Source organism: Echiichthys vipera (genome assembly GCF_963691815.1).
Source record: "Echiichthys vipera genome assembly, chromosome: 22".
In the NCBI taxonomy this organism is placed as follows: Eukaryota; Metazoa; Chordata; class Actinopteri; order Perciformes; family Trachinidae; genus Echiichthys; species Echiichthys vipera.
The window spans coordinates 1747763-1816943 of record NC_139847.1 but is presented as its reverse complement, the minus strand read 5'-3'; the positions used below and the strand labels follow the sequence as shown (position 1 = coordinate 1816943).

Genomic DNA, 69181 nt, shown 5'->3' with positions numbered 1-69181 from the left:
AACAAACAATCACCAACAAACAACACAATAACCGCCTGTGTAAAAATAAATAAATGAAATGAAGATAAGTGAACGGTTGCAATCGAAATCTAGCAGTAGCTCAGTCCATAGGTGACTTGGCTGGGAACTGTAGGATCGCTGGTTCAAGTCCCTGTGTGGACCATGAATGGAGTGTAGACTGGTGGCTGGAGAGGTGTCAGTTCACCTCCTTGGCACTGCCGAGGTGCTGTTGAGCAAGGCACCAAACCCCCAACTGCTCGGGACACCGGTCACTGGCAGCCCCCTCAATCTAACATCTCTCCTTAAGAGTGTGTGTGTGTGTGTGTGTGTGTGTGTGTGTGTGTGTGTGTGTGTGTGTGTGTGTGTGTGTGTGTGTGTGTGTGTGTGTGTGTGTGTGTGTGTGTGTGTGTGTGTGTGTGTGTGTGTGTGTGTGTGTGTGTGTGTGTGTGTGTGTGTGTGTGTGTGTGTGTGTGTGTGTGTGTGTGTGTGTGTGTGTGTGTGTGTGTGTGTGTGTGTGTGAAACATGCATGATTCATAAAGTAAGAATTCTTCTTAATGTTACACCCAAACTAAATATAACACAACTTTAACATGCGACGTGTGTCAGTGTTCAAACCTTGTGTCTGTGTTACCCCCCCCCCCCCCAACCACAGACGGGAACGCGACGAGCTGCCGCACTGAGATGGATCCTCACGGGGTCAAGTGGACGTCTTGTGAGTCTTTACTTTTGGATGTGAATCTTTTTAAAACGCCCAAAGTGAATAAAAGTATATAAGAGCTCTCTCCCGTGTAATGAATCCATTTTTACAGACCGGTGGACACTTAACGGTCTTTAGCGTTGACTCTGTACGTGCAGACCTGACAGTGGTCCGTTCCTCCACCTGCTTCCTCGTCTGCAGCTCTGACTCACTGAATGAAAGCCGTGCACTACTTCTCCTTTTAGCTGAGTGTTTTCCCTGCGTGATGAAACGAGCAGAGGGCCGTCCTTACTGGACTTCACAGGCTTTACGTGAAAGTTCTCCTTAACTCATCGACTTAATAGTGCACACTTCATTTTTTTAATCATATCGTGGATGTATCTCAATTCAGTTCTCTCAGGACACTTTACAGAGTAGGTAAAGACCAAACTCTGTGACCCAACAATTCCCCCACGAGCAGCAATCTTGGTCACACAGTGGCGTTGAAAACCTTCCCTTTAACAGACATGAAGGAACAGAAAGAGCTCTGTGGAGGACGGACGTCTGTCTGCAGAACAGGAGAGAGACAGAGAGAAAAGGCAGACAGATGGACAGAGAGAGACACACTTCCAGTAACTATAGTAATCTATAGTAATGTGAATATGACTTGTATGCTATGGCGGTTAATACAGCAGAACAGTAGAAACATTATCATTGTGTGTGCAATGTAATGAAGAGACATTTTCACGAAAGGAACAAATCAATAAAAATAAAAATGAGTTCACGTTCATGTCATTTATAGGAAGTTGCTTTGGACAAAAGTGGCAGCTAAATTAAATGCAGTGTAAAGAATTAGAAAGCCTAAAGAGGACGATGGGGTTTCCATGAATGAGTCCTCTCTGGACACCAGGCTGTTTAAAGTTGTGAGGGGGGGGGGCAGTGCCAGTGCTGGGGGGGTGTTTCCTAAAGTCCACCGTCCTCAACAGTCTTTAGAGCGTTGACTGCCAGCTGCTCAACGTCACGTCACTTCACCATCCTGGATAAGTCCGATGACAGTGGTGTCATCTGCAAACTTTAGGAGTCTGACAGCTGGGACCCTGGTAGTGCAGTCGTTTATGTAGAGAGAGAAGAGAAGAGGGCAAAGGACACAGCCCTGCGGTGCACCGGTGCTGGTTGGCCTTGAACCGGGTGTGATGTCTCCCAGCCGCACATGCTGACTCCATCAGTCAGGACTACTAACTGTACTTTGAGGTTTCAGTGACTGTTAGCAGTCACTGTAGCGTACCTCAGGAACATATTTCCCATGCACAGACTTACACGGGCGTGACCTCATGACGTATTTGGTTTTTATAGGTAAGTAAAGCACGGAGACTGACCCGCCCTGACTTTAGTCCTCTCCACATGCTGCATTAAATATCCCAGCATCACGGAAGGTTAGAAATCTCTCCGTGAGAGTTTCCCGTTGGAGTGAAATGCCGTATTCTTCTCTGTGTGTGTTTCCAGTTGCTGCTGGTGTGCTGCTCCTCACATTGTACCACAGCAACACCGCTGCTGTCAGCATGAAGGAGCACCTGGCTGATTGTCTGGAGGACAAAGACTACCCCGAGCTGCTGCAGACTGCGAAAGACGGCCTTCCGTGCATGAATACGTCTCATCGTGTTGTTGTTGTCGGAGCTGGCGTGGCTGGACTGACGGCTGCCAAGTTACTGCAAGACGCAGGACACAAGGTACATGAGACAAGTGGAAACTCTCAAGGTAAAGTTATTATGCTGTTGAGCACCGGGGGGCAGAGAAACATTTCCAGAAGCTGCAGATGTGAAACAACCATCTCATCTTCAGCCTCTTATCCGTGGTCGGGTCTCGGGGGCAGCAGCTTTAGCAGGGGACCCCAAACTTCCCTTTCCCGGGCCACATTAACCAGCTCTAACTAGGGGATCCTGAGGCGTTCCCAGGCCAGTGTGGAGATCTAATCTCTCCACCTGGTCCTGGGTCTTCCCCGAGGCCTCCTCCCAGCTGGACGTGCCTGGAACACCTCCCTAGGGAGGCGCCCAGGGTTCATCCAGACCAGATGATCCTGAACCACCTCAACTGGCTCCTTTCAACGCAAAGGAGCAGCGGCTCTACTCCGAGTTCCTCACGGATGCTGAACTTCTCCCCCTCTCTCTAAGGGAGACTCCAGACCCCCTCCTGAGGAAACACATTTCAGACGCTTGGACCCGCGACCTGGTTCTTGACCCAGCTTTCAGGACCACAGGTGAGGGTAGGAACGAAGATTGACCAGTAGATCGAGAGCTTTGCCTTCCTCAGCTCTCTTTTCGTCACAACTGTGCGGTAGAGCGAATAATAATACAAATGTTAGGGTTCACCTTTATACTTCTGTCAGGATAAGAACCAAAATCACTTTCTCATAAAGGTCACAACAACAATCTTTAGATGCACTGTGATTAAACAAACATTAAAGGGAGGGACATTAAAGGCACATTTAACCTGCACGTCTGTGGATAATATACAAACAAATCCACTTTACATAGAATAAATATATAAAATCCATGTGCTCCTAAAACTCTGTCTGGGTTCAAGGTCCTGTATGTTCGATAATATCAAAAATCAAAACTTTAATAATTAAGTTTAGTTTATTTGAAAACAGGTTCAGTGCACATTAATAACATGACTGTAAATTAAGCTATTTTTCGTCTGTCGTCCCCAGACAGACGTTAAAGTCGCCCTAAAAACCGAACAGAATATAGAAACAATTAGATTAAAATGACAAAGTTAGCCAGGGCAAGCTACAAAACATGCACAGCAGTTAACAAAACAGTAAGAAAACACCATTCAAGACGCAAGATGCATCACAGCACGCAGAGCAGATGCACAAATACAGAACGCATGCAATACAATAAGAGCACGATGAGACGCACGCAGTGCAAAGAGAAGATGGCTGCAGGTTCAGCACAGACGGACCGAGGACAGGAAGGTGTCATCAAGTGTTAGCGCGGGCAGAGCTGAGCACCAATTAACCATCTCTTCAACTGAGCTCAGAATGAACTGGAGCGTTTCAGGTCTCTAAAAGTTGCTGGGATGGAATAATACGTTTCATTTGTATTGCTCTAAGTAATGAGTTATAAGCAGAACATCTAAAAGACATTTAGCATAATGCTTTGGGGAACAGGAAGCGTCTGAAGTCTGAGTGGCCCTCAGGGGGTCAGGGAGGGCGTTCCACAACCTAGGCCCCATCACCCAGGGTGGAGCGGAGCCTGGCTCTGGGGACTTTGAGGGTGTTTGAGGTACCGGCACGGAGGCTGCGTGAGGAGGTCTGGGGGTGAGGTCCTTCAGTTATATATTGGACAACTAGGTAAAGATTTATCTGTTTCGACAAGGTCACCATCATAGAGTCCAGTGGTCGTGTTGGGGGACGGGTGGAGACCTACAGGAATGAAGACGAGGGTTGGCACGCTGAACTTGGAGCCATGAGGATCCCTCGTTCTCACCAGTGAGTAACTTCAAATTGCAATACAACACTGTTACAACCTTTGGATGGTCACAAATGGTCTTTATCGGGTAGTTAGTGTCGCAACACCCAACTACTAAAGCAAACATCATTTACAGAACATCCAGCACTCTTGTTCTGGGTGTGCACCGCATGAAAAAGCACCAGTCATCACTTCTTGTTAGCAAAGGCTGAATGATATTAAGTGATGTGTGAATGGGTCCAGTAGCAGTTTTCCATTCTCCTAACAGAGATCTCAAATGTATATAGAAATGCTGCATACGCGCTGTCGTTCTCTCGTCTCGTCACAGAATCGTCCGCTGGTTTGCTAAAGAACTGGGAGTCAGGCTGAATCCGTTCGTCATGGATGACCCCAACACCTTTTACTTGGTGCATGGGCTGCGGAAAAGGACGTACGCAGTGAAAGCGAATCCTGACATCCTGAAATATAAACTGCCGAAAAGCGAGAAGGGGAAGTCAGCCGACCAACTGCTCCAGCGAGCTCTGCAGAAGGTATTTTATGTTGGAGGGAAAGAGGAGTGATACAGTACATGATCTATTGCAGTGGCGTGCACAGGGGGGGTCGAACCCCTTCGTGGCCCAATTGTTGAACGTGTGTTAAAGTGGACTCATGGGAGCCAAAGCGTGTGCTAAAGTGCCCCCCAGGAGCCTAAACATGTGCTAAAGTGTCCTCTAGGAGACTAAACGTGTGCTAAAGTGTCCTCTAGGAGCCTAAATGTGTGCTAAAGTGTCCTCTAGGAGCATAAACGTGTGTTAAAGTGTCCTCTAGGAGCATAAACGTGTGCTAAAGTGTCCTCTAGGAGCATAAACGTGTGCTACAGTGTCCTCTAGGAGCATAAACGTGTGTTAAAGTGTCCTCTAGGAGCATAAACGTGTGTTAAAGTGTCCTCTAGGAGCATAAACGTGTGTTAAAGTGTCCTCTAGGAGCATAAACGTGTGCTAAAGTGTCCTCTAGGAGCATAAACGTGTGTTAAAGTGTCCTCTAGGAGCATAAACGTGTGCTAAAGTGTCCTCTAGGAGCATAAACGTGTGTTAAAGTGTCCTCTAGGAGCATAAACGTGTGTTAAAGTGTCCTCTAGGAGCATAAACGTGTGCTAAAGTGTCCTCTAGGAGCATAAACGTGTGCTAAAGTGTCCTCTAGGAGCATAAACCTGTGCTAAAGTGTCCTCTAGGAGCATAAACCTGTGCTTAAGTGTAGGACGTGTGTGTATCATAGAGCACTTGTGGATCTCTCACCCACCACTGTTTTTAACTTAACTGTAAATTGGTCTGCTTGATGTGCACGCTGGTACAATTTCATGTTCAAATCTACTCTTGGTAAATTTTCTACCTGTTTATTTCCTCTTTTAAATTTGTATCATGCAACTTACAATCAGGACTTTTTAGTTTTACTGTAAATAACAGCTGGTTGTAAATGATCTGTTCCACAGGTGAAAGATGAAGTGGAGGCACACGGCTGCAGAGCTGCGCTACAGAAGTACGACCGTTACTCTGTGAAGGTAAATCACACCAAGACTCAATGATATCATAGAAAACGTGCACTGACAAGATTTGCTGTGAAAACAAAAGGTGTTTTAAAGTGTCCTCTAGGAGCCTAAACGTGTGCTCAAGTGTCCTCTAGGAGCCTAAACGTGTGCTCAAGTGTCCTCTAGGAGCATAAACGTGTGCTCAAGTGTCCTCTAGGAGCATAAACGTGTTTTAAAGTGTCCTCTAGGAGCATAAACGTGTTTTAAAGTGTCCTCTAGGAGCATAAACGTGTGCTCAAGTGTCCTCTAGGAGTATAAACGTGTGTTAAAGTGTCCTCTAGGAGCATAAACGTGTGCTAAAGTGTCCTCTAGGAGCATAAACGTGTGTTAAAGTGTCCTCTAGGAGCATAAACGTGTTAAAGTGTCCTCTAGGAGCATAAACGTGTTAAAGTGTCCTCTAGGAGCATAAACGTGTGCTAAAGTGTCCTCTAGGAGCATAAACGTGTGCTCAAGTGTCCTTTAGGAGCCTAAACGTGTGCTCAAGTGTCCTCTAGGAGCATAAACGTGTGTTCAAGTGTCCTCTTAAGTGGTGAGGACGCACTATAGGTGCCCTTTCTTTTTCTGTGCACCAGTTTGGACTGAAAACATGCAGTGAAACAAGATTTGCTGTGAAAACAAATATAAATGTTAGCTTCAATTCATATTGGACAACTGAAAAAATGGTTCACCACCAGTAATTTGACATTAGTTTGAGTTTAAATGTGAGGGATCGATCACAGAATGTGTGAAACATCAGTTTTGTTTCACAGGAGTACCTGAAAGAAGAAGGTGACGTGAGTCCAGAAGCTGTGAGGATGATCGGAGATTTACTGAACGAGCAGAGCCTCATGCACCTGGCACTGACCGAGATGATCTACATCCAGAGTGACGTCAGCGACAACACCACGTACGATCGCTCAATTTTAATACATTTGTGCTTTCACATTGTCTCGGCCAGAACATTTCCTAATTTGTTGGCTAAACGTTCTGTTTCTGCTGAACTGGTTTCCTGGTTTGAGAGTCCATGACCCCTGTGCTCAGATACAAAATAATACATATACATAGATACTGTCAGGGTTCCTAAAACCCTCATTAAAGTTTTGTCGTTAGAAATATATTCCTCATCCGCGATCACATGCCTTCATTCTTAATCATTTCATCATTCAGTGGAGGGGGAGGTTCCCACATAGTCCCCATGGCCTCTGCTTAAACATAAACCTAGATCAGGTCTCTGCTTATGGTGGTGGTGGTGGTGCCTGCTGCCGTGGTCCTGCATGACGCTTCCTGCTGCTGTTATAACTGCTCACGTTTGTTCCCAATTTTGAAACCTTTTTGTGTCCTTTTTTGTTTTGAAGGTACGATGAAGTGACGGGGGGGTCTGATCTCCTGACCAAAGCCTTCCTCCCTGTCCTTGATGTCCCCATCCTCCTCAACTCTAAGGTCAAACGCATCGGCCAATCAGATAAGGGTGTGACTGTGTCGTACCAGACGGGCCACCGGTCACCTTTGACAGACCTTTCTGCCGACTACGTTCTGGTAACAACCACAGCGAAAGCGGTTCTCTTCATGGACTTTGATCCACCTCTCTCCACCAGAAAGATGGAGGTTCTGAGGGGGGTCCACTATGAAAGCTCCACTAAAATCATCCTCACCTTCAGCAGGAAGTTCTGGGAGGAGGACGGCATCCGAGGAGGAAAGAGCATTACAGACGGCCCCTGTCGTTACATCTACTACCCCAGCCACAGTTTCCCAACAAACAAGACCATTGGTGTCCTCCTGGCCTCCTACACCTGGTCCGACGACTCCCTCCTCTTCTTGGGTGCGAGTGATGAGGACCTGAAAGAGTTGGCCCTGAGAGATTTGGTAAAGATCCACGGTGAACACATCCGGTCTCTGTGCACAGGGGTGGTGGTGAAGAAATGGAGCGCGGATCCTCACAGCTTGGGCGCCTTTGCTCTCTTCACACCCTACCAACATTTAGAGTACTCTAAAGAGCTCTTCAGAAGGGAAGGCAGGGTGCACTTTGCCGGCGAGCACACGGCCTTCCCTCACGCGTGGATCGAGACGTCCATGAAGTCCGCAATCAGGGCCGCTACGAATATTAACAAAGAGTCAGCAGAAACTCCACACCGTGACGATCTCTGGGGGTTTGAATCTAAAAATAACAGATGCCTTCGGAGCGAGGCGCATTGTGTGTTTCTGCCATGCAGCTCTAATCTGCATCAAGCTGCTGGGTTTTTCTGAAAGCTGGATAAGAGGTCATACACTTACACGTGGGTTTAAGCTATGTCTGTGATAATCACTATGTTGATCGTTAATGTTACCCTGCATTCACACCGAAAGAGATGGAGGTGATGAAAGCGTCGAGCTGCCGTTCAAAACCAATGATGCAATGACACGCAATGTCGTCCCTGGCGACACGGGTGATAAGAGCGACGCAACGAAGCGTCGGCTCATCGCGTGTTGCTTGCTTTTCAAGCGACATTGTGCGACGCTTTGCCGCAGCCAATCAGCGTAGAGATTGCTGTAAACGTCATCGAAGTTCTCCGGGATGCATCCCCGGAATCACCAAAGCCGCTATTGTTGCAGTCCTTGGGGGAAACCAGTCTGTTCCTGTGGATAGAATATAACAGATATAACTCTGACCTGTGGGTGGCAGCGACTTGCCTTTAGGCGTCAACTCTGCCAGAAATCCAGAAGAAGAAGAAGAAGAAAGCTGTCCATGCAGTGTAAAGCGTGTCCCGATCTGATCTACAGGAGCGGCAGCACCTGAACGACTTCAGAGGTTAAATCACCGACTGCAACATGACGACTCACTTCCTCTGAACGCACAGTTACTCCAAGTTAGACGCTTCTGTTGTGCTCATTTCTATCTGTCCGATCATCTGAGTAGGTGCTAACAGGAACTACTACTATGAACATTTGTCCACACGCTACGATCTTTGTTGATTTCAACTGATGACTTGAAAGCATCGCCATAGCAAGTTTAAGATTAGCGAACCTAGTTCTATTAGCACAGACGGAGCCCTCTACGGGACTCTGGGTAATACTGGACACATTCACCCGCTAAAGTTTGCACAGATGTAGCTGGCCAATCAGGATGTGACTACCACAATGTGTGTCCCACTGTATACAAGGAAGTACACACCACTGTCTGCTATCCTACACCCTCTTCCCCTCTTGTCCTTCCGCACCGCTCCCCGTGCTTTAGGGTCCTTGTCCCCCCCTCCAGGTCCGTTTGTACTCACACTACCTGGGCCTCGGCGAATGCTTCTTGCTGCACGCATTGATGACGTCATGGCGATGCGTGGCTTTGTTTTCGCACATGAAATGACCTCAGAACCGCCGTAGGCTTCGTGCTCGTACACGTGCGCACGCTCGTGCTCGTACATGTGCAAACGCGCTCTACAAAAGCCCACCTCTCTCAGACGGGCCGTGGACGGCCAGCGTGCCGCAGTTATGCGCGGAGCGGTTGCACTCACACTGGTCAAACGCACTAGGCTTTAGCTGAAAAACCTGTTTTGGCCCGGTGCGGAAGGACAGTGTGAGTGCGCCCTTAGAGCATCATAACCTTCATTTCCGATAAGGAACTCTCTGATGAGGCCCAATATCGACCCAACATGACCAAATGAACAGTAGGCGCTGAACTGCCTCACGTACCATGGGGCACGTCTTCAGGGACGCTCCTGATTGAGTCCAGTAGAGGGCGGAGCAGATACATGGGGGTCAAAGTGATCCAGTAAAGAGTCGCTGTGGCTGCAGGTTTTCATTCCAATCAAGCAAGAACACACCTGACTCGACTCTTTCAATCACCTGAACTGTCTTCACACAGTTGATTTGTTGGACCAGGTGTTTTTTTTGATTGGTTGGAATGAAAACCTGCAGCCACAGCGACTCTTTACTGGATCAGTTTGACACCAATGAGATAGAATATTAAATAAAGCTTTGACATTTTCAAATGTAAGTGCTAAGTTAGTACACTTATTTGGCAACATGGGAAAAATCCACTGAAACAAACTGCAGTGTTTTAAAAGGATCTATTTCTTTAGGTGTAATCACTCCCCATGTGCATTGTTTCCCTATTGGGGGTTCAGCATGCGCAGTGATATTCATGTTCTACATTCAAAGCAAACTGAGCGAACTTCATCTCTGTTTGAGAATAATACATTTATTATTATTTAGTCGTAAAGACACGACACAAACTTCAGAAAGGCAACTGCAACAAATGTCTCTCCTTAAAAAGCCTTTATTTTGACGTTACATGAGCGTATATGGCAAAACACAAACTGAGAAATGTTAAATACACAAAGAGAAACGGCCGGCAAGTGACACCATAAGATGTTAAAGTTAATATAACATAAAACAACTATTCATATAAATCCAGCATGTGTTATGGGGAAATAAACAAATTAGTTTGTGCTTTAATTTAGGTTTTATTCAACTTCTTCCCCGGAGTTGTTTGTTTTGTCGTCTCTCAGGTCTCTGCTGATGGTGGTGGCGCCTGCTGCCGTGGTCCTGCGTGACGCATACTGCTGCTATTATCACTGTTACTCATATAAACTATAATAAGTCCTATAGATTATAACATTTGTAGCCATAAAAACATCATCATTATCATATTCTGTCCGAAGCTACACGGTGGTGTAGTGGTTAGCACTGTCGCCTCACAACGAGAGGGTTCCTGGTTCGAATCCCTGCTGGGGCCCTTCTGTGTGGAGTTTGCATGTTCTCCCCGTGTCTGCGTGGGTTTTCTCCGGGTTCTCTGGTTTCCTCCCACAGTCCAAAGACGTGCAGGTGTTCGGTTCATTGATGACTCTAAATCACCCGTAGGTGTGAATGGTTGTCTGTCTCTGTTTGTCTCTATGTGTCCTGTGATAAACTGGCGTCCTGTCCAGGGTGGACCCCGCCTCATGCCCGATGTCAGCTGGGATCGGCTCCAACCCCCCACGACCCCGACCCCGGGATAAGCGGTTGAAGATGAATGAATGAATATTCTGTCACATCAGCTGTGCTTGTTTCTACTGTTCTGCTTTGTTAACTGCCATAATAAGTTATATTCACATTACTATAGATATGATTATAGCTGCTGTTACTTTGGTGAGCCTGTGAATGTTCTCATGTGTCCAGGTCGTCGTTCTCCCCAAAGCAACTTCAGTCAAACTGGACTTTATTTGTCAGGAAGACGTTTCACCTCCGCTGCTTTTGACTGAAGAAGCTTTGGGGAGTTCCTTTTGTGGTTGCTTGGATCTCTGGGAATGTCTCTCTCTCTGTCTCTCTCCTGTTCTGCAGACAGACGTCCGTCCTCCACAGAGCTCTTTCTGTTACTTCCTGTCTGTTAAAGGGAAGGTTTTCAACGCCACTGTGTGACCAAGATTGCTGCTCGAGGGGGAATTGTTGAGTCAGAGAGTTTGGTCTTTACCTGCTCCATATGTAAAGTGTCCTGAGATAACTTTGTCATGAAATGGCCCTGTAAATAAAATTAATTTACTATAAACTCTGCTCTCATTTTGGTTATTTTGTCCTCTCAAACTAGTGAATGTACTGTATACCCTTATATTAGCAGTAGTTAGGGCGCACTCACGCTGTCCTTCCGTCCCGTGCCCCGTGCTTTAGGGTCCTTGTCCCCCCCTCCAGGCCCGTTTGTACTCACACTACCTGGGCCTCGGAGAATGCTTCTTGCTGCCTATACGTCATCACGCCGTAACACGTCACACGCATTGATGACGTCATGGCGATGCGTGGCTTTGTTTCCAGATCTTAACGTAGACCTCGGAGTTTTTGTGCGTCTTGTCGACTGTTTTTGAATCTTTTCATCGACCAAATCTGCAGTAAACACTCCACCTCCGCATCACACCAACGTGAACCTTTCACCGCCATTGTTTGAAATGTCCGCGCATGGTCCCTCCTTCTTTTTTCTACGTCCCAACAGGCGCACAGGAAATGACCTCAGAACCGCCGTAGGCCTCGTGCTCGTACACGTGCGCACGCTCGTGCTCGTACATGTGCAAACGCGCTCTACAAAAGCCCGCCTCTCCCAAACGGGCCGTGGACGGCCAGCTGACCGCAGTTATGCACGGAGCGGGTGCACTCACACTGGTCAAACGCACCAGGCTTTAGCTCCCGGTGCGGAAGGACAGTGTGAGTGCGCCCTTAGTTCCTTACTTGAGCAGTTTTGCTGCTCTGTGTAGAAACAGCAGAGGTAAAACCAAACTGCTGGGCAAATGAAACCACAATGCAGATATCAGCAGCGCACAGCCTGCATCATGGCTCAGCAGGCGTGATTTCTCCAAAGCCATACACACAAGCGTCCCTGAAAAAAACAACCACAGCACGCCCATAATGGCAGTGATGGTGCAGAACGCCCTCCGCTTTGATCGGTCGACCTGCTCCCTCCTGTCCCCGCCCACTTCCCCTGGCCCTGGACGAATGAGAACGCAGAGAACAGAGAGGCTGCAGAAAGATATGATGGTCAAACAGACGCCCATTAAGCAGAAAAATGGTAAATAAAGAAGTGTAGGTCCAAAGTTAAGAGCGCTCCATCCGACGGACAGCAGCCAAACACATAAGACGCTAATATTTCGTATCTTGACCCCACCCGACTGTCGCAGCCTCATGTAGGCGACGGGGTGAACAACAGCCAGGTATCGCTCTACACAGGTCAGGACGTGTAAGCCCATCTGTCCAGGCACAACCGCGGAAGTCACAAACGCCCCCACATCCACCATCTCTGAGACCCCAATGTAAACGCCACACATGTAGGATATGCTCCCGAACACATAGATGAGCTCAAGAGCAGTCATGTGGTAGGTGATGATGTCGGAGTGGCTCGTCGTTGCAAAGCAGCGCCGCCGTCGCCATCTTAGGTGACCCAGGTAGAGGACGAGGACTGAGAGAGGGACAAGGAGGAAGATCTTGGTGACGTTGAAGGCGACTGAGATGAAGAATCCAGTTTGAGAGTCTGAGCAGTCAAAGGAGGAGGAAGAGGAGTTGACTGACATCTCTGTTTGTATGGAACAGCTTTAATGGAGAAAAGGGAGACAAGAGGAACAGAGATGAGATAACATTGCATCCTGATCATTTTGGCTCCTAGAGGACACTTTAGCACACGTTTATGCTCCTAGAGGACACTTTAACACATGTTTTAGCTCCTAGAGAACACTTTAACACACGTTTAGGCTCCTAGAGGACACTTTAACACACGTTTATGCTCCTAGAGGACACTTTAACACACGTTTATGCTCCTAGAGGACACTTTAGCACACGTTTATGCTCCTAGAGGACACTTTAACACACGTTTATGCTCCTAGAGGACACTTTAACACATGTTTATGCTCCTAGAGGACACTTTAACACACGTTTTGGCTCCTAGAGGACACTTTAACACATGTTTTGGCTCCTAGAGGACACTTAAACACACATTGAGGCTCCTAGAGGACACTTTAGCACACGTTTATGCTCCTAGAGGACACTTTAACACACGTTTATGCTCCTAGAGGACACTTTAACACACGTTTAGGCTCCTAGAGGACACTTTAGCACACGTTTATGCTCCTAGAGAACACTTTAACACATGTTTTAGCTCCTAGAGAACACTTTAACACACGTTTAGGCTCCTAGAGGACACTTTAGCACACGTTTATGCTCCTAGAGGACACTTTAACACATGTTTTAGCTCCTAGAGAACACTTTAACACACGTTTAGGCTCCTAGAGGACACTTTAGCACACGTTTATGCTCCTAGAGAACACTTTAACACATGTTTTAGCTCCTAGAGGACACTTTAACACATGTTTTAACTCCTAGAGGACACTTTAGCACACATTTATGCTGCTAGAGGACACTTTAGCACACGTTTATGCTCCTAGAGGACACTTTAGCACACGTTTAGGCTCCTAGAGGACACTTTAGCACATGTTTATGCTCCTAGAGGACACTTTAACACGTTTAAGCTCCTAGAGGACACTTTAGCACACGTTTAGGCTCCTAGAGGACACTTTAGCACACGTTTAGGCTCCTAGAGGACACTTTAGCACACGTTTATGCTCCTAGAGGACACTTTAGCACACGTTTAGGCTCCTAGAGGACACTTTAGCACACGTTTATGCTCCTAGAGGACACTTTAGCACACGTTTATGCTCCTAGAGGACACTTTAGCACACGTTTAGGCTCCTAGAGGACACTTTAGCACACGTTTATGCTCCTTTTTTGTGGCAGATTTAAGTGAACGAAGAGTCTGTTGAGTGTAAACAACATGGAGGCTTCCTAGATAAATAGTAAACTCTTAGCTCAATAAATATAGAAAGTAAAGCAATAAACTCTTATAGTTGAGAGAATACAAGTAAAATAAAGTTCCTGGAAAATGAAATCAGATAAGTTATAGAGGATGAATAGAGATCAAACATGTAGGTTTTACTTTCATCGATAGTAACTTTTTACACCTTTTGTATTTTTTTAAACTGGTTTCCTTAAATTTTCATCTGTTATGGAAAACAATTACAAAAGACAAGAACAAATAAATTGAACACAGCCCCATTTTGAGGTCAACGTTGACATTTTAAGACATTTTTACAATTAAAAAGTATTTTTCAGATACGGACTTTTTTGTGTGTTGAGCTTCAAACGACCAAGATTTAAGTAAAGTTCATTTAAACCAAAGAATGGACTTGACGTTCATGTACGAGTCCGTGATGTTTTTTATACACGCACACAGCGTCGATGCGTTTAACATGAACTGAACACAGTTACGGAGCGAGAGGGCACCCACCTTGTCCGCAGTGGTTGCTTCTGGTCTGTCTTCTGCTCACTGACTGCGGTGGACGGGTGTGAGGTCCTTGCGTATAAGAACGCGTCTGCGATGAGTGCAGTGACGGCACCGACTCGACCGTTTTTGCATGTTATCTAAATAAAGGATGGATTTCATGGCGCTCCATTCTCTAAATGGTCCAGGCAAATTTCCATTTCTCATCGTTCTTCCACAGCGAGGTCACGACAAACCGCGGTGTTTAAAAAATAACCATGTAAGAGTTCCAAACATGACTTATGCAAGTGAATTATGATAAAGTGATATTTTTCATCCATAAGTGAAGTTACTGTCTCATTTTGTTGGTTCCAATACCTCGGAAGGCAACAGATCAATCACTCTCTCTGTCTCTTTATAACCATCATTGTAACCATGACAACAGCACGGCCATTGGGAGCAAATTGAGGTACAGTGTCTTGCCCGAGGACGTCGTCGGGGATCAAACCAGATCCAAGAACCACCAGACCAAAAATCCAATTCCCAGTCTCTTAACAGAACTTCCCGTCTTATAACGAGGCTGACAACACTAACGGCGCCCTCCCACTGTGCCTCCGTCCCGTGCCCCGTGCTTTAGGGTCCTTGTCCGCCCCTCCAGGCCCGTTTGTACTCACACTACCTGGGCCTCGGAGAATGCTTCTTGCTGCCTATACGTCATCACGCCGTAACACGTCACACGCATTGATGACGTCATGGCGATGCGTGGCTTTGTTTCCAGATCTTTCCGTAGACCTCGGAGTTTTTGTGCGTCTTGTCGACTGTTTTTGAATCTTTTCATCGACCAAATCTGCAGTAAACACTCCACCTCCGCATCACACCAACGTGAACCTTTCACCGCCATTGTGTGAAATGTCCGCGCATGGTCCCTCCTTCTTTTTTCTATGTCCCAACAGGCGCACAGGAAATGACCTCAGAACCGCCGTAGGCCTCGTGCTCGTACACATGCGCACGCTCATGCTCGTACACGTGCAAACGCGATCTACAAAAGCCCACCTCTCTCAGACTGGCCGTGGACGGCAAGCGTGCCGCAGTTATGCGCGGAGTGGGTGCACTCACACTGGTCAAACGCACTAGACTTTAGCTGAAAAATCGGTTTTGGCCCGGTGCGGAAGGACAGTGTGAGTGCGCCGTTATTCACTTTCTCAATCATGTTTTCTTCCACACAACCTTTCTGATATCTGTGGACCATTCTACCTCGTGACCCGCAGCCGCCCACAGCCCGGTAGTTTCCCTTCTCTGTGTAGAAACAGCAGAGGCAACACCAGACTGCTGGGCAGGTTGACCCACCCTACAAACGCCTTGGCCACACACTGAACACTGTAGCCCACTGTTGGCGAGAAGCCCATCGCGTTGCAAATCAGATTCCCCCCGAACCTCAACGACAGCACTCCCATTGTGATCATGATGGTGCGGAAAGCCCTCCGCTTGGACCGGTCCACTCCCGACCTGTCCCCGACCGTCGCCCCCGGCCGCGGGCGAATCAGAACACAGAGAACAGAAACGCAGCAGAAAGTCGTGGCAGTTAAATACAAGGCCATGATGACAGTGTTTTGTATCAAAGCGGTGCCAGGATACTGTAGTATCAGCATCATGAAGGCAACCCCTGTGCAGCACTGCAGCCAAACACAGACGGTGCAGATATTTCTGATCCGGACCCTGTCCACCTGTCTCAGTCTCAGGTAGATGATGGGGTGAACAGCAGCCAGGTAGCACTCCGCACAGGCCAGGATGGGGAACTCCATCTGTCCATACCAGGGGAAAGCTCCGATGAATATCCCCGACCACACCACTTCAGGGAAATCAGCGTAGACCCCACAGATAGCGATGATATTCCCTAATACACCAATCAGCTCAATGACAGCCATGTTGTAGGTGACAAAGTCCGAGAGGCTCATGATGGCCGCTGAGGAAACAGAACGCTGTCGTTTCCACCGCTGGAATCCGATACAGAGGACAAAGACGGAGAGAGGGAGGAGGAGGAGGACGCTGACACACGTGTAGGCATTGTGCATGTACCCACTGATGATGGAGTCGAAACATAGAGGGGAAGAGAAGGACCCGTTGGAGGAGGAATCGTTGATTGGCATCTTCAAGCAGTAGAGGCCTGAAGAGGAGGAGGAGAGACAGAGATGAAGGGGAAACCAGATTTACAGAGAAGGAAAAAACAAATAGAAATAAGACATTTAGTGAAATAACAGTATGTGAGAACAAGAGTAAGACACGTGTTCACTAGGAGCCAAAACGTGTGCTAAAGTGTCCTCTAGGTGCATAAACGTGTGCTAAAGTGTCCTCTAGGAGCATAAACGTGTGTTAAAGTGTCCTCTAGGAGCATAAACGTGTGTTAAAGTGTCCTCTAGGAGCATAAACGTGTGTTAAAGTGTCCTCTAGGAGCATAAACGTGTGTTAAAGTGTCCTCTAGGAGCATAAACGTGTGCTTAAGTGCCCTCTAGGAGCTTAAACGTGTGTTAGTGTCCTCTAGGAGCATAAACGTGTGTTAAAGTGTCCTCTAGGAGCATAAACGTGTGTTAAAGTGTCCTCTAGGAGCATAAACGTGTGTTAAAGTGTCCTCTAGGAGCATAAATGTGTGTTAAAGTGTCCTCTAGGAGCATAAACGTGTGCTAAAGTGTCCTCTAGCAGCATAAACGTGTGCTAAAGTGTCCTCTAGGAGCTAAAACGTGAGTTATAGTGTCCTCTAGCAGCATAAACGTGTGCTAAAGTGTCCTCTAGGAGCATAAACGTGTGTTAAAGTGTCCTCTAGGAGCATAAACGTGTGTTAAAGTGTCCTCTAGAAGCATAAACGTGTGTTAAAGTGTCCTCTAGGAGCATAAATGTGTGTTAAAGTGTCCTCTAGGAGCATAAACGTGTGCTAAAGTGTCCTCTAGCAGCATAAACGTGTGCTAAAGTGTCCTCTAGGAGACTAAACGTGTGCTAAAGTGTCCTCTAGGAGCATAAACGTGTGTTAAAGTGTCCTCTAGGAGCCTAAACGTGTGCTAAAGTGTCCTCTAGGAGCATAAACGTGTGTTAAAGTGTCCTCTAGGAGCTAAAACGTGTGTTAAAGTGTCCTCTAGCAGCATAAACGTGTGCTAAAGTGTCCTCTAGGAGCATAAACGTGTGCTAAAGTGTCCTCTAGGAGCATAAACGTGTGCTAAAGTGTCCTCTAGGAGCATAAACGTGTGCTAAAGTGTCCTCTAGCAGCATAAACATGTGCTAAAGTGTCCTCTAAGAGACTCTGTGTCCTGATCCCAACAGTAGTAGATGTAGTTTTTGTGAACCGACTAACAACTGAGCCACATCATATTTATTGCTAAAATGATTGACCAGAGAATAAGTTTGACGGTTGTCAAACAATCAAGAATCACGGGGCCATTAATACAATAAATGTGGTTCCGTTTAAAGAAATATCACATAAAAGCACTAAAAACTGCCCCCACTGGCCGTGACCCATGATACTTTAGATTAAAACTTGTGCTGTGTTTTGACTATTGCTAAAAAACTCGGCAGTGCCGTCTGAAATTTAACTCAGGGCGTTCCTATCCATCAACGTAAGTCCACATATTCATATTCAACACATTGTGCCCATGGCTAACACTCATCGGCTTTTCTATTGCCCGTGTTACAGTAACACAATCTTCACAACCCTCGGAGCTGCTCTACTCTCCTCGTATGTTAATGACATTGTACTCGCTGTCACCGGCTGTAACATTCATTTCTATGCAGTTGACACTATTCTCTATTGCATTTCTGACTCTTTCAACTCTGCAGTTGAATCTTTTCTGCTGTTTCAATGACTGAGTTGTTCTCCATACGCACAAACTTAAGTTCTTAATGCAGGTAAAACCACATTTATGCTTTTCACCAAATCAAACAATATAACTCACAATAATCTAATTATCTCTGAAGCTGGAGGTGAAGCTGTGTGACGTTCTCACAGCGCGTCTCGTTGTGCTGTCGGGATATAAAGACAGTTAAACATTTCCATAGAAAGTCCCCTGCTTGAGCTTAAACGTCCGACTGAAATCACAGTTTTACTCTAAAATAAGTTGCCAGTTTTAATAAACACAGTTTTAAAACATTCTTATTTAATTAAATCCACTAAGATGATTTTTAAATAACTCCCATCTCACCCAAAGTGTTGGTTCCAGGTCTTCCTCCACTTGTGTTTCAGAGTCGCTGTGTGCAGATTTGCATTCAATGCACTTAAGCCTATGTAAAGTGTCGTTGGGGGCGGGACCGTGTGGAAAAACATACATTTATCATCACTTGTTAAGTTTGTCATTATTACAGCATGTAAATGGACTTGCTGCCGTCGCTCTACCGCACCGTTGTGATGAAAAGAGAGCTGAGGAAGACAAAGCTCTGGATCTACCCTCAGTCCTGGTTCCTACCCTCACCTGTGGTCATGAAAGCTGGGTCAGGATCCAAAGAACCAGGTCCAGGTCAGGACCCAAAGAACCAGGTCCAGGTCAGGACCCAAAGAACAAGGTCCAGGTCCAAGCGTGTGAACTGTGTTTCCTCAGGAGGGGGGCTGGAGTCTCCCTTAGAGAGAGGGGGAGAAGTTCAGCATCCGTGAGGAACTCGGAGTAGAGCCGCTGCTCCTTTGTGTTGAAAGGAGCCAGTTGAGGTGGTTCAGGATCATCAGGTAAGGATGAACCCTGGGCGCCTCCCTAGGGAGGTGTTCCAGGCACGTCCAGCTGGGAGGAGGCCTCGGGGAAGACCCAGGACCAGGTGGAGAGATTAGATCTCCACACTGGCCTGGGAACGCCTCAGGATCCCCCAGTTAGAGCTGGTTAATGTGGCCCGGGAAAGGGAAGTTTGGGGTCCCCTGCTGGAGCTGCTGCCCCCACGACCCGACCCCGGATAAGAGGCTGAAGATGAGATGAGATGAATGGACTTTTTCCCAATGAATTAAAAAAATTGACCGAATCAACCGCTTGTCGCTTGAAGTAGTAACATTTTCAAGTGACCCCATGATGCTGTGCAGCCATCTTGTAGCCCTGTTGTTGAAAAACGTGTGCTAAAGTGTCCTCTTCAGTGGCGAGGACGTGTTACATGTGCTCTTCTTTCTCCTTTCTGCCACTGCCCTTCAGAAAAGTCTGTACAACAGGACGCACTGCAGCACTCAACAATGCATACTCACTTTAGTTTAGTTTAGTTTAGTTTAGTTTAGTTTATTCACAAACACCACTTTAAACATAATATGATATAACACAGTTGGTATTACCAAGTTAATTGGGTAGAGGGAACGGGTCTCCCACAGGAAGCTAGAGAAGCTGATAGGGGGGGACCCCGTGGTTCATGGAAATGTAGAAGAAGAATTACTTTATTGATCCCGCAATGGGGAAATTAAATTGTATTGTCTCTTATTATTAATCATGTTACACACACACAGGCCCGAATTACACACACACACACACACACACACACACACACACACACACACAGGACCTATAAACATGCAATTAATGGAGAGATGTCAGAGCGAGGGGGCTGCCAGTGACCGGCACCCCGAGCATTTGTGGGTTCAGCACCTCGGCAGTGCCCAGGAGATGAACTGGCACCTCTCCAGCCACCAGTCCACGCGCCATACATGGTCCACATAGGGACTTGAACCAGCGACCCTACAGTTCCCAGCCAAGTCACCTATGGACTAAGCTGCTGCCGCCCCAACAGTCAAGTGGTAGTGGTACAGTCAAACATATGCACAGTTACATTGGTAAATGCACGCAAAAGCACCAGAACAGACATAATTAATCCATGACATGCACATACACTCATACGCATACGTCCCAGTCGTCCATGGGGAAACAGATCTATATGAAATTTAGCTTGATGGGGATAGGTGGTGATTTTATAGTTGTCTTTTGAAGTTATTACATTATTGCTGTTGAAGTTCATGTGAACTGTGCACACAGTCTGCTCCACTGTATTTGAATGAACACCTGTCTTCGTCTGCAGGTGCGTGTTTTGCATTTGAATCCTGTGAAACACGATGAACTGAATAAAGATATGGAAATGTAGAAATCAATCTCCGTCCGAAAGGGTGTTAAAATAAATATTGACTCGTTGTTTGACACTTGCGTCTGCTTAACTTTGTCAAACAGCAGCCTGGCGTCGGCCGCTCAGTGAGAGAGGAGACGCCGGATAAGGCCAACCACAAACACGACTGACGAGGTGGGTGTTCTGTAATGACTCAGTGATGATCATAGTTGATTAACAAACATTTCCGAGGACTTTGGAGGAACTATGGGTAAAAATTAAATAGCCAAACTCAAGCTGCATTTGATGATTTAGTGCTTTTCAGCCAATGAAGAGACAAAAGACTATGTCACCTTTGGGTTTGTTTTCAAAGTACTTTGTTTTCCAGCTCTCTGCTTCAATCTCACTGAAGAGTTTTAACATTATTGATATTACCAGATACCTGTCAGGTCAAAAAAAGATCCTGATTCTATCATTTAGGTGTTAATTTAACTCTGTTTTGTGCTCTTGAAAAACTTCAATACGTGATGTGTAATGAATTTTTTGGCATGTTAATGAGCTTTGTGTAGGTGTTAAGAAGCAAATCAAATTAAATGATAATTGGCTAAATACACGGTGGTGTGGTGGTTCGCACCTGGACCTTTTTCCCAATTTTTTGAATCATTTGGAGAATTTATTTCAGACCTTGTAACATTTAAAAGTCGGGCTGTTCAGGCTGGACAGCAGGATATCGAGCGAAGGGAAACAACAACTGTGCATGATGACAAACGATAACAAATGATGAGAAATTAAATATGAAAAACAGTAAGTCTTTATCGGGCGACACGGTGGTGTTAGCACTGAATCCCTGCTGAGGCCCTTCTGTGTGGAGTTTGCGTGTTCTCCCCGTGTCTGCGTGGGTTTTCTCCGGGTTCTCCGGTTTCCTCCCACAGTCCAAAGACGTGCAGGTGTTCGGTTCATTGATGACTCTAAATCACCCGTAGGTGTGAATGGTTGTCTGTCTCTGTTCGTCTCTATGTGTCCTGTGATAGACTGGCGTCCTGTCCAGGGTGGACCCCGCCTCACGCCCGATGTCAGCTGGGATCGGCTCCAGCCCCCCGAGACCCCCGACAGGGACAAGCGGCTGAAGATGAATGAACTTCAAACATTTCCGTAAAAAGATGACACTCTCTTTTCTCTGTTTCTCCTCAGGCCACAGCTGCACACAGCAGATATGGCAGCAAACTCCTCTTCCTCCTCCAACTCCAGCATCTTTCTCTCCTACCCATGCTCCAACTCCCCAGTTAGCTTTCACATCAACATGACCAACATGGTTATCAGAGCCATCCTCACTTTGCCTCTCTGCCCTCTGGTCCTCTACCTGGGTTACCAACGATGGCGGCAGCAGCAGCGCTCCTTTAAAACAACCAGCCACGCTGACATCTTCACCTACCACATGGCTGCCGTGCATCTGATCTGGGGCTTGGGGTTCTTCTGCTTCCTTTGTGGAACATGTTCTAATCTCCCGGAGCTCAGCTTAGTGGGGCTCTTAGCGACTACGATCATATATTATGGAGAGACACTCTTCCACACCCTGACCTGTGTGGAGCGATACCTGGCTGTTGTTCACCCCATCACCTACATGGGGCTGAAAACCGTGCGTGGAGCCAGAATCAGAAACATCAGCATCGGGTGTGTTTGGCTGCTGAGCCTCGGATCGATGGGTGTGAATGCTCTGTACCTGCCTGAGTTGCCTATCATCCCAGTTTTCTTCTGGTTTGTCTTCTGCTTAATCGTCGTGTCTTTTTGCAGCCTCTCTGTTCTCTGTGTCCTGATTCGCCCAGGACCAGGGGACGGAGGCGGGGAGAAGGAGCGGGTGGACCAGTCAAAGCAGAGGGCTTTCCATACTATCACAGCCATATTGGGCGTGCTGAGCTTGTGGTTTGTTGGGACCATTGTTGCCACTAGTGTGTACACATCGCCAAAGTGGGGCAACACTGTAAGCTGCGTCCTTCTTTCATCTTCAAACTTGTTTAATCTTCCCGGTAGTGTGGTTTTAGCTCTGCTGTATCTTTACAGATCAGGAAAACTGTCATGTTGTTGAGTAAAGACATGGATTATAAAACATTTGAGCAAAGTAAATTGGAGCTCATCAGACCTGCATGTAGTCTATTACAGCACGCTTGAAACGATTGCAAAGCTGGAGCTTTAGCTGCACTGTTTGGCGCCTAAACAAAGTCAGAGAATGTACTTTTAACAGACTGACAATCAGCACAATTATCTTGGACATTGTACTCTTGGCTACAGCTAACTCTTTAGCTTTGTGCCAACTGTATCCATTGGTTTCAATCAAAAATGCAATGCTATCAAGCTGTTTTTGTCTCTGCTATCTGTGAAAGGGACGGATAGCATTGTTAACATTCAGCATGGAAACCAACGGCTACAAACAGCCATAAGGTACTCCGTTAGCTTAGTCGCACCCAATATTAGCATTTCAAAACAAACTTCCCTACTTGGTTTATTAGCTTGGACATTGTACTCTTAGCTACAGCTAACGCTTTGTGCCAACTGTATCCATTGGTTTCAATCAAAAATGCAATGCTATCACGCTGTTTTTGCTAAATGACTAGCTTGGTTACTTTCCCCTGCAGCGCGACAGTTTTCATTTGATAGCAATACACACAACAAACACAATCAAATGGCAAGGTAGAAAGATAAATAAATAAATAGAATTAATAACTTACATAATGTTTACTGTTTGATCAGGTTTGAACTTGATTGGACACCGCCCTCTCTACCACAAGCATCTGTTAGCCAAATAAGTGTCTGTATGCTAACAATTAAGGCTAAAAGCACTATGTTGTTTAGTAATGTGGCAAATGTTCTGCATGTGTGTGTGAGCTGTAGCCTAAACTTAACTCTATGCTTTACTTTAAATGTTATTAAGGAGTGAGGATCAGACAAAATGTCCTCACAACAACAGCTTAAGACAGTTGGTCCTCACAAAGACAGCAATACAGGTTCACACACACACACACACACACACAAAGCAAACAGAGGCAATTGAATACACACTTGTTTGTCTGTAAATCTGCATTATGTCAAATATTCATCTTAATGTACTCAAATCATAAGGATTGATGTATTGGTGACACCTATTACGCTCTCTGGTTTAATTCTATATAATTTAGCTGGATATCATAATGTTGTTTTCCAATGAATAAATGTCACTAACTCTTTTTTGTAAATGTGTTTGAATGTTGTGTAATTTTCATGCAGCACATACAGAATGATAGGGGCGACACGGTGCAGTAGTGGTTAGCACTGTCACCCCGTGTCTGCGTGGGTTTTCTCCGGGTTCTCCGGGTTCTCCGGTTTCCTCCCACAGTCAATAAGTCCGAAAGAACGAGGTCCAGGTCCAAGCGTGTGAAATGTGTTTCCTCAGGAGGGGGTCTGGAGTCTCCCTTAGAGAGAGGGGGAGAAGTTCAGCATCCGTGAGGAACTCGGAGTAGAGCCGCTGCTTTGCGTTGAAAGGAGCCAGTTGAGGTGGTTCAGGATCATCTGGTAAGGATGAACCCTGGGCGCCTCCCTAGGGAGGTGTTCCAGGCACGTCCAGCTGGGAGGAGGCCTCGGGGAAGACCCAGGACCAGGTGGAGAGATTAGATCTCCACACTGGCCTGGGAACGCCTCAGGATCCCCCAGTTAGAGCTGGTTAATGTGGCCCGGGAAAGGGAAGTTTGGGGTCCCCTGCTAAAGCTGCTGCCCCTGAGACCTGATCCAGGATCAGAGGCTGAAGAAGAGATGAGACATCAAGCTGCAACAAATGGCTGCAATTTAGGAATCAATGCTTTATTTCAGTTTTGAGTTTGTGTGAATCTTAAAGAGAAAGTCCGTAACAGTGAGCAGACGTGACAGATACAGAGAGAAGCAGCAGGCAAGTGACACTGGAAGAAGCTGATCAGCACTTTTAGAGCTTCAATGAAATGTTAAGTTAAAGTGATGAACAATGTTGTTGAACTGAACGTGCAGACTGACAGTGATACACACCCATGTCACGTATAAATATTTGTTATGACGAAGAAAACATTTTTCTGTTGCGTTAAGGAATTTTCAAGTCCCCTCAGAGGGACGTCTACACGTGAACTCTTTCTTTGAGATGCTAATTCACTCCCCTTTACTTATGTTTGCAATACATTTCAAATCAAGATTACTCCAAAGGCAATTTCATCATTTCACATTTGAACAACATTCAATTGTATAACTGACATTAAGGCTCCAGAGAACAAGGCTCGGATTATTTTAAGGGCGCACTCCCACTGTGCCTCCGTCCCGTGCTCAAACAGGTTCCACCGGCTAAAGTCTGGTTCCTTTGACCAGTGTGAGTGCAACCGTACCGCGTCTAGGAGTGGCACGCTTGCCGTCCACGGCCCGTTTGGGAGAGGTGGGCTTTAGTAAAGCACGTTTGCACGTGTACGAGCGTTCGCACATGTACGAGCACGAGGCCTACGTCGGCTCTGAGGTCATTTCCTGTGCGCCTGTTGGGACGTAGAAAAACGAAGGAGGGACCATGCGCGGACATTTCAAACAATGGCGGTGAAAGGTTCACGTTGGTGTGATGCGGAGGTGGAGTGTTTACTGCAGATTTGGTCGATGAAAAGATTCAAAAACAGTCGACAAGACGCACAAAAACTCCGAGGTCTACGGAAAGATCTGGAAACAAAGCCACGCATCGCCATGACGTCATCAATGCGTGTGACGTGTTACGGCGTGATGACGTATAGGCAGCAAGAAGCATTCTCCGAGGCCCAGGTAGTGTGAGTACAAACGGGCCTGGAGGGGGGGACAAGGACCCTAAAGCACGGGGCACGGGACGGAGGCACAGTGGCAAACACAACCTGATTCTGTTGAAACAATCAAAAGTGAATCCAAACAAACAAATCTCACTGTAGAAGAGCCAAACGGGAGCTTCAGCAGCACTGTTGGGCGCCTATCAAAGTCAGAGAACGTACTTTTAACAGACTGACAATCAGCACAATTAGGGAAACAACCAAATCCATTTTGTGACTCGTTTATTTGAATCTATTGTTCTTATTTAACATGCAACTATCTCTGTTTTTGTCTCTGCTATCTGTGAAAGTGACGGATAGCATTGTTAACATTCAGCATGGAAACCAACGGCTACAAACAGCCATAAGGTACTCCGTTAGCTTAGTTGCACCCAATATTAGCCAGTATTAGCATTTCAAAACAAACTTCCCTTCTTGGTTGGTTAGCTTGGACATTGTACTCTTAGCTACAGCTAACTCTTTAGCTTTGTGCCAACTGTATCCATTGGTTTCAATCAAAAATGCAATGCTATCACGCTGTTTTTGCTAAATGACTAGCTTGGTTACTTTCCCCTGCAGCACGACAGTTTTCATTTGATAGAAACAAACCAAAAAGAACGCAACTTTAAATGCTGATTGGTCCACAAACAACAGTCAGTATAAAATGTATCAAGTACCAACAATCATAGTTTGATTCAACAAAACAGAAATACAGAAAGAAGAAATGGGCACTTACGAATTTCAATGCACGCGGTGGAACACAATCAAATGGCAAGGTAGAAAGATAAATAAATAAATAAATAAATAGAATTAATAACTTACATAACGTTTACTGTTTGATCAGGTGTGAACTTGATTGGACACCACCCTCTCTACCACAAGCATCTGTTAGCCAAATAAGTGTCTGTATGCTAACAATAAACGCTAAAACTGTCTAACTGAATGATGATGTGAGTTACTTAAATGCTTTTCTTCCCTATAATTGATAAATGCTTTTATTTGTTTTTATTGTTATTATTATTATAACTTCACGTAGCCTTTAACTTTAACAAAAGTACTGTGTTTTTTAGCAACGTGGCATCTGTTTCGTGTCCTTTACTGTACTTAACGTTACTGTAAGTCCTCTTAAGTGTGTGTGTGTGTGTGTGTGTGTGTGTGTGTGTGTGTGTGTGTGTGTGTGTGTGTGTGTGTGTGTGTGTGTGTGTGTGTGTGTGTGTGTGTGTGTGTGTGTGTGTGTGTGTGTGTGTAAAATGGGAGCTTACAGATTAAATGCGTAGTGGAATGTTTGATGTCAACACTCACGTAATACAGGGCATGCTTCTCGAACACTGAGGCATTGAGTGATGACAGAACATGTGGACAAGCCTGCGACGGCACTTTTGACTTTTTTGACTGATTTGAGAATCAACTGAAACACTCTAAATTCCCCAACCTCTTGTTTTTTTCGCTAACGTAACTGTGTCACCAGTCAGACACCTGTTTTTAACCCTATCCTGGCGGCTCTGGCCTGCCGCGGTTTCCGGTCGTTTCATGGTGTTTTTACCGTTTGATCCGCACCGAAGTGAAAGTAGAGATAATTCACACACTTCTAAGAATCTCCAAGGTGAATTTCATATTTGTGCATGAACGATTCTGTGTCAGATTAGTAAAATAAAGTGACGTTGATGAGAGAAATCAGTCAGAACGTTTGGGCGACGCTCAGCCTGAGCGGCTCAGGTGTTGTTTACATTCAAAATGGAAATGAAGAAGACTTTACGCTTTATTTTGGAGCTGTTAAAGCATGGGCTTTTATTGTGAAGGGCTGAAGTTTGGTCCTAGATGTTTGGACAACATTGATGGGCTTTTATTGTGAAGGATTGAAGTTAGGTCCTGGATGTTTGGACAACATTGATGGGCTTTTATTGTGAAGGACTGAAGTTTGGACAACATTGATGGACTTTTATTGTGAAGGACTGAAGTTTGGACAACATTGATGTTAATGTGGACGTCCAGCAGCTCCAGTGTTTACGGAGAGGAGATCTAAAGGGTTAGCACACGGCTAATTTAGCATGTTAGCGTGTTAGCGCCCTTTTGAGCGCTCTGGTTCACACAAAGATAAATCAGGACGTTCAAACCAGATTTGGTTCCAAAGAGAAGAAGTTAGACTTTAGTTTATCTCCATTAAATTCACTCTAAACATTACATCATCATTTATATTTGTAGGTTCAACAGAAAGTTTGGTTAAGTTTTGAAGTTAGATAAAAACTGTCCGTCTGGTGACACAGATGCGTTCCCGAGATGCCAAACGTGTAAAAATGGGACTGATTCCAAATATGCGAATTCATTTGAACGTTTAAAGGTATTCTCACAAATATATAGGATAGATTTATAGACTTTCTTTAACTCCTCGCAACAGATTTCTCACTCAAAAACACTCAACCAAGCATTGATAAGACGATGCTGCTTATCAAAGCTACCGTGTCAATCAACCGATCCAGACAATCAGAATCATAGTCAAGCAATCGTTTCTAATGATGAATCTATCGCCTAAGACTTTTATAGAGCACTAGCAAATGGCAAGAAACAAAAGAAACATTCCATATTCAGACATTCCTAAGGTTCAAACAATGGGCAACAGGCTACAAGAGGCCCGTGTCTTAGTCTAAGAGTTTGAACATGACCATTGAAGAGTGAAGGTCTTTTCAGACAGGGAGCGATTCTCACACCCAGGCGGGTAGAGAGCCGTAGGGACCGCAGAGCAACCAGTGGGAACAATACGTGAATGAGAGACAGGAGGGCATCGGGGCAAGACTGGGTTATCAGGTAATGGTGGGTTTTAACTTGAGCTAGGCTTTAAGATTACAGCGATGCTAATGTAGCTTGTACCAGCAGGTATGCAGTAGTGCACAGTAGTGGTGTCCAAATGAAGCGTCATGAAGTATTTTCTTTATCCACCAAATGGATCTTCATGACCGAAAGAACGAGATCGCGGGTACAAGCGGCCGAAATGTGTTTTCCTCAGGAGGGGGTCTGGAGTCTCCCTTAGAGAGAGGGGGAGAAGTTCAGCATCCGTGAGGAACTCGGAGTAGAGCCGCTGCTCCTTTGCGTTGAAAGGAGCCAGTTGAGGTGGTTCAGGATCATCTGGTAAGGATGAACCCTGGGCGCCTCCCTAGGGAGGTGTTCCAGGCACGTCCAGCTGGGAGGAGGCCTCGGGGAAGACCCAGGACCAGGTGGAGAGATTATATCTCCACACTGGCCTGGGAACGCCCAGGATCCCCCAGTTAGAGCTGGTTAATGTGGCCCGGGAAAGGGAAGTTTGGGGTCCTCTGCTAAAGCTGCTGCCCCCGCGACCTGATCCAGGATCAGAGGCTGAAGATGAGATGAGAGACTAAATGGATCTGTGGGCTCAACAAATACAACTAATGCTTCATGAAGCTTCATTGGGACATCGCTAGTGCGCAGAAGCCGTTTCCGCGGTCACCAAGCACAGAGCGCCTGGTATTTACACGCAGCGTGCTTGTCTGCCTCTCTATTAACAATGAGGAGCACACCAGCATATCCAAGCTAGCATGCGGGCGGAGAGTCGCCCACTGTCTGAAAAGACCTTAAATCGTCATACAATATGTAAATTTGGCTGGGTGCGGATGCCATTTTGCTTATTTACAGATTTACATGTTCGCTCCTGGGGGTTTCACTGTACAACTGCAGCCCTCCACTGGTGCTTTACGCAAGGCCACCCTGACCAGCTGCACAAATTGAATCGCGGTTCAAACACCGTAGGGGAAATCTGTGGTAACGACCGAGAGCAAGAACTGATGTCAAACCAAGACGTAGACCTCTTGTAGCTCACTGGCCATTATTTTTGCCTGTTAATTACAATATGAGAAGGCAGAACACTAGAAAACATTTAATCTCCCAATCCAACCCATTTTCTCCAAAACACCAGCTTTAAGTTATTCATTCATGCCTTTGATTCTTCTTTAATCCCTTCATCCATCATTCACTCCATCGTGGGTTCAGGATGCAGCGGTTTCGGAGCGTTTTTCATCGTCTCCTCTTGAAATTCGTTCTTCTTTTCTTTCTTAAAGCCTTTTCCATCTACTCCTCCTTTGTTTCTATTAATGCCCAACTGGGAGGAAGAGGGATTTCTAGAACTTGACATCATGAATCAGTTGTTGCATAACTGTTTTACTCCAGCTGGGTCCAATTCTGAGATATTCCTCAAATGTGCATGACAGCAGCAAACTCTTGAATCCACCATTGTTCCACTCCCCCATCAGCTGGTCCTGTCCTCGTCCCTTCGTAGACTTTAAGAGGATGTCGTTCTAAGACCAATCTTACCACCGTTCTCTGTCATCCACTGTTTTATTTTTGACAATTACTGTGATGATACTTTAACTATATCATCAAAGCTGTCAAAAGTAGATCATAGTGTCATTGCGGTTTACTGATGTAATGATGACTAATCCGTCTTTGCTCCCTCCTCTTTTCTATCCATCCCTCCTTCCATGGTTACAGGCAGCGGTAAAAGGTTCATGCAAAAATTCCTTAAGGAGTTTGTCATCGTGCACCAAATCTCTCCAATCGAACAACCGCTCCCTCCATCTGTCTTTCCTTCCCTTCGCCCAAGCCTCCATCATTGTAGGTAGCGGTAGACTTTGAAGCAGTGGTTGCCGGAATCAGCTACTACCACATGTCCATCTGAAGTCAGGGCCAGGCCTTGGGGTCCATACAGAGGGTCCGCTGATGTGTTGATGTAGGAGAGGAAGGAGCCGCTGCCGTCAAACACCTGGAAATTTTTGAACACAGAGTGAGAAAATATGTTTTAATCATTGCAAAAACTCCCCCAAAAAAGGCCCTTTTGTTATTCCAGTCTAAGGGCGCACTCACACTGTCCTTCCGCACCGCGCCAAAACCGTTTTTTCGGGTCAAGCCTAGTGTGTTTGACCAGTGTGAGTGCAGCCGCTCCGCGCATAACTGCGGCCAGCTGGCCGTCCACGGCCCATCTGAGAGAGGTGGGCTTTAGTAAAGCGCGTTTGCACATGTACGAGCACGAGGCCTACGGCGGTTCTGATGTAATTTATGTGCGCCTGTTCGAACATAGAAATTAGAAGGAAGACGCGGACATTTAACAACAACAACAATGGCGGTGAAAGGTTCACGTTGGTGTGGTGCGGAGGTGGAGTGTTTACTGCAGATTTGGTCGATGAAAAGATTCAAAAACAGTCGACAAGACGCACAAAAACTCCGAGGTCTACGGAAAGATCTGGAAACAAAGCCACGCATCGCCATGACGTCATCAATGGGTGTGACGTGTTACGGCGTGATGACGTATAGGCAGCAAGAAGCATTCTCCGAGGCCCAGGTAGTGTGAGTACAAACGGGCCTGGAGGGGGGGGGCAAGGACCCTAAAGCACGGGGCACGATACGGAAGGACAGTGTGAGTGCGCCCTAACAAGCCTTCGTTGTACCTGTATTCTGCTGTTGCCCCAGTCAGCTACGATGATGTTCCCATTCACATCCACTGCTACACCAGTGGGAGCGTTGAACTGGCCATTTCCCTCACCGTTAGAGCCAAATTTCAACACCAGCTCTCCTTCGGGGGTGAAAACCTGAGAAAGAGAAGGAAATCAAGTTCCATATTCATGTGCCATGTGTTAAAGGATCCTTGATTAAATGAGTGTTCACCTGGATCACACTAGAGTAAAGGTGTCATTTCATTCTAGAAAAGAAATTCAGTAAGGCCTTACCTTAACAGAGTGGTTATGGAAGTCAGTTACAATGACCTCATTGTTCTGGTTCACTGCTGCGAAGTGTGGACCTTCAGGACAGGAGCATAAAACAGGTTTTGCCTTCAGTGTTTCTGCTAACACGTCAACTGGCGCTTCAGCTACGTCTGGTGATTACAGTGCAACTCAAGGTTCGGCTGTTTTCAGCACTAACACTTCAACTGACACTGTAAATGGCCTTGATCTACTTTTGGAGCTCACTTTAACACTTTACCTGCTTTGAGGCTTTGAATTTCAACCAAGCCCCCACCACAGCGACTTCCTCGTTGATTCAATACGAAAGTGCCAGAAACTACAGTTCTCTGAGTGTCCACTAGGGGCAGTTTGCATAATAGAGCAGTTTCCCATTGACCCCCATGTTAAACAGGCCATTTTCACAGCATCATTAAACCTATTTACAAAATGGCCTGGTACAAAAAAAACATTCTAGGTTTATACACCAGGCTAGTTTTTATTTGATTGGAGGTTAAAGTTTATGAATAATTAGGGGCGTGGCCTCTTGAGTGACAGCTAGCCTCTGGCCCTCACTTCTCCTCGGAGGTACATCATCCAGATGGACGTATCTCCCTCCCCCCAACGTCACATACATGCCCTTTTTTGGTAAGAGGAAATGAGGCAGAGCCCGCAGGCAAGGACGATTGGATCAAGTTGGAGGAACGTACCTCGACGGGTATGCTTTGTCCATTTTTTGTACAGTCTATGGTTTCAACATGTATCTCAACTGCTTTAAGTGCTTACACTTTATCTGGCTTCAGATGTCAAACTTCAACTATCACTTCAAGTGTCCTTTGAGAACCTTAAACTTCAACTGCACATGTGGCTGTAACACCAGTGATCCGTATGGTTTAAATGAAATGGAACGTGGTGATTAAGTCTATGTCCTTTGTCTCTTTTATTCATTTCTGGAAAGTCTATCTGAGCAAACACTACCTGCAAATTGCTTGTCACCGTTTCCTCGACTCCCAAACTTCGTGATGAGCTTGCCGGTCAGCTGGAAGATGAAGACAGTGCACGCCTTGTTGTCAACCACAATCACGTGACCATTTTGGTCCACGGACACGCCCTTTGGTCCCATGAGTCTACCAGAGCCAAGCTTAGCCTGATGGATGTCAAATACAACCAAAAGAAAGAACCATTTAAAACACAAGAAATGTTAGTTTGAGCATTAAAACGTCCTTGAAACTAAGACTAAGTAACCCTGTAACCCTTCATCCCTTCAAAGCTCAAAGCCAGTATTCCTACCTTGAACTTGCCCTCGCTGGAGAAGATGCTGACCCACTTGTTGTCGTAATCTGCAATGATGATGTCACCACTGGGATGCACAGCCACACCCGTGGGACGCTGCAGTTGCCCTGGGGACCGACCACGCACCCCAAAACGACTCTTGAATTCCCCCTCGTTGGAGAAAATCTGGAGTGGGGAAACACTTGTGAGGACCCTCATAGACACAATGCGTACCTTAGCTTGTAAACCTAATCCTACATTTAGCCGTAACCCTAAAATCAAGTCTGTACCCTCAAACAGCAATTTGGTTTACCTGGACACACTGATTGTTGCTGTCAGCAATCAATATCCTGCCACTGGAGGAAGCAGCCACACCCTGAAGGTTGGTGAACTCTCCTTTATTCCGTCCCTTTGTTCCTGAAGAGAGCAGAGTATATCAAATAAAGTCACTGTTCAGCTGGGCCTTGACAGTATGGCAGCCAGCAGTAAACCCAAATTCATCCTCATGAGCTTTAGCTTTAATAGCTGTAATGTCACACCAATCCTGAAGATGAGGTCATCCTCGATGGGGTTCTGAGTTTTGCGACGTGGAGTGCCCAGGGCGCTGCTGGCCCTCTTGGAGCCCTTTTTTTTCTGGCCGGGGGACTTCCCTCGTCTCTTTGCCCCCTCAGAGGAGCCTGTGGATGGGGTGGCGTAGGCTGCTGAGTTGGTTGCTGTGGTGGTGGAGGGGGACACCTGATGACACAATGATGGGCGTTGTTCACAAGTATGAATTTTAGGTGTTTAATATTATTATGTATATTAACTTGTAAACTTTTTGGGGTCATTTCTTAAATTATTAACTTGCATGCTTTGTCCTCCATGATCTTCAAAAGACTGCAGTTTAATTTGAAATGTCATTCAATGCAGTAGTAAAGCAAAGGATTTGAACTTTCCTGTGTCGCATGGTAAGCTAGCAAGTTAGCGAAAGGTTGCACGGGGCGATGGAGCCTTTTTACTGCGATGCTTTGGTTATTTTTCAGTTGAAGCAAAAGGGGACTATCCAGAGGTGAGACCTCCTGAAGTTGGATTCAGTATTCTGGTTTGCATGGATTAAACGTATTTCAAATAACTGGTTTCACAAACGAGTGCAACACCATAAATGCTTTTGATGAGGTCATCCAAAACTGTAAACCCTGCGATTATCACATCATGTCTTCCTTCACAGCAGACCTTCCACTGTGTTCGTCTGAACATCTATAAAGATTGTTTTCCTTAAGATGTAGTTGGACACCGATTTGTACGAGCATACCTCAGCCTTAACTGTACTTTACAGTTGAGGCCTCCAAATTGTTGCTAGCACAAAAATCCTCCACCCACCTCTACCTCTGCCTCTAAGATCCTGTTGACAGACAGTTTGAAGGGACTTCCTTTGATGTGCTGGTCATACAGACGGAGAGCCAATGAGAAGCTGCCCTCCTTCGGCACCGTGTACACAAACTCATAAGTGCCATTCTTGTGGTCCAGTATTTCCCCGTCCACTATGCTGCCGTCAGGGGTGAACACCTGGATTAACACATGGGTAACCTTTTGTAATATCCTGTGTATCCACAGACTTTCGTTATATTTTGTTTGAGTGTGTCTGTAAAATGAACCTCAGCTGACAGGATTGCGTTGCCACTCTTGCAGGCTCCCCCTGACTTGTCTCTTGTCACTATGGTAACTGAGGCGGGATGTCCCACAATGCACTGCTCCAGGCCAGCACCCATGGCTTCGCTCTGGCTCGCCACCGCACTGAGGAAGAGGAGAGGTGAGAAAAGAACAATCAAGTGGTCAATCACTTATCTTCAACCTCTTATCCGGGGTCGGGTCGCGGGGGTAGAAGCTTTAGCAGGGGACCCCAAACTTCCCTTTCCCGGGCCACATTAACCAGCTCTAACTGGGGGATCCTGAGGCGTTCCCAGGCCAGTGTGGAGATCTAATCTCTCCACCTGGTCCTGGGTCTTCCCCGAGGCCTCCTCCCAGCTGGACGTGCCTGGAACACCTCCCTAGGGAGGCGCCCAGGGTTCATCCTTACCAGATGATCCTGAACCACCTCAACTGGCTCCTTTCAACGCAAAGGATCAGCGGCTCTACTCCGAGTTCCTCACGGATGCTGAACTTCTCCCCCTCTCTCTAAGGGAGACTCCAGACCCCCTCCTGAGAAAACCCATTTCGACCCATTTCGGCCAATCAAACAGCAGGATTGACCGGTAGATCAAGAGCTTTGCAAGAGGTGTTAAATTCAAAAATGCTTTACATCACAGGCCTGAATATCTTGTGAGAGCACGGCCTTACCTGGTCGTGACGATGGTCCCCAGGTTGTGTATGGACTTCCTCAGCCCATCTGTCTCCATCAGCAGATCCAGTTGGTCATTCTCCTCCGGCTGACACGGTAGGCCGAGGCAGGTCAGCTCCCCCAGCCTCTCGTGCAGCTCCTGCTCTACCTGCAGACTCGAGACACACGCCTCCCCGGCCAGAGCCTCCTCAGTCTGGGTACATGAGGCCGCAATATCCCCCTCTCCCCGGACGAGGCTGTCCACCTGGGCCTGGAGGACCTGGACATGGATGACAGATGTGTGTTGCGTACAGTTCATGTGTATGTGAGTTAGCTCACTTCAGGTGTGAAAACCAACTGTACTAAAACACGGAAGTGGACTCCTATTGAACGTGACTACAATGAGTTTTTAACCATTTATGAAGCATTCTCAATGTAATTCTGATGCATCTTCATCAGACACCAGCGCAAACCCGTCGTATCTAATGTGAAAACACCCTAAAAGTGAACAATTGGTTCTCATTCTTGTTCAGGTCGACCCTGCACCTTCTGTTTGAGTCCATATGTGACCTCCAGCTCCATCAGCAGGACGCTCTTCCGGACATCGAGCTGCTTGTGCAGATCCTCGAAGCTCGACTGGATGTCCTCTTCGATGGAAGCTCTCTGATTGGTCAGCTGTTGGAGGATCTCCTTAACAAAGGACAGGGCATCTGCAATCTGAGGGAGTCTGGAGAGATACAAACAGAGGCAAATAAGGATCATAATTTCTGCCACTGTGTCCTTGTTGCTCCAAGCTCCTGCATTTCCCTGTCTGTCCACCAGATGTCAGCTTCTCCTCTTCACTGCAATAACTCTCATCAGTCATTCATGCCTGTGTTCCCTGTGTCCTTATAAAATGGTGGGATGTTACTAAAGGACATGTACAAAAGTACTAGTAAATCAAAGGATTTGAACTTTCCTGTGTCGCATGGTAAGTTAGCAAGTTAGCGAAAGGTTGCACTGGGCGGTGGATCCTTTTTACTGTGATGCTTTGGTTATTTTTGAGTTGAAGCAGAAGGGGACTATCCAGAGGCGAGACCACACACTTGAAAACTCTTTGCAAACGCACTGAAGTTGGATTCAGTCTTCTGGTTTGCATGGATTAAACGTATTTCAAATAGCTGGTTTCACAAACGAGTGCAACACCATAAATGCTTTTGATGAGGTCATCCAAAACTGCAAACCCTGCGATTATCACATCATGTCTTCCTTCACAGCAGACCTTCCAGTGTGTTCGTCTGAACATCTATAAAGATTGTTTTCCTTAAGATGTAGTTGGACACCGATTTGTACATACTAGTTTGTTTCGAGCATACCTCAGCCTTAACTGTACTTTACAGTTGAGGCTAACAGGATTTAAGTGTTGGCCGAGCAGAAGGTCGCCATTCATTCTTGTTATGAAAATAAGAACATACCTCCAAATTTGTTGCTACCCACAAAAGTCCTCCACCCACCTCTACCTCTACCTCTAAGATCCTGTTGACAGTCATTCAAACTGTGTGTAATGAGTAGTCCAAATATAATGCATTGTTGCAAATGAAACCACCCAACGACATCTTTAATAGCTAAAACATCAAAATGCTGCTCAGACATGAATCAGACATGAAATTCAATAATATCTAATAATATGACGCTGATGGGGGCAGTTTTTCTGGATAAGACACATCTTTCTAATGTATCCAAAGCAATAACATAGCATTTAAGTGTTAATTATGTGTCCTCAAGGCTGTTAATGGTTGAATCATTCAATCAGAAAGCACATTACTGCATATATGTATTCATGAAACGCTTATCTAAATATATTCCAATCACATTCGCATTACAACTCTGATAGAGTCTAAATTGTTACAAGAATACAGCCGTGTGTGAACCACATCCAGACTCCCACCTGTTCTGGATGGACCCCAGCCTCTCCTGCAGGTCGCTGCGGTGCTGCTCCAGGGCCTGGCTGAGGGGCACCTGAGGGTGCTCCTCATGGTCCTGCACGCAGTCCTCACACAGGGCACAGTCGCAGGCCGTACAGTACAGGTCCGCCACCTGCAGGGGAAAGGGGAAGGATGGAGGATACAATAGCAGGGAGATTTGGATAAAACGCAGCGCAAGTACATTAAAAAACACTAGAATGGACGAGACTTGGGGTACATGGGGTCGCGGGGGGCTGGAGCCGATCCCAGCTGACATTGGGCGTGAGGCAGGGTCCACCCTGGAGAGGATGCCAGTCTATCACAGGACACATAGAGACGAACAGAGACAGACAACCATTCACACCTACGGGTGATTTAGAGTCATCAATGAACCGAACACCTGCACGTCTTTGGACTGTGGGAGGAAACCGGAGAACCCGGAGAAAACCCACGCAGACACAGGGACAACATGCAAACTCCACACAGAAGGGCCCCAGCAGGGATTCGAACCAGGAACCTTCTCGCTGTGAGGCAAGAGTGCTGACCACCAGACCTAGCTACTCATAATTTATACTCTATGAAACTATTTAAGTTTCATAATTCAGTTTCACAGTAGTCTACTTGTTTGTTGCGTTCCTACCTTCCCTGCATGTTGAGGGCAGGCGTTTTTGCCGGGCGGAGCCTCCAGGACGGTGCACTCCTCACTGCTGCTATCTGGGGAGTGTTGGTGGGCCTCCATCTGCGAGCGGCAGCAGCCTGGTGGGGGTGAACCTCCGAACACACCCCTTATTCCACGCTGCAGCCAGGGGAAGGGGCTGAGTGCTCAGGTACGAGGCTTTCCTACAGACTGTTTTTATCGTTGGCTCCTGTAAACTCCTGGATTTTATTCCATTGTCCCTTAGGGTTAGCGTAGGGTTAGCATAGGGTTAGCGTAGGGTTAGCATAGGGTTAGCGTAGGGTTAGTGTTAGGGTAGGGTTAGCGCAGGGTCAGGGTCAGGGTTAGGGTAGGGTTAGGGTTAGCGTAGGGTTAGGGTCAAGGTTAGGGTTAGGGTTAGGGTTGGGTTTAGGGTAGGGTTAGGGTTAGGGCAGGGAAGGGTGAGCGTAGGGTTGGGCTAGCGTAGGGTTAGGGTTAGCGTAGGGTTAGCATAGGGTTAGTGTAGGGTTGGGTTAGGGTAGGGTTAGGGTTAGCGTAGGGTTAGCGTAGTGTTAGGGTTAGGGTTAGCGTAGGGTTAGGGTTAGGGTTAGCGTAGTGTTAGGGTTAGGGTTAGCGTAGGGTTAGGGTTAGGGTTAGCGTAGGGTTAGCGTAGGGTTAGCGTAGGGTTAGGGTTAGGGTTAGCGTAGGGTTAGGGTTAGGGTTAGCGTAGGGTTACGGTTAGCGTGGGGTTAGGGTTAGCGTAGAGTTAGCGTAGTGTTAGGGTTAGCGTAGGGTTAGTGTAGGGTTGGGTAAGTTATCTCAGCCAAGAGGAGGGGCTTTGTCCACGAGCCCATTTCCTACACAGCATCAAAAAAAGGGCTGCTGGGAAATCAAATGTACGTCTTGTTTTGTTTTTGTTTTTTATAATGTGAACGCACAATCATCCACTTGTGTCCGAGCTTTATTTCACCTCTGTGCTCGGCTTAAACGTCAGACAGTGATTATTCCGTTACACTCCTGTTGGGTAAAAAGGGCTCCGGGCATCCGAGGCTCCACACACGCTCCACCTGAAACGTCCTTCTGCTTCCATCTCCTGGGTACGGAGTGAAATCCTCCTTTAGCAGCAGACCTTGCTGTGGATTCAGTTCACAGAGGGTTCAAACCGAGGGCAGCCTGCGGTGGAAAGAGAGGGTTAAGTGGGAAACTCTGACCATCATGACATCATTATGTTACGTTACGTCTCCTTTAGTCGTCTAAACTTAACCGTCTCCTTTAGTGACTAAACTTAACCGTCTTCTTTAGTGACTAAACTTAACCGTCTCCTTAAGTGACTAAACTTAACCGTCTCCTTTAGTCGTCTAAACTTAACCGTCTCCTTTAGTGACTAAACTTAACCGTCTCCTTTAGTCGTCTAAACTTAACCGTCTCCTTTAGTCGTCTAAACTTAACCGTCTCCTTTAGAGTCTAAGCTTAACCGTCTCCTTTAGTCGTCTAAACTTAACCGTCTCCTTTAGAGTCTAAACTTAACCGCCTCCTTTAGTCGTCTCAACTTAACCGTCTCCTTTAGTCGTCTAAACTTAACCGTCTCCTTTAGTCGTCTAAACTTAACCGTCTCCTTTAGTCGTCTAAACTTAACCGTCACCTTTAGTCGTCTAAACTTAACCGTCTCCTTTAGTCGTCTAAACTTAACCGTCTCCTTTAGAGACTAAACTTAACCGTCTCCTTTAGTGACTAAACTTAACCGTCTCCTTTAGTGACTAAACTTAACCGTCTCCTTTAGTCGTCTAAACTTAACCGTCTCCTTTAGTGTCTAAACTTAACCGTCTCCTTTAGTCGTCTAAACTTAACCGTCTCCTTTAGTGACTAAACTTAACCGTCTCCTTTAGTGTCTAAACTTAACCGTCTCCTTTAGTGTCTAAACTTAACCGTCTCCTTCAGTGACTAAACTTAACCGTCTCCTTTAGTTGTCTAAACTTAACGGTCTCCTTTAGTCGTCTAAACTTAACCGTCTCCTTTAGTCGTCTAAACTTAACCGTCTCCTTTAGTGACTAAACTTAACCTCCTCCATCATCCCGTACACATCATTTATGAGTCTGTAAATAAACACACACACACAGACACACACACACAGACACACACACACACACACACACACACACACACACACACACACACACACACACACACACACACACATCATTTATGATTCTGTAAATAAACACACACACGTGTCCGGTCACCGTAGGAATGCCCATATGTTCCTACCAGGTGGTGCATCCTCACTGCACTCCCCTAATTAACCCCCAGATGGTACGCTCCGCAGTGAGACACATGTGCAGGAACAGGTGGTACGATCCACAGACGGGGGGAGGAGGGAGGAGTGAATGAAGAGGAAGAACTGATGAAGAGCAGTGGGGGGAGAAATGTAGGTCACCAAAATGACTTCAAAGTGATGTGAGAGAGAGAGAGAGAGAGAGAGAGAGAGAGAGAGAGAGAGAGAGAGCGAGAGAGACGGGGGTTTCCATGGTAACGGGGTATCTGCATGGGGAGGGATGAGGAAGCAGTCGGGGGCGTTTTTTTAATCCTCGTGTCACGCAGAGCGCCGCAGACGTGACGATGGTCGTGAACCTCATCATCCGCACAGACACGGATCATGGTTGTGTCTCTTTGTGGTTGTTTTGTGTCTCTTTGTGGTTGTTTTGTGACTCTTTGTAGTTGTTTTGTGTCTTTTGTGGTTGTTTTGTGTCTCTGTCATTGTTTTGTGTCTCTTTGTAGTTGTTTTGTGTCTCTTTGTAGTTGTTTTGTGTCTCTATGTGGTTGTTTTGTGTCTCTTTGTAGTTGTTTTGTGTCTCTTTGTAGTTGTTTTGTGTCTCTTTGTGGTTGTTTTGTGTCTCTTTGTAGTTGTTTTGTGTCTCTTTGTGGTTGTTTCGTTTCTCTTTGTGGTTGTTTTGTGTCTTTGTAGTTGTTTTGTGTCTTTTGTGGTTGTTTTGTGTCTCTGTCATTGTTTTGTGTCTCTTTGTAGTTGTTTTGTGTCTCTTTGTAGTTGTTTTGTGTCTCTTTGTAGTTGTTTTGTGTCTCTTTGTAGTTGTTTTGTGTCTCTTTGTGGTTGTTTTGTGTCTCTTTGTAGTTGTTTTGTGTCTCTTTGTAGTTGTTTTGTGTCTCTTTGTGGTTGTTTTGTTTCTCTTTGTGGTTGTTTTGTGTCTCTTTGTAGTTGTTTTGTGTCTCTTTGTAGTTGTTTTGTGTCTCTTTGTGGTTGTTTTATGTTTCTTTGTAGTTGTTTTGTGTCTCTTTGTGGTTGTTTTGTGTCTTTGTGGTTGTTTTGTGTCTCTTTGTAGTTGTTTTGTCTCTTTGTGGTTGTTTTGTGTCTCTTTGTGGTTGTTTTGTCTCTTTGTAGTTGTTTTGTGTCTCTATGTGGTTGTTTTGTGTCTCTTTGTGGTTGTTTTGTGTCTCTTTGTAGTTATTTTGTGTCTTTTGTGGTTGTTTTGTGCCTCTTTGTGGTTGTTTTGTGTCTCTTTGTGGTTGTTTTGTGTCTCTTTGTAGTTGTTTTGTGTCTCTTTGTAGTTGTTTTGTGTCTCTTTGTAGTTGTTTTGTGTCTGTTTGTGGTTGTTTTGTGTCTCTTTGTGGTTGTTTTGTGTCTCTTTGTAATTGTTTTGTGTCTCTTTGTGGTTGTTTTGTGTCTCTTTGTAGTTGTTTTGTGTCTCTTTGTGGTTGTTTTGTGTCTCTTTGTAGTTGTTTTGTGTCTCTTTGTAGTTGCTTTGTGTCTCTTTGTGGTTGTTTTGTTTCTCTTTGTGGTTGTTTTGTGTCTCTTTGTAGTTGTTTTGTGTCTCTTTGTAGTTGTTTTGTGTCTCTTTGTGGTTGTTTTGTGTCTCTTTGTGGTTGTTTTTATGTCTCTTTGTAGTTGTTTTGTGTCTCTTTGTGGTTGTTTTGTGTCTTTTGTGGTTGTTTTGTGTCTCTTTGTGGTTGTTTTGTGTCTCTTTGTAGTTGTTTTGTGTGTCTTTGTGGTTGTTTTGCGTCTCTTTGTGGTTGTTTTGCGTCTCTTTGTGGTTGTTTTGTGTCTCTTTGTGGTTGTTTTGTGTCTCTTTGTGGTTGTTTTTATGTCTCTTTGTAGTTGTTTTGTGTCTCTTTGTGGTTGTTTTGTGTCTTTTGTGGTTGTTTTGTGTCTCTTTGTGGTTCTTTTGTGTTTATATATTCTTTCCAGCTTCCTTTTGTGCTGTTTTGGTATTTTTTGTGTAAATTATGAGTTTGATATCGTCATGAATATTTCATAAAGAAGAGGGGTTATTAAAGATACAAGCACACACACACACACACACACACACACACACACACACACACACACGCACACGCGCACACACACACACACACACACACACACACACACACACATGGATTTCCTGCAGTTCAATGCTGCAAAGGATTATGGGGCGACAGTTAGGCTCTATTTGTGTGTGTGTGTGTGTGTGTGTGTGTGTGTGTGTGTGTGTGTGTGTGTGTGTGTGTGTGTGTGTGTGCGTGCGCGCGCGAGTGCGTGTGTGTGTGTGTGCGTGTGTTTGTGTGTGTGTGTGTGTGTGCGTGTGTTTGTGTGTGTGTCTTGTGACACCGTGGTGGCTGTTTGTAACTGTCACTGACAGAAGGAGGGACAAATGAACCTTTCTTTCTTTCTTTTGTGTCTCTTTGTGGTTGTTTATTTGTCTCTTTGTGGTTGTTTCTTGTATCTTTGTGGTTGTTTCTTGTATCTTTATGCTAATTCTGTGTCTTTGTGGTCGTTTAGCATCTTTTCATAGTTGTTTTGCGTCTCTTTCCCATAATTGAAGGTGTCTGTGGTAGTTTGAGTCTTTATGTGGTCATTTTATGTCCCTTAGTAGTAATTATGTGTCTAGTTGTGGTAGTTTCTTGTCTCCTTGTGGTCGTTTTGAGTCTTTTTGCCTCTCTTTGTGGTCGTTTCTTGTATCTTTGTGGTTGTGTTGTCTCTTCGTGGTCGTTGTGTGGCGTCTGATTTCCCGTCCGATCATAAATCTGAACTCTTCCCTAAAGGCCGTCGTGCAGTAATCCACCCTGAGCTGTGGATCCTCAGCCCAGGCTCTGCTCACTGAAGTGACGTACCTCCTGTTACTGTTAGCGCTCAGGATGCTAACGTGCAGGACATACAGGCCTGATAGCACACACACACACACACACACACACACACACACACACACACGCACACACACACACACACACACACACACACACACACGCACTTGTATTTGCTGCATGCTGAGGTGGATCAGTCCTTCCTCCTCCACCCTCGTCCATCCTCATGTCCTCCATCCCTCCTCAGTCTCTCCACTCATCCCTCTCTCTCAGGGAAGCACACCACGCTACAGATGCTGTTGTCATCCCCAAACATTCCTCCATCCCTCCCTCCATCCCTCCATCCATCCATCCCTCCGTCCTCTCCCCCCTCCACACCCCGCTGTAGAGATTAAATCCAGCACTCACCATGTTTTCCAGAGACGCAGCGACGAGTGTGTGTGTGATTTTTCCATCCTGGAGCCATCGCGTCATGACAGCGTCTTGTTTGCTCCCTCTCTCCTGTGAGTGTGTGTGTGTGTGTGTGTGTGTGTGTGTGTGTGTGTGTGAGTGTGTGTGTGTGTGGGAGGGGGTATCATCGTCACGGCAACACCAGCAGCTTGCAGCAGCAGCAGCACCAGACGGAGGAGAGAGAGAGGAGAGGAGAGAGGGATGAGGGGGGGAGGATCCATCGAGCCTCGCTGCAGCATCCACCAATGAGGAGCAAGAGGCGGGACCTGACGGGTCATCCGTTTAATTTTATTATTATATTTATTTTTATTATTATTTTATTCAAATATCAAATCCACTTTGTGAAATGAAACTGATGATTTTCCAGATTTAATTCTGAACATTATTATAATTCATAATAAAACCAGATTCATTGATTCTAATGTATTTTTATTAAATAACATTAATATTGTTACTTATGCAATTATTGTCTCATGCTAATTATATTAAATTATTACTAATAATGAATTTTAGGAGCATAAACGTGTGCTAAAGTGTCCTCTAGGAGCATAAACGTGTGTTCAAGTGTCCTCTAGGAGCATTAACGTGTGTTAAAGTGTAGGAGCATAAACGTGTGTTAAAGTGTCCTCTAGGAGCATAAACGTGTGCTAAAGTGTCCTCTAGGAGCATAAACGTGTGCTAAAGTGTCCTCTAGGAGCCAAAACGTGTGCTAAAGTGTCCTCTAGGAGCATAAACGTGTGTTAAAGTGTCCTCTAGGAGCATAAACGTGTGTTAAAGTGTCCTCTAGGAGACTAAACGTGTGTTAAAGTGACCTCTAGGAGCATAAACGTGTGCTAAAGTGTCCTCTAGGAGCATAAACGTGTGCTAAAGTGTCCTCTAGGAGCATAAACGTGTGCTAAAGTGTCCTCTAGGAGCATAAACGTGTGTTAAAGTGTCCTCTAGGAGCATAAACGTGTGTTAAAGTGTCCTCTAGGAGCATAAACATGTGCTAAAGTGTCCTCTAGGAGCATAAACGTGTGCTAAAGTGTCCTCTAGGAGCATAAACGTGTGTTAAAGTGTCCTCTAGGAGCATAAACGTGTGCTAAAGTGTCCTCTAGGAGCATAAACGTGTGTTAAAGTGTCCTCTAGGAGCATAAAGGTGTGTTAAAGTGTCCTCTAGGAGCCTAAACGTGTGTTAAAGTGTCCTCTAGGAGCATAAACGTGTGCTAAAGTGTCCTCTAGGAGCATAAACGTGTGCTAAAGTGTCCTCTAGGAGCATAAACGTGTGCTAAAGTGTCCTCTAGGAGCATGAACGTGTGCTAAAGTGTCCTCTAGGAGCATAAACGTGTGTTAGAGTGTCCTCTAGGAGCATAAACGTGTGTTAAAGTGTCCTCTAGGAGCCTAAACGTGTGTTAAAGTGTCCTCTAGGAGCATAAACGTGTGTTAAAGTGTCCTCTAGGAGCATAAACGTGTGTTAAAGTGTCCTCTAGGAGCCTAAACGTGTGTTAAAGTGTCCTCTAGGAGCATAAACGTGTGCTAAAGTGTCCTCTAGGAGCATAAATGTGTGTTAAAGTGTCCTCTAGGAGCATAAACGTGTGTTAAAGTGTCCACTAGGAGTCTGTGCACGCCCCTGCGCTTGTAACCGTGTGTGTGTGTGTGGCTGTAATACCCAGTTGCGCCTCCGCTCCGCTAGGTGGCGGTGGAGCGCCCTGCAGCCGTTCACCGGCGGCCATGACGGGATAAAGGGAAGAGCGAACCCCCGCCAGAGTCATTTCACCGGAGCAGAGATCGAGAACGGACGCGTCCACATCTAACCGGTAAATATGACCGCGGATGGCTCACGTTAGTGCTCAAATATGAACGTATACGGTTTAATAACATCACATAGAAGAGAAAGATGGCGGCGTTTCTCACGGATGGGGAGTTTAATCGGCGGATGGTCGCAGATTGTTCCAGAGCCGCTGAGACGGAGCGACACGCTGCAGCTATTTAACACCTGGTTTCTCAGTGAATCTGCTGTTAAACAGAGTTAAAGTTAATAACTGCGGATTAAATTAAGCCTTCTTATTAAAACATAAGCAATAATCCGTGTGAAATATCTTTATTCTTGCTGTAACGTGAGGATTTGAAGCTTCAGCCCCGTGACGTCAGTTGGTGTTAAATTAATCTGAAGATTTAAGATTATATTTTATTATTTAAACTAAAATAAAAAGGCTTTAAAACTCCTGTTTGAGTTCCAGTAGTTTCCAGAGTTGTTTCCATGGTAACCTCAAAAAACGTGAAAGTATCGCGAGATGTTTAATCTGAATATAGGTGCTCGCTTAAGAAAGTCTCGCGATATTTTAGTGAGACCAGTTTCTTACACGTGGTGGTCAAAGGAGATGTTCACAGCAACATCCAACTGCATTATTCAGATAAAACCCTCATTTATCATTGCTTAACCTGCCAATTATGGTCTTTTATGGTAGTTTGACTCATTAAATATATTAAAAATAATATAGATGTCTTTTGTTTTCAGTTAATTTTGATTAAAAAAGCAGGAAATCTCCAGATATGAGGCTGAGTTTTGACTTTGTTTCATGAAATATTCCTTTATCAGAATTATTGTCACCAGTTGCAACAATTTTTCTTTAATTATTTCTGTCTAACGCACAAATATAATCGACTGTTGCGTCTTGGCTTCACCCCTGGATCTGGATTATTCCCTGAAATATTCCCCAGCTCAGAGTTTAAACATGTTAAGTTTCCCTTGACCCGTGCGTGCTTCTGCGCTGTGATGACATGATTTCCTGCCATTCGTAGTTTCCTCCAGAGGTCTCACGACCAAAGACGGCCCAATCCTTCCTTGGATGTCTGAGCGCTTTGAGAACGAAGCAGCACATGTCAAAAAGGAGAATTTAACCCAAGTCGCAGACGTGCGAGCGTTCAAAATGACGTGCTCCTTCATGTTTCCTGATCTGTGTGTCCTTCAGGGCCACCGTACGGACGCATCTCACAATGGACGATATGGTCAGTTCCCCAGGAGGCGGAGCTGCATCGGCGCTGCTGAGCCCCGACGCCGGTGAGCCGACCACGTTAATGACCTCCTTGGATGTCTTAGCGAGCGCTGAGTCTGTGACTTGTCTCTTGACGCCTCTCTGATGCCAGAACTGACGTCTACGCCCTCCTCTCTGTCAGGGTGAACGTCTCCGCGGCGCCGCAGACTCAAATCAACGCGGATGTCCCCGGATGACGGCGATCGGCGCCTGTGCAGCTGGTGCGTCTGGTTTTAAAGACTGTAACGTGTTTGTTGTGTGGTTCGCTGTGATGACATGATTTCCTGCCATTCGTAGTTTCCTCCAGAGGTCTCACGACCAAAGACGGCCCAATCCTTCCTTGGATGTCTGAGCGACCAAAGGAACGAGGATTAGCAGCGTTTATTTAAATATTTGTCATAAATCAAATGCATCGTCTCTTTACTTTCAGGCTGGAGGTGAAGTGAACGCCTGGATGTCTCTTTGAAGGCCGTCAGCTGAAGGAGCAGCAGCAGCAGCAGCAGGAGGACGAGGTGTGTGTGTGTGTTTAAACTTTATTTCACTGGATTAAATCAGGATTAAAAGCCGACTGAGACTCAGTGGTTTTGGTCTTTTACAAAGTTAAGTGTCAGAAAATCAGGATTTAAACTTAAACACAATGGTTTGAAACAGTAGAATGCGTCTGTGTAAAGACGCACCGTGCACCAGTAAAGCAACGTTTCCTCCCCTGCTGAAAATAATAATATATATAAATAAACTTAATTAGAAATAAAGAACCATTTTTACACTGAATGCAGCACGACATCTTAAATCTAAGATGGTGGGCACATAATAATGACTTAAAATAACCTCAGTTCACATATTCGCCCTCAGATGTCCATATTTGCTAGTTTCATATTTGTAATGAAGTAATTTCACAAAAGGGAATAAAACCAACACACTGAAGCTTATGAACTTATTTGGAAACACATTTTTCAAGGCGTTCTATAATTGTAAAAGACTTTCAGCAAAGTCAGAGATGGAGACGGCTTTAAAATGACTTAAAATGATCAAAATGACTAAAAATAGATGCAAAACCACCACAAAAAGATGCAAAATGACTAAAAATAGAAGCAAAACCACCACAAAAGGATGCAAAATGACTGAAAATAGATGCTAAATGACCTCTAAATGATACTAAAGGACCTCTAAATCACCACATGAATGGCTGCCGGAGATGGAGGCGGCTCTAAATTGCGTTTAAGTGGTTTGAGACTTTTAAACCTTGTGGGAGCTCTGATTCGCCGTGATGACATGATTTCCTGCCATTCGTAGTTTCCTCCAGAGGTCTCACGACCAAAGACGGCCCAATCCTTCCTTGGATGTCTGAGCGAATCAAAACCCAGCAAACTTGTGTTTTTTATCTGTCTTTGGCTCCATGACTCACCTCATCACGTCTCTGCAGGGCGCCGGTCTCTGCGGTCCCATGTCTCTGCAGGGTGCAGGTCTCTGCAGGGTGCAGGTCTCTGCAGGCTGAGGTCTCTGCGGGCTACGGTCTCTGGGATGGAGGTCTCTGCAGGTGCGCTCTGTCCGCTCAGAGGAGGCGCTTGGTTCCCGGTACGTTGTGTTTTTCTTGTTTGTGGTGTAAAGTTGTCGGCAGTTCGCTGTGATGACATGATTTCCTGCCATTCGTAGTTTCCTCCTGAGGTCTCACGACCAAAGACGGCCCAATCCTTCCTTGGATGTCTGAGCGAATCACAACTAAACAAACTTTTGTGTTTTTATCCGTCTCTGGCTCCATGACTCACCATCACACGTCTCTTTCAGGGCCCAGGTCTCTGGGGATGGAGGTCTCTGCAGGCTGAGGTCTCTGTGGATGCAGGTCTCTGCGGGCACGCTCCGTCGGCTCAGAGGAGGCGCTTGGTTCCCGGTACGTTGTGTTTTTCTTGTTTGTGGTGTAAAGTTGTCGGCGGCTCGCTGTGATGACATGATTTCCTGCCATTCGTAGTTTCCTCCGGAGGTCTCACGACCAAAGACGGCCCAATCCTTCCTTGGATGTCTGAGCGAATCACAACTAAGCAAGCGCTTGTGTATTTATCCGTCTTTGGCTTCATGACTCACTCCATATCACGTCTCTTTCAGGGCGCAGGTCTCTGGGATGGAGGTCTCTGTGGGCCCAGGTCTCTGGGATGGAGGTCTCTGTGGGCCCAGGTCTCTGCAGGCTGAGGTCTCTGTGGATGGAGGTCTCTGCGGGCATGCTCCGTCTGCTCAGAGGAGGCACGTGGTTCCAGGTACGCCGTGTTTTTCTCGTTGGTGTCGTAAAGTTGTCGGCGGCTCGCTGTGATGACATGATTTCCTGCCATTCGTAGTTTCCTCCAGAGGTCTCACGACCAAAGACGGCCCAATCCTTCCTTGGATGTCTGAGCGAATCAAAACGCAGCAAACTTTTGTGTTTTTTTATCTGTCTTTGGCTCCATGACTCACCATCACACGTCTCTTTCAGGATGCAGGTCTCTGGGATGGAGGTCTCTGCAGTCTTTGTTGGTGCAGGTCTCTGCGGGCACGCTCCGTCCGCTCAGAGGAGGCGCTTGGTTCCCGGTACGTCGTGTTTTTCTTGTTCGTGGCGTAAAGTTGTCGGCGGCTCGCTGTGATGACATGATTTCCTGCCATTCGTAGTTTCCTCCGGAGGTCTCACGACCAAAGACGGCCCAATCCTTCCTTGGATGTCTGAGCGAGCTCACGTCGGCCTCTGAAACACTCTGCTGCAGGTTTTGTCCGTCAGCTGACCCTCTTTCCTTTTGTCCCTTCAGGTCCTCCGTACCACCTGGAGCCGGTGAATCGAGGTTCTCTTCACTGAGGACTTTCTACCGTCTGTTTGTTCACACGTAAATAAAGATCTTAATGTTACTCAAGTGGAATTTCTCCTTTTTGGTGTTTTAATTTCTCTCACACTGAAAACACAGAAGCAGGAGATGATGTCATTTTCTGTTCAGTCGTCTTTAGACCGTTTAATCCAAGGATATACATTATTTCATTACTTTGACACTTGTGGGCTGCCTTAATTCATTAGAATAAAACGATATAAACTGATTACATCATTATACTTGTGGGCCTCATAATGAATAATACAATATGATACCTTATATTATGGCACTCGTGGGCCTCCGTTATAAATGATACATGAGTTTACATTACCTAAAATATGACCATTTGAGCCTCCATAATAAGTTATAATACAATATACATTGCTCTATAATTATACCATTTTAATTATTACACTATTACACACCCCCATTTAACAACAGTTGTGGCCCTCCATAATATATTTAAATATACTTCTGAGATATTTTACACTCTTTGACCTCCATTTTAATTATATTGCCATTCATTAAACCATGACACTTTTGAGCCTCCCTAATACATGAAAATACAATATTTTGCATTGCTACAGCATCATTGTGACACTCGTGGGCCTCCGTAATCAATTACAAAACAATCATACATTACTATTTCATCAATTTATTGTGGCACTTGTGGGCCTCCGTAACACAACACAATAATATACATTGCTTTGTAATATTTTAACACTCTTGAACCTCCATTTTAGTTATAATATATATTGCTATCTCACTCTTGAGCCACCTTAATAAATTGTGACACTCGTGGGCCTCCGTAACACATTTAATACTCGTTAGTATTCAATAAAATTATGACACTTGTGGACTTCCATAATGCATTTTATCACAATATTATACATTTCTATTTAATTGCATTATGACACTCGTGAGCCTCCGTAACACGTTATGATATAATATACGTTACCATTTAATTAAGTTATGACACTCGTGGGCCTCCGTACAGGGGAGGCTGCTGTTAGCGCTGCCGTTAGCTCTGGTGCTAGCTCTGCCGTTAGCACCGGTGCTAGCTCTAGTGCTAGCTCTGCTGTCAGTTTGCTGTTAGCTCTGGTGCTAGCTCTGCTGTCAGTTTGCCGTTAGCTCCGGTGCTAGCTCTGCCGTTAGCGCCGGTGCTAGCTCTGCTGTCAGTTTGCCGTTAGCTCTGGTGCTAGCTCTGCTATTAGCTCTGGTGCTAGCTCTGCTGTCAGTTTGCCGTTAGCTCTGGTGCTAGCTCTGCTGGCTGCTGTGTGCCGGCTCTGTCGCACCGTTGGAGGATCAAAGCAGACAATGGCGGGTGTTCACGCGCAGGTGAGTCCGCTCCGGTCGGTAACGAAACTGCTCACACACTGAGAACCACACAGGTGACACTCATGACGTCTACATGGACAAAAACACAGGTAACGAGCTAACAAGCTAACAAGCTAACAGGCTCGTGTCAGCTGTGGACGTCAACACTCAGCAGCTGCTGGGACGTGGCAGCTCAGACGCCTTTTCACACACCTGAGTGTTTATTACGTGTTATTAACGTGTCATTGACCCCCGTGCACGTGCGCAGTGAGACCCACGAGCTGTTTCTGTGCTCTGTGTTCAGGACGACCTGCTGAAGATGACACACAGGGAGAACTGGAAGTGAGTATCAGCACTTTGACAGGGTGTGTTTGGTTTCCATCAGAGACACTGCAGCATCTGTGTGTGCGCGCCCTCTGACCTGCTCCCGCCCCACAAACACACTTTAACCCCCCCCCCCCCTCTCTCTCTCTCTCCCTGTCAGGGTGCAGCACGAGCGTCTGCATGTGAAGCACCGGGGTCACGAGGCCATGCACGCCGAGATGGTGATGATCCTCATCGCCACGCTGGTGGTGGCTCAGATCGTGCTGGTGCAGTGGAAGCAGCGGCACCACCGCTCCTACAACGTGAGTGTGGAGAAGAGAATACGGAGGATCAGAGGTGGTTCAAAGATGTCAAGTGTGATTAAAACCGTCCCGTCTCCTCCTCAGCTGGTGACGCTGGTCCAGATGTGGGTGGTGCCTCTTTACTTCACCATCAAACTGTACTGGTGGAGGTTTCTGTCCATGTGGGGCATGTTCTCCGTCGTCACCAGCTACGTCATCTTCAGAGCCACGCGCAAGCCGCTGGCCTGCAGGACGCCGAGGTGAGGGCGATGGTGGAGGCTCTAAAACGCCCCCGTGCTTATTCAGGTCCACGCGGCTGTGGACCTCAGAAAGACAGAGTCATGGAGGAGGGGAAGAAAGGGTTCACGTTCACGGCGTGGCGTTAAAACATTAGCTGCAGCGGGGCGAAGGGGAGATCTACTGGTCTAACTGCAGCCGCCGGGGTTCAACTCCACCCTGTCTACACCTGCCCTGTCCACAGAGACGCAACACCAGCACAAAGAGATGCAAAATGACTAAAAGTAGATGCAACACCACCACAAAAAGATGCAAAATGACTAAAAATAGATGCAAAACCACCACAAAAAGATGCAAAATGACTAAAAAGTAGATGCAAAATCACCACAAAAAGATGCAAAATGACTAAAAATAGATGCAAAACCTCCACAAAAAGATGCAAAATGACTAAAAATAGATGCAAAACCACCACAAAAAGATGCAAAATGACTAAAAATAGATGCAAAACCAGCACAAAAAGATGGAAAATGACTAAAATTAGTTGCAAAACCAGCACAAAGAGATGCAAGATGACTAAAAATAGATGCAAAACCACCACAAAAAGATGCAAAATGACTAAAAATAGATGCAAAACCACCACAAAAAGATGCAAAATGACTAAAAATAGATGCAACACCACCACAAAAAGATGCAAACTGACTACAAATAGATGCAAAACCACCACAAAAAGATGCAAAATGACTAAAAATAGATGCAAAATCACCACAAAAAGATGCAAAATGACTAAAAATAGATGCAAAACCACCACAAAAAGATGCAAAATGACTAAAAATAGATGCAAAACCACCACAAAAAGATGCAAAATGACTAAAAATAGATGCAAAACCACCACAAAAAGATGCAAAATGACTAAAAAGTAGATGCAAAATCACCACAAAAAGATGCAAAATGACTAAAAATAGATGCAAAACCTCCACAAAAAGATGCAAAATGACTAAAAATAGATGCAAAACCACCACAAAAAGATGCAAAATGACTAAAAATAGATGCAAAACCAGCACAAAAAGATGGAAAATGACTAAAATTAGTTGCAAAACCAGCACAAAGAGATGCAAGATGACTAAAAATAGATGCAAAACCACCACAAAAAGATGCAAAATGACTAAAAATAGATGCAAAACCACCACAAAAAGATGCAAAATGACTAAAAATAGATGCAAAACCACCACAAAAAGATGCAAAATGACTAAAAATAGATGCTAAACCAGCACAAAAAGATGCAAAATTACTACGTAGAGGGAGGGGGGGCCTCGAAGACGGCGGGGGGCTCTCTCCGTGCGCAGGCTGAGGAAATGAGCTGCAGCGATCGGCCGTTTAAATCACTTCGTCAGCAGAACACGAGTCGTGTGTTTCCAGAACTCTCTAATCTCTTCTCTCCGTGTTCTCCAGGATGGTCTACAAGTGGTTCCTGCTCATCTACAAGCTGAGCTACGCGGTGGGCGTCCTCGGGTACCTCGCCATCATGTTCACCATGTTTGGCTTCAACGTCTTCTTCAGGTGAGCCGCCTCTGCAGCTGTGTCGCCGTCGCTCACTCACACTTAAATCCTGGACTTTTTTTGGTTGAAAAACGACTGAAACGACTAAAGAAAGTCTCCACTTAGTGCGCCCTCCCACTGTGCCTCCGTCCCATGCCCCGTGCTTTAGGGTCCTTGTCCCCCCCTCCAGGCCCGTTTGTACTCACACTACCTGGGCCTCGGAGAATGCTTCTTGTTGCCTATACGTCATCACGCCGTAACACGTCACACGCATTGATGACGTCATGGCGATGCGTGGCTTTGTTTCCAGATCTTTCCGTAGACCTCTGAGTTTTTGTGCGTCTTGTCGACTGTTTTTGAATCTTTTCATCGACCAAATCTGCAGTAAACACTCCACCTCCGCATCACACCAACGTGAACCTTTCACCGCCATTGTTTGAAATGTCCGCGCATGGTCCCTCCTTCTTTTTTCTACGTCCCAACAGGCGCACAGGAAATGACCTCAGAACCGCCGTAGGCCTCGTGCTCGTACACGTGCGCACGCTCGTGCTCGTACACGTGCAAACGTGCCTTACTAAAGCCCACCTCTCCCAAACGGCTGACCGCAGTTATGCGCGGAGCGGTTGCACTCACACTGGTCAAACGCACCAGGCTTTAGCTGAAACAACGGTTTTTGCGCGGTGCGGAAGGACAGTGTGAGTGCGCCATCACTGAACGGTGGACGGATCCAATGGTTGAACAGTTAAACTGAAGGTTTTGCGTCGGTAAAGCTTTAAATTGTGTTTTCTCTACGTTTGTGTTTCCTGTGTGTGCAGGATCAAGGCGGAGGACTCCATGGACGTGGGCGTCATCATGCTGTTCTACGGACTTTACTACGGCGTCATGGGCAGAGACTTTGCTGAAATCTGCTCCGACTACATGGCTTCCACCATCGGGGTGGGCTTTGCTTTTATATCATTCATCCCTCGTGAGAATGTACCGGAAGTTTCTGTGTTTGAACCGTGAAAGTGTGAACTTCCTGCATCAAGACGCTCCCTGTAGCTGCAGAACGTGCCTGATCGTCACGGGGTTTTTACGCTTTCCCTCGGGATCAAACGGGGGCTCCTAAATGCTAACGCCGAATGCTAACGCTGAATGCTAATTATGAGCTAAGCTGTGCAAAGTCTGCGGCCTGTTGTTGAACCTTCTTTCCGTGTGTTCAGTACTACAACAAGGGAGGCATGCCCAGCAGGAGCCTGAGCGACGACATCTGCGCCGTGTGCGCCCAGAGGATCCTGGTGGACGTGGAGGAGGAAGGGTTCATAGAGGACACGTACCAGCTCTCCTGCGGACACATGTATCCTCCCACAGAGCCGATCCCTGCAGGACACAAGGCTTTTTGTTAAGGACATGTATTAGAAACGCAGTTTACCGTCGTACAGGAGATATAAGTCGCGTTTCTTGTTCTAAGCTGTTGTCACAGATTTTCCCGGTGTGGGATCAATGATCTGTGTGAGCATCGACCACCGTGACGAACGTCGTCTTGGTTAAATGAAGGATAATAGAGAAAAGGCATCGGTTCCTCCAGGAGCCGTTAAAAAATCAGGTCTTAGAAGCTGGAACCTGTAAAAACCAGACTTTCTGCTCGAAAATGACTCGAAAATCTAAATTATGCAGATTCATTTTCTGTGGATTCTGTAAATCGACGTATTCTGACTGAACACTGGATCCAAAACCACCACATCCGCACTATAAGTTGCACCTAAAAACCTTCACATGTCTCCAAAGCCGACAGTGCTCCTTATAACCCGGTGCTCCTTATATATGGACCCATATTGAGCCACAACAGGTCTCCAACTACGACTCTATTTTCCCCGTAGAAGAAGTAACGCGCGGTGCATGTTGAGATATACGACTGCGTGAAGCGTGCCGTTTCATTTCCATGTGTGTGTTTGTGTAAAGAGCCCAAAATGGCTCCTGTTAAGAGACACGCTTACCACGCAGAGTTTACACTCAAGGCCATTAGTCACGCAGTAGAACACGGGAATAGAGCAGCAGCCAGAGAGCTGAACATGAACCAATCAATGGTGCCGAAGTGGAGGAAGCAACAAGACGACCTGCGCCGAGTAAAGAAGACTAAACAGAGTTTAGAGGGAACAGAGCGAGACGGCTGCAGCTGGAGGACAAACTCCAACAGTGGGTTGTTGAACAGAGAGCAGCAAGTAGAAGAGTCCGTACGATCACTGTTCCACTGAAGGCAACAGCGCTAGCACGCCAACTTAGCATCAATGAGTTTAGAGGCGGTCCTTAACGTAACCCCAGCCTCGACTGTAGCGTCTGTTCTATGCGCCTTATAATTACAACAGCGCTAGCCAAGACTATCCAGCTGCAGACCCGGAGCACGAGCCCCTCACTTGAAAAAAAAAACTTTGGCGTCGCTTCCGTCAAGCGAGGGGCTTGTGTCAAGTGAGGGGCTCGTGCTCCGGGTCTGCAGCTGGATGCTACTCGCGCTAGCACGCCAACTTTACATCGATTAATTTAGAGGCGGTCCTTAACGTAACCCCAGCCTTGACTGTAGCGTCTGTTCTATGCGCCTTACAGTGCGGAAAATACGGTACTTTATTATTTATTATTTTTAGAAAGTGTGGTATAAATGTGTGACACCCCCCCCCCCCCCAGTATTTTCTTTAACTTGCCCCGCCCCCTTCAGATTCCACGAGTTCTGCATCCGCGGCTGGTGCATCGTGGGTAAGAAGCAGACGTGTCCGTACTGCAACGAGAAGGTGGACTTGAAGAGGATGATGAACAACCCGTATCCTTGGGCCGAGGGTGGGAGGTCAAAAGACAGAGTTAGAGTGATGCAAACAAACACCGGCATCAAAGTTTAGGCTGATGGATCCAACTGTCAGCAAGGATGAGCTGCACACACACACACACACACACACACACACACACACACACACACACACACACACACACACACACACACACACACACACACACACACAGGAGTGGACACTTCATCTCCTAAAGCTGCGTTCACACCGGACGTGATGGGCGCAATTTAATCGCAAGAAACGACGCATCTCTTGATCATATTTGGATCCTGGCTCCATTGATGATCACATGATGATGTGAACTTGCTCATAAAATAACCACCGCGCTGCATCCTGTGTGTTGTTGAAGTCAGAGATACGTCGGGAAGCCAAAGGCGGCAGTTAGCGAGCTAACTCGCCTGGCCGTAGCTAACAGCAGCTCGGGGGGCCGGCGGTCTCCTGGACTGCAGCTTAATGCGTAATTCCAACGTGTTTGCGTCCCGGGGTCTTCTCCGGCATGAACATGCATCAAATGAGCCATGGAGACAGTTTTTGTCTCGACAGGGCGTCAAGCGAATTCACGTGAAAAGTCCCATATTTTCAACGTGCGCGATGAGGCAACGAATGCAACACGAGAGTTCTTGAAACCGCGTCCGTACATTGGCTTCGTCTGTCATCTAGTCACGTTCATGGCGTCCATCGTGTCCGGTCTGAACGCAGCTCTAGAGGCTTCCGCTCGGCAGAGATAAAAACGTCGGTGGGTAAAATACAATATGTATATTTATTTATCTGTTCAAGTTCATATCGCGTCTGTGGTTTTGTCTCCTTAACTCCTTCACCTCCTGCCAGCTGGGAGAAAACACACGTCCTGTACGGGCAGCTCCTCGATTGGCTCAGATACCTGGTCGCCTGGCAACCCATCATCATCGGAATTGTCCACGGGATCAACTTCACTCTGGGCCTCGAATAGAGCCCTGAGTAACTCCGCAAGTACGTCTGCAGAGCGGTGGAAAAAGTGCTAAAAGGACCTGCTTCTCCAGCCTTCTCTTTACTCCGTACGTGTCGCTGGACTGAGCGCTCGTGTCCAGCGGGCGGATCCCAGGAGGCCTCTGGGTCCCCGTGTGTGTGTGTGTGTGTGTGTGTGTGTGTGTGTGCGTGCAGAGGATAAAACCCTGATGCCAAACCCGCTGCCAACCTGAACTAGAATATTATTATAAGCACAGATCCAGTATTTGATCATTTCATAACGGAAGATGTGTCGAGTTTGGAACTTCTGGAGATGTTGCCTCATGCATGTTGTTGTTTTTTATCGTGATTAGTCATCGCTTTACTTTTTACTGTGTCATCAAAATGCCTTTGAACAAAACAGATTTATTTTGCACACCTCCCCACCGCTGGTTCTGCAGACACCGCTAACACGAGCACTCTTAGGGCCCGTCCACACGGAGACGCGTTTTCCTGTAACACACAACTTCAGTCTGGTTCGTTATCGGAGCCTGAAAACAGGATCTTTAGAAACCGGGTCCCAGAGTGTGAGGATTGTAAACGCCCCCCATGGCGTTGTGGTCTGGACGGTGAGAGCTCAGACTTTGTTAAAGGATGGCGTCATGGCCCCACCTCCGACCTCTGACCCCGCGGCGTCACATAACAACAACAGTGCTGCTGCGTGAGAGGACAGAGACGGACCCAGAGACTGTTTAGTGAACTGGACTCTGAGCCACATGCATGGGACTGAATGAGGCCCAGCACAGATTTCTCCCTTTTCCCTGATGCTCTGAATAAGGAGCTAAACTGCTCTAGGCTCTGTTTCTAAATCCAGTTCTAAGAATCTGTGACTAAAGGGCGCACTCACACTGTCCATTCGTACCGTACCCCGTGCTTTAGCGTGTTTGTCCCCCCCTCCCTCTTCCCCCACGGCCCAGGCCCGTTTGTTTTCACATTACTTGAAATGATCTGGGGCGCCGCGCGAATGCATGCGTCTCGCTTATAGGTCATCACCCCTCAGAGATTAAGTTTTGTCTGACACCAAATCTACTTGAAACACTCGGCATCGAACCACCACGAACCGTTCGGTGCATCTTTTTAAAGGTCCGTCGCGAGGAACAGACGCATATAAACAGACATCTGCCGTCAGTGCCCCCGCTCGTACACCTGCATCCTAAAGCCCACATTCTCTCAACCAGTCCGCGGCCAGGCACGGCACACTTGCCGACCGCGAACACTTGAACTCACACTGGTCAAAGGAACTAGACTTTAGCCGTGAAGCGTGCTTGGGCACAGTACAGATGGACAGTGTGAGTGCGCCCTAAATCTAGTGAGAAAATGCCCGCCTGTCAGTGCTTTGGTACGGGGAGGGGGGCTCACAGCAGCACCCTCTGCTCGTTGAGGACACATATACCCCTATTCGATCGAAGAGAACCCAGTTCTCCAAACAGGTTCTGAGATGGTTCCAGGGTTGAACCAGCCCAGAACCTGTTTGGTTTTCCACAGGTTAGAGAGCCCAGAGACGTCTGAGTACGTCTGAGGATTCCCCGGTCCAGTCGGTGGCTGTGAGGCACCGTAAAGCTGGTTGCCAACCGCGGCATCTTCAGGCCTAACAGCGACACTGGAGGCCTGCGTCGCCTGTTTCCAAATCTTGCTCCTGGCTTTACAAACCTTGATTGGCACACGAAAAGAGGGAACCTGTTATAATATGGGAACCTGTTTTCCTGGCTGTGAGCCGGTTCTTAGGCTGTCGAAACACGAAGAACTGGGTCGTGATTAGGCCCTCAAAACTGGTTCATCGAACAGGGCTATAACTGCAGAGTGACGGGTGCATCAGAGTCCAGAACAGCACCAAAGTCTTCACTAAGACCAGAACCAGGGACACGTTTGTCTCTAGGATGGAGGATGATTTGGAGAGGAACTCTCCGGTGTTTGGATTCTCCACAGCGTCTCCCCGTCTCTTCTTCTCCGTTGTTGGTGTGTTTCTGTGGCAGTTACAGCGCCACCTCCAGGCCTGGCATGGGTACTACAGCGTTTGGAGTCGCTGCACCTGGTTTCCTGTGGACGCAGAGATTTAGGATCCAGGACCAGGACCAGTGGACGGGGAACTTTTTAAGAACGATGGAGAAGGAAAAACAGGTTGTTTGCAACCGTGTGGGAGAACCCTCAATCTGCAGATCACATTAAGGGCGGTTCTGTCCGGACAGTTGTGGTGTTTACATGTCATTTAAATTTTGTTTACGAGAGAAATTTCATTTTGAAAAGTCCTGTTTTAATCTGTATGAAGCTGAAGTTGATGGTCATGACCCAAAGAACCAGGTCCAGGTCCAAGCGTGTGAACTGTGTTTCCTCAGGAGGGGGTCTGGAGTCTCCCTTAGAGAGAGGGGGAGAAGTTCAGCATCCGTGAGGAACTCGGAGTAGAGCCGCTGCTCCTTTGCGTTGAAAGGAGCCAGTTGAGGTGGTTCAGGATCATCTGGTAAGGATGAACCCTGGGCGCCTCCCTAGGGAGGTGTTCCAGGCACGTCCAGCTGGGAGGAGGCCTCGGGGAAGACCCAGGACCAGGTGGAGAGATTAGATCTCCACACTGGCCTGGGAACGCCTCAGGATCCCCCAGTTAGAGCTGGTTAATGTGGCCCGGGAAAGGGAAGTTTGGGGTCCCCTGCTGGAGCTGCTGCCCCCGAGACCTGATCCAGGATCAGAGGCTGAAGTTGATGCTAAACGGTCGACTTAATGCTCCGGCTGGAGGAAACTCTACTCCCGAGGGTCGGGATCATAGTGTGGGATCTGAAGACCAGAGAGAAACAGGTCCAGTGTCTTTGTGTCATCACTCTCCCAACATGGAAAACATCTCCATGCTTTCTTTTGCCAAACGCCTTGACTTTGCTTTCTTATCAAGACTGCTGCTGATGTTCACTTTGTATTTATTAAATATTTATAAAACCACATGAGAGGGTCAGATGCTGTGTTCATTCACAAACAAAATGACTCAGGGCGCACTCACACTGTTCCTCCGGCCCATGCCCCGGGCTTTAGGGTCATCACACCGTAACACATCACACGCATTGATGACGTCATGGCGATGCGTGGCTTTGTTTCCAGATCTTTCCGTAGACCTCGGAGTTTTTGTGCGTCTTGTCGACTGTTTTTGAATCTTTTCATCGACCAAATCTGCAGTAAACACTCCACCTCCGCATCACACCAACGTGAACCTTTCACCGCCATTGTTTGAAATGTCCGCGCATGGTCCCTCCTTCTTTTTTCTACGTCCCAACAGGCGCACAGGAAATGACCTCAGAGCCGCCGTAGGCCTCGCGCTCGTACAAGTCCGCACGCTCGTGCTCGTACATGTGCAAACGTGCTTTACTAAAGCCCACCTCTCCCAAACGGGCTGTGGACGGCAAGCGTGCCGCTCCTAGACGCGGTACGGTTGCACTCACACTGGTCTAAGGAACCAGACTTGACCCAAAAAACCTGTTTTGGCCCGGTGCGGAAGGACAGTGTGAGTGCGCCCAAACCAAAAACCACAAAGGGCTTTAAAGTTCCTTCACTGTCCTCTCCAGGGCCTGAAGTCAACTGTTTTGGCCACAGTGTTTTTTTGCCAGCCACATTTTTTTGTGCCTAAAACAAAGGTGAAGGAAATGCATCAGAATGGTTCTTGAACTTTTACAGAATCCACATTAAAGTGCTGATGACTTATTAACCAACTTAACTACATACTGACTCCCAGCTGCGTCTGAGCTGTGCGTTTAGAATAGAAGAGAGCAGAACTGAAAACAGCCAATCATCTCCCTGATTTTGTTTTTTCAGTTCACACCCGACTGAAATCCATGAGTCACTGTTCCTTTGTCACTGTCGACTCATTAGAGACCCAGGTTCAACTTTTTGTTTCACTTTAGATGAACACTAAACATTACATTTATAACAAATGACTTATACGTTTATGCTGCTTTTCAACATAAGACATATTTTGACTGAATAACATATAAACAATAACAATCATAACAGAAACCAAACTACATTACACAGAGTCAGGACTAAACATGGGATAGGTCTGCTCTGTGTCCCCAGAGTCAGGACTAAACATGGGACAGGTCTGCTCTGTGTCCCCAGAGTCAGGACTAAACATGGGACAGGTCTGCTCTGTGTCCCCAGAGTCAGGACTAACCATGGGACAGGTCTGCTCTATGTCCCCAGAGTCAGGACTAACCATGGGACAGGTCTGCTCTGTGTCCCCAGAGTCAGGACTAAACATGGTACAGGTCTGCTCTGTGTCCCCAGAGTCAGGGCTAAACATGGGACAGGTCTGCTCTACGTCCCCAGAGTCAGGACTAAACATGGGACAGGTCTGCTCTGTGTCCCCAGAGTCAGGACTAAACATGGGACAGGTCTGCTCTGTGTCCCCAGAGTCAGGACTAAACATGGGACATGTCTGCTCCGTGTCCCCAGAGTCAGGACTAAACATGGGACAGGTCTGCTCTGTGTCCCCAGAGTCAGGACTAAACATGGGACAGGTCTGCTCTGTGTCCCCAGAGTCAGGACTAAACATGGGACAGGTCTGCTCTGTGTCCCCAGAGTCAGGACTAAACATGGGACAGGTCTGCTCTGTGTCCCCAGAGTCAGGACTAAACATGGGACAGGTCTGCTCTGTGTCCCCAGAGTCAGGACTAACCATGGGACAGGTCTGCTCTATGTCCCCAGAGTCAGGACTAACCATGGGACAGGTCTGCTCTGTGTCCCCAGAGTCAGGACTAAACATGGTACAGGTCTGCTCTGTGTCCCCAGAGTCAGGGCTAAACATGGGACAGGTCTGCTCTACGTCCCCAGAGTCAGGACTAAACATGGGACAGGTCTGCTCTGTGTCCCCAGAGTCAGGACTAAACATGGGACAGGTCTGCTCTGTGTCCCCAGAGTCAGGACTAAACATGGGACATGTCTGCTCCGTGTCCCCAGAGTCAGGACTAAACATGGGACAGGTCTGCTCTGTGTCCCCAGAGTCAGGACTAAACATGGGACAGGTCTGCTCTGTGTCCCCAGAGTCAGGACTAAACATGGGACAGGTCTGCTCTGTGTCCCCAGAGTCAGGACTAAACATGGGACAGGTCTGCTCTGTGTCCCCAGAGTCAGGACTAAACATGGGACAGGTCTGCTCTGTGTCCCCAGAGTCAGGACTAAACATGGGATAGGTCTGCTCTGTGTCCCCAGAGTCAGGACTAAACATGGGACAGGTCTGCTCCGTGACCCCAGAGTCAGGACTAAACATGGGACAGGTCTGCTCTGTGTCCCCAGAGTCAGGACTAAACATGGGACAGGTCTGCTCTGTGTCCCCAGAGTCAGGACTGAACATGGGACAGGTCTGCTCTGTGTCCCCAGAGTCAGGACTAAACATGGGACAGGTCTGCTCTGTGTCCCCAGAGTCAGGACTAACCATGGGACAGGTCCTTTAATGTATTTTAAATGCATATGTTTTATGTGTTATTGCTAATGTTTTACGTAAAGCACTTTGAATGACCTTGTTTTTGAATTGTGCTTCACATATAAACTTGTATTTGATTAAAAACATCCTGGTTTGGTTCACCTCAGAATCTTTTTCCTGTCATTTTTATTAGTGTTGAAAGTGTTTGGACTGTGATCAGGGCGTGTTCGACACGTTCAAAAGGGGTAAACAAAAGGAAGTCGTTCCGTGACTCATGACGGACAACTCAACGAGTCACAAGCCGCACCCAGTGTAGATACACTGCCTTACACTAGCTGTGCTCAAACACAGCGCGCCATCTTTCAGAGCTGGATGATCAGTCGAGGTAACTCAACGAATCTTTCTTTACACTCTGACTCAGACTCGTATTATTGTTATTGTTATAGTCTTATTGCTTTGAACACAGCAGGGATATATGTGGGTAGAGCAGTTACTTTGTTGTTTGCTGGTTTCTCGGAGATCTAACATCTTGAGTAACTGTGGATTCATTATTAACTGATGTCATTTCATGAGTCACTCACTTCTTCAGTTCATATGAACTTTACTCTGCGCGGAGAACTTTGATGTTTATTGTTTTTTATCTGTCGTAGACGAGCAACATCCGAGCTCTTTCTTGCCCGACGCTGAATTCAACCAATTGCTGCACATTTGGCTTGAGAACCTGCTACACCGGTTTGTGTAGTTGATGCCAAGGTGAGTCAGCTCTGGAATTTTTTATCCAATCCTACCTCACAAGCAGAGACTTTTACAGCATTGAGTGTGCCATCGGCGTCGTTAGGCTACCCAGTCTTAAAATGATCGCTCTGGTTGTTTCCCCTGCTTCACAATTGAAATCGTCGGACACTAGGACTTTGAGGGAAGATGCATTTCATTGCATCTCTACTGAGCAACGTCTTCCTGACTACACTTACCATCTTTCCAACGAGAGAACGAACGAGTGCTAGTGCCGATGCTAACAGAGAACCTCCTAAGAACTGCGTTGGTTCTGCCAGCAGTTACAGAGCCCAGGGCCGTGTCATTACGTCATTTGTCCCCGTTTCCCCCGGCAACGCAGTAACAGTAATCAGTGTAATTAAATAGCATTCTTTGGGCCTGCAAACAATCTGCGTCACATCTATTAAACCCAGGAAGTGCAGATTTGTTTTTTGAAAGATTGTTCCCATCCTCACGACCTTGTCATAAAACTGATCAAACTTGTTTAACCGAGAATACGTGCGACACAGGTGGCTGCTGTTGCCAGATTGGGTCTGTTTCCGCTCCATATTAAGCCTGTTTACGGTGTTTGGAAGGCTCTGTAGAAATCTGGCGCCCTATTGAACAGAGTAAAACTGAGAGAGCTTGTCGGTCACTGACCCCAGACTGAACGCGTTCACGGTAACGTTCATCAGGCAGAAATACGGTACGTTCAGTTCATGTTCGCCCAAAATACGATCGAGTTCATGAACCATCGTTCAGTGAACGCGTTCAGGCACAACACTGGCTCAGGGGGTTGAGTGGGTGTGCCCCATACCAAAGATCAGCTGTTCAATCCCCGGCTCCTCTGGTCCACATGTCAAAGTGTCCTCGGGCAAGACACTGAACCCCCCTCACTGTGCTGTGCATGGGTGTGAATGGAAGTCGCTTTGGATACAAGCGTCAGCTAAATGTAATGTAATGGCACCTATGAAAATGAATTGACAGTGCTTTTTTCGGCATCACTTAGATGTTCTAGTCCCAACCGGTTTGCCTGTTTATGAATGCCATGCCTTTTTTTATCAGGACAGCAGCAGCAGCAGCAGCAGCAGCAGCAAAAGCTTGACCACCATGGAAAGTCCTCAGCCTGGCGGAGCGTCAGGCTCACAGGTGAGTCGTTGTGGAATAGTGGGCTACAGGTTCCTGAGTTGTTTTACAAGTTTTTGAGATGGTTTAAAGAGAAGGTACTGTGTGAGTGTTGCTGTGGCTCTGTCTTTTTATTTGATAAACCTGACATTTAACAGAAACACAGCAATCACCAGTGCTCCTTCTCACCACCTGGCCAATGTCCGGAGCTCTTTGCTAAGATCTGTGTGCACAGACATGTCATGAATAAGGGCCCATTTTTTCACAGTGAATCTAAATCCTTTTCTCATTTTGCAGACTGTCACACGCAGCCAAACGAGAGTGAAGCAGGAGAACGATGGTGATTCCACTGTGAGTAGACTAATACACCACACGCACAAAAAAATCTGCACTTTTGTTAGATTGAAGAAGACGTGTAACTTGTATTTTCTCACGGTGTTTTTTTCTGCAGGCCGGACATTTACATGAATTCTACATGAAATTAGATAATACAAAATACTCTATTACCTGTAATGAACCTCGCACAGTGCTGGAGGCCATGAAATCACATAGAAGATATAAGGAGACGTTTTCAGATGGAAACCTTGTAATTGAGCTGGGTAAAGCAAGGGATTCAGTCCTTGCAACACATTTCCCTTGTACTTGTATCAGCGAAGGAGAGATCCTGACCTTAACATGTGAGTCAGAAGAGGTTGAAAAGGTTCAAGACCAACGAGACAAACCAATACAGTCGAGCGACAAGTATTTTGTCTTCTACATAGATACAGAGGGAGGGCTATTCACCAAACAGAAGAAGCTTTTTAGAAACAATGCTCTCAAAAACTTTAAGTATCTGCGTGTCTACGGGGAGAAGGGCATGACCGTGAAAGAGGTGCTGGAAAGAGACGGTCGCTTCATTGACTTTGGCGACTTCAAGCTGTCTGACAATAAAGATCCAGAAATCAACATTGATTGCAAACAACTGATTGACAACTTACATGGAAAAAAATTCAAGATATGCCTTCCACGGAAAGCAAATTCTATGTGCACTTACCACGAATGACACTTGCAACATTTGACAGCAAATCTTTTTTACTGGCATTTGTAATGAAACACATACAGATCTCAGCCTTTTCTCCTTCTTTTTGAAGGTGAATTGCGAACGAGCAAAGCATTATTGCCCTCTGAAACATCTGTGGGCTTGTTTTCTCCTTATCAGACACCAGGATAGTAGTTTGAAAATACACTGGTGGACCCGTAGCTTCCACTATGGAGCAGAGATAGGGACTTTTTGACCGTTATGAAAGAACTCATAGTGCACCGCACTTTGCCAAACATCTCAGTGTGAACCTGAATTGAGACAGCGTTGGTGTTTTTGTTTTTTCAAGTTTGAATGAAATGTGTTTTATTGACATTGTAGACTTTAATACTCATATCACCTCCTGATGTATTCTGTTTGTACTTCATTAAAACTCACGTTGGTTTTCTTCAAAGTCTGTTTCATGTCCTTGATTTTCATTATTGGATCTTTCATAACAGCAGGGACACAGACTAAGCAAAACAACTGACAACCTGAATTTCAGCAGTTTATTCAGTTCGTTCTCATCCACAGACGACGTCCTCTGGTTGTCGCAGAAATCACAGACCAACAGCTTCCTCAAGTGGCCACTTCACCACACTACTAGCAAATGAAGCTGTAGCACAGCACTTAGATGTGTTAGATCCATCATATCTTTGACTTTTCCTCTTCTCAAGGTAAAAAAAATACTTAGGTTTTACAAGGAATGCCATCGATTGCTGTGTAGCTTAAGTGGATCATCATTTTTCATTGATCTTCTGTTTTTGGGCTCCTACTTTAACATAATATTAAAAGCATACTTTTTTAAACAACACATTTTCAACAAGTCTTTTTCATCATCATCATTTAAACTCGGGCTTTACAATTATATGTATCTCAAACAAACAATACATTTTGTTTATGTTCTATTTTCCATTGTTATTTAAACAAACTGTTCATTCATTGGCTTGTACCCGCGGCCTTGTTCTTTGGGTCCTGACCTGGACCTGGTTCTTTGGGTCCTGACCCAGCTTTCATGACCACAGGTGAGGGTAGGAACCAGGACTGAGCGGTAGATCCAGAGCTTTGCCTTCCTCAGCTCTCTGTTCATCACAACGGTGCGGTAGAGCGACTGCAGCTCCGCCCCCGCTGCTCCGATTCTCCAGCCAAACTCACGCTCCATCGTCCCCTCACTCGTGAACATGATCCCGAGGTACTTGAAGTCCTTCACTTGGGGCCGAAATGTGTTTCCTCAGGAGGGGGTCTGGAGTCTCCCTTAGAGAGAGGGGGAGAAGTTCAGCATCCGTGAGGAACTCGGAGTAGAGCCGCTGCTCCTTTGCGTTGAAAGGAGCCAGTTGAGGTGGTTCAGGATCATCTGGTAAGGATGAACCCTGGGCGCCTCCCTATGGAGGTGTTCCAGGCACGTCCAGCTGGGAGGAGGCCTCGGGGAAGACCCAGGACCAGGTGGAGGGATAAGATCTCCACACTGGCCTGGGAACGCCTCAAGATCCCCCAGTTAGAGCTGGTTAATGTGGCCCGGGAAAGGGAAGTTTGGGGTCCCCTGCTAAAATTGCAGCCCCCGCGACCCGACCCCGGATAAGAGGCTGAAGATGAGATGAGATGTTCATTCATTCATCTTTAACTCCTTGTCCCTGTCGGGGGTCTCAGGGGCTGGAGCCGATCCCAGCTGACATCGGGCGTGAGGCGGGGTCCACCCTGGACAGGACGCCAGTCTATCACAGGACACATAGAGACGAACAGAGACAGACAACCATTCACACCTACGGGTGATTTAGAGTCATCAATGAACCGAACACCTGCACGTCTTTGGACTGTGGGAGGAAACCGGAGAACCCGGAGAAAAGCCACGTATAATTTGAGTTGATTAAACCCTTGAATTTACAAAGTTTGGAAAGTTTTGGACTGCATGAAATTTGTGTTATTGTCAGATTGTCTGTTTAACATTCCCCCCAATGATTCCAACATCACTGCTTTTGATCCAAAAGCTTTGTTTGAAGCAAACTGAAGCAGAGACCTTGGCTGTTTATTCTTTCAGCCCATTTCATCTTCATCTTTCCTTGTCGTCCTGCTCTTCTTCCCCTCTCAAAGCATCGCGAAGTCTACTCCAGAACTCCCCGATCCTCTCCTCATCCTGAGGCCACTCCAGGTAGGTGGTGGAGCTCAAGAGTTTGCGCAGTTTGCAGAAGCGTTTGGGGATGTCGTCGTTGGACAGTGGTTCCAGCAGGATCAAGATGGCCGCATCTCTGCCCGAATTCCCATCAAAAAGCTGGAAGTGGGAGAAGTCGAGCTCGTAGCGGCACCAGTCAGACTGCACGAAATTCTCTGAGAGGATGAAGACGGTCCGGCGGCTGCGCTCCATGGCGCTCATGATGTTGTCCACAATCCACTGTCCAGGAAGGAAGTCCCGCTTGTGGAGACACAGGGTCAGAGGACGGGGATGTCTGGTGTTCCCAGAGTCTCCATCGTTCTCCCTGCAGGAGATATGAACCAGAAACTACTTAATGATGTGTGTAATCACATTGTACCAAACTTCAATTTGGATATTTGAAGATTTTATTTGTGTACCTCATTCAGAAGGAATATGAGTTATGACACAAAAGGTAAACATTGGTGGTGCAAATCTGTTGTTCTTTGGCCTAATTTCTAGAAAAGTTCACTTAAATCTGGTAAGTAGTAGTAGAGTAGGTTTCATGACATCCTGCTTACTAACAAGCAGATAAACTGTTAAACATTATAGTGTTTTAAAGTATCACAAAAGTGCTGATGTTACCTTGGCTCCTCCAGCTCAGGTACCAAGAAGTTTTCCACCCAGCTAGCATCTCTTTCACTGTAGGACACAAAGGCGTCATAGCACAGCAACTCTTCTGAGTCCACTCTATCTCTGTGTCGCCGCCGCCGTCGGGAGCTACGCTTGGCCCTCAGCCAAGCCCATGTCATCTTGAGGTACCAGAACGCATGTAGGCGCCACAGCAGTACACACACGAGAAGCCCTACGAACAGCGCCACTCCGCAGCTCACGGACACAAACACTACCAGATGGCACACAACAACGGAGAGGTGGACTCGATCCACCGGTTCTCCCTGCAGGTAGAGAGGAGAATCGCAGACATAGCTCTCCTCTCCATCTGTCAATTGCACAGCTTCATCTCCTTCAATGCGTGACTGGAAGAAGAAGACAAAATCACAGGAGCAGGCGAATTTGTTCTGGCCCGCCTGGAGGTCCTGGAGGCGCCTGTATGATCGGAGGTCTGAACGGTCAAACATGCTCAGAGTGTTTGACTGGGGAAGAACAAGGAATGGGTCACAGTGGGGAATACAAAGAGGACTGGAAGAAGAAATGTATGATTGAGTGATTGGTCCTTACCTGTATCGTCAGTGTTTGCAGACTCGGGAACAGCCATCCAGGGGGCAACTTCAGTAACTTGTTCCCAGAGAGGTGGAGCTCTCTCAGAGCAGGCAGAACCAGGATGAAGTCTTTCAGATTGTTGTTGCTCAGATCCAACACCTGTACATGATAAAGTGAGTATTCTTTTGTTGTGATGGTCGAGGTCTGTCAGGATTACTGCTACATGGTTCACTCACAGTACCTCCAGAGTTGCAGGTAGACAGGGGGAGATGCTTGTAAGTTTGACCCAGGAGATGTTGAGGTATCGCAGGGTGGAGGGCCAGGAGCAGTCCTGGGGCATGGAGATGTAGCCGTTCCTGCTGATGTCCAGGTGGGTCAGCCTGGAGAGCTTTGTTACCTGTCGGCTCATTGTGGACATAGACTGGACAGTAGAGGGATAGAAGCGAGCAGGCGATTTGTTTTTTCAAACCTGGGACCTCAAATATTCTTGGATTCACGATTACATTTGATGATCACTTCACACATCCGCAGGAGTACAGAGGTCAACATCGAATGGAGAGATTGAGTAGCTAGACCCTCCTTGAAAAACTACAAAAACAGTTAGGCTTCATGAAGGCACCTTCAGAGCATTTCCGCTGACGTTTAAGACTCGGAGATCCTTTAGCGTACCGTCTCCGTCACACAGTGTCTCCACCAGAGTCAGGTCAGTCAGCAGGTTGTCAGACAGATCCAGGTACTGGAGGTTCACTAGCAGGCGGGACGTGAGACAGGGCATCACGTACACCTGAGGAGGAAAGTTCTGACTTTGAAATCACACTCCTAATTTTTGTTCTCACCATTCAGACTTTTTGCTTTAACTTTAGAGGGGATTGATGTAGTAGCAGGTTACATATTTGGGACGAATGATGACTGATGATGTACTCCAGAGATGCAAATGGACGGTTGCTCGGAGACTTTACTCGTCCTACGTCCTTCCTTCTGACAAATGACACCTTGTCCCTTACCTGGGTGTTTATGACAGACACCTTCCGTGGGTACTGCAGCAGAAACCCCAGCTGCAGAAGCGAGGTAAACTTAAAGACGTTCAGCACCACAATGTTTCGTAAGAAGAACTCATCGATGCTTTTGTGATCGGTCCTACTGGCTTGCTCCCACCTAGCACGAACCAAGAAACAAACCATTACACGACTCATGCAGTCATTCATTCAACTATATTATGAACTACAGTACTACATGAAGCTCTTAGTAGTGATACATACATACATACATATAAAACCTAAGTAAATAAGAACACAAACGCACATTGTTCTGCACATTCATAGCTCATTAAAGTTTCTGTCTGGCTACTGATCGGTGTACAAAATGTGCTCTTTCTCTGCCCCACAGTCAGGACAGATACTGGTAACGTGGGCCGGCCGGTGGGACAGTGGTTAGAGCAGTCGCCCCCGCTGAAGGTCCTCGAGGCAGCAGCCGCGGGTTTGACTTCAACCTGCGGCCCTTTGCTGCACGTCTCCCTTCTCT

The 69181-nt window shown here is 46.5% G+C and overlaps 6 protein-coding genes across 9 annotated transcripts in view; 4 read left to right on the top strand and 2 right to left on the bottom strand.

Moving 5' to 3' along the window:
- LOC310963906 (L-amino-acid oxidase-like) overlaps positions 1–8463 on the top strand; it is a gene marked incomplete at its 3' end in the record, with an annotated part of 8858 nt that extends 395 nt beyond the window's left edge. Inside the window, exons 2-9 of the mRNA XM_083936863.1 lie at positions 654–713; positions 2181–2404; positions 4055–4167; positions 4476–4677; positions 5616–5684; positions 6461–6597; positions 7046–7837; positions 8448–8463. Coding sequence (XP_083792989.1) covers positions 683–713; positions 2181–2404; positions 4055–4167; positions 4476–4677; positions 5616–5684; positions 6461–6597; positions 7046–7837; positions 8448–8463 — 1584 coding nt within the window. The 5' untranslated portion in view covers positions 654–682. The remainder of the gene's footprint in view (positions 1–653; positions 714–2180; positions 2405–4054; positions 4168–4475; positions 4678–5615; positions 5685–6460; positions 6598–7045; positions 7838–8447) is intronic.
- A 21420-nt stretch (positions 8464–29883) lies between these two features.
- trim2b (tripartite motif containing 2b) lies at positions 29884–37375 on the bottom strand (the record flags this gene model as incomplete). Its single annotated transcript, XM_083937162.1, has 13 exons — positions 37140–37375; positions 36484–36632; positions 35103–35283; positions 34577–34836; positions 33895–34033; positions 33626–33805; positions 32800–32995; positions 32574–32677; positions 32279–32446; positions 31967–32135; positions 30998–31068; positions 30719–30859; positions 29884–30036 (listed from the first exon to the last, which is right to left on the bottom strand). Exons 1-13 carry the CDS (start codon positions 37236–37238, stop codon positions 29884–29886), a joined length of 2010 nt encoding a protein of 669 aa, XP_083793288.1. The 5' UTR covers positions 37239–37375.
- A 7039-nt stretch (positions 37376–44414) lies between these two features.
- Positions 44415–48546, top strand: LOC310963849 (uncharacterized protein). Of its 2 annotated transcripts, XM_083936793.1 has the most exons (9): positions 44415–44452; positions 45608–45696; positions 45813–45891; positions 46101–46182; positions 47094–47245; positions 47456–47558; positions 47771–47919; positions 48132–48226; positions 48439–48546. In XM_083936793.1, exons 5-9 carry the CDS (start codon positions 47192–47194, stop codon positions 48515–48517), a joined length of 480 nt encoding a protein of 159 aa, XP_083792919.1. In that variant the 5' UTR covers positions 44415–44452; positions 45608–45696; positions 45813–45891; positions 46101–46182; positions 47094–47191; the 3' UTR covers positions 48518–48546. The 2 variants fall into 2 exon arrangements, with proteins under 2 accessions (XP_083792919.1, XP_083792918.1); XM_083936792.1 differs by having other exon boundaries at positions 44417–44452; positions 45608–45891.
- Positions 48547–49592: 1046 nt separating this feature from the next.
- Positions 49593–58903, top strand: rnf175 (ring finger protein 175). The gene is made up of 9 exons (XM_083936678.1): positions 49593–49830; positions 50114–50151; positions 50294–50435; positions 50520–50674; positions 52101–52208; positions 53003–53123; positions 53390–53523; positions 54877–54978; positions 55832–58903. The coding sequence occupies exons 1-9, from the start codon at positions 49810–49812 to the stop codon at positions 55950–55952; spliced, it is 942 nt and encodes a 313-aa protein (XP_083792804.1). The 5' UTR covers positions 49593–49809; the 3' UTR covers positions 55953–58903.
- A 2760-nt stretch (positions 58904–61663) lies between these two features.
- LOC310964054 (serine protease FAM111A-like) lies at positions 61664–64729 on the top strand. Of its 2 annotated transcripts, none has more exons than XM_083937042.1 (5): positions 61664–61764; positions 62030–62132; positions 63203–63281; positions 63555–63608; positions 63709–64729. In XM_083937042.1, exons 2-5 carry the CDS (start codon positions 62125–62127, stop codon positions 64297–64299), a joined length of 732 nt encoding a protein of 243 aa, XP_083793168.1. In that variant the 5' UTR covers positions 61664–61764; positions 62030–62124; the 3' UTR covers positions 64300–64729. The 2 variants fall into 2 exon arrangements, with proteins under 2 accessions (XP_083793168.1, XP_083793169.1); XM_083937043.1 differs by having other exon boundaries at positions 63198–63281.
- Positions 64730–66003: 1274 nt separating this feature from the next.
- The window catches only part of LOC310964303 (toll-like receptor 2 type-2), a 6358-nt gene continuing 3180 nt past the window's right edge, over positions 66004–69181 (bottom strand). For both annotated transcript variants that reach the window (XM_083937378.1, XM_083937379.1), the window contains 6 exons: positions 68665–68815; positions 68280–68444; positions 67902–68081; positions 67679–67819; positions 67085–67593; positions 66004–66785 (listed from right to left, as the gene is read on the bottom strand). In XM_083937378.1, the coding sequence (XP_083793504.1) occupies positions 66362–66785; positions 67085–67593; positions 67679–67819; positions 67902–68081; positions 68280–68444; positions 68665–68815 (1570 nt within the window). In that variant the 3' untranslated portion in view covers positions 66004–66361. The remainder of the gene's footprint in view (positions 66786–67084; positions 67594–67678; positions 67820–67901; positions 68082–68279; positions 68445–68664; positions 68816–69181) is intronic.

Coding starts and splice junctions, on each gene's coding strand:
- LOC310963849 (XM_083936793.1), top strand. CDS start 47,192: ATGGAGGTCTCTGCAGGTGCGCTCTGTCCGCTCAGAGGAGGCGCTTGG. Junction 47,920..48,131: donor GAGGAGGCACGTGGTTCCAG/GTACGCCGTGTT, acceptor CGTCTCTTTCAG/GATGCAGGTCTCTGGGATGG. Junction 48,227..48,438: donor GAGGAGGCGCTTGGTTCCCG/GTACGTCGTGTT, acceptor TTGTCCCTTCAG/GTCCTCCGTACCACCTGGAG.
- rnf175 (XM_083936678.1), top strand. CDS start 49,810: ATGGCGGGTGTTCACGCGCAG. Junction 53,124..53,389: donor ACATGGCTTCCACCATCGGG/GTGGGCTTTGCT, acceptor CCGTGTGTTCAG/TACTACAACAAGGGAGGCAT. Junction 53,524..54,876: donor CAGCTCTCCTGCGGACACAT/GTATCCTCCCAC, acceptor CGCCCCCTTCAG/ATTCCACGAGTTCTGCATCC.
- LOC310964054 (XM_083937042.1), top strand. Junction 63,282..63,554: donor GCGGAGCGTCAGGCTCACAG/GTGAGTCGTTGT, acceptor CTCATTTTGCAG/ACTGTCACACGCAGCCAAAC. Junction 63,609..63,708: donor AGAACGATGGTGATTCCACT/GTGAGTAGACTA, acceptor TTTTTTCTGCAG/GCCGGACATTTACATGAATT.